At 34.4% G+C, this 72089-nt stretch overlaps 1 protein-coding gene and 1 long non-coding RNA gene across 2 annotated transcripts in view; one reads left to right on the top strand and one right to left on the bottom strand.

Moving 5' to 3' along the window:
• The first annotated feature begins 22324 nt into the window (after positions 1 to 22324).
• Positions 22325 to 52267, top strand: LOC143238938 (uncharacterized). The gene is made up of 4 exons (XM_076479594.1): positions 22325 to 22686; positions 32543 to 32677; positions 43908 to 44179; positions 48934 to 52267. The coding sequence occupies exons 1-4, from the start codon at positions 22596 to 22598 to the stop codon at positions 51862 to 51864; spliced, it is 3429 nt and encodes a 1142-aa protein (XP_076335709.1). The 5' UTR covers positions 22325 to 22595; the 3' UTR covers positions 51865 to 52267.
• A 17459-nt stretch (positions 52268 to 69726) lies between these two features.
• LOC143238643 (uncharacterized) overlaps positions 69727 to 72089 on the bottom strand; it is a 5142-nt gene continuing 2779 nt past the window's right edge. The window contains exon 2 of the long non-coding RNA XR_013020703.1: positions 69727 to 72089. This exon is cut by the window's right edge and continues 1267 nt beyond it. This is a non-coding gene — a long non-coding RNA (uncharacterized LOC143238643).

A 72089-nucleotide genomic window follows, 5' to 3' on the forward strand; every position in this document is an offset into this window, starting at 1 on the left:
TCTAACGGAATTGGTGTGCAACGTTTCAATATTCCCATAGTACATGGTTGCACATATAAGACGTGGAGTAAATTGTTTACAGAATAATAGGGCATTTCTCGAAATATAGGTAATCCCTTTGTCAATCGCTATAACCGAGTAGTATTGGCTAAATTTCACGGATTCTTAAAACAAAAGAGATGGAAAATTTTACCTTTGTATGAAAATGTTGTTTGTATAAAGATGTTCTGGATAAATGTTCTATTCTATCTCTGCAGTTTGAAAAAGAAAACATTTCATGCTCTCAAGTATTGCTTGTGGTTGAAAAAGTACAGGATGTTTTACAAGAACTAAGAGAAGAAACTTCAGGTAAATACTGAAAAAACCTTTTGAAAAAGTTCGAACTTGAAATGAAATCAGGTCTCTGGTATTCTAAGAGCATTTTGCTTAAATTTAGTATGGTATCAGACAAAAAGAAAATAGGGAATACACTACTGTCAACATCAACTACAGACTAATGAATAATGTAGCTTGTGCTAAGAAAACTGAATCAAAACTGAGAATTACATTAATTCCATGTGTACAGGTTGGCTTTGAATCAACATTCTCCTCATTTATAGAGTATAGTATATCAAGTATGTTTTCAATAGATCGAGCCAATTGCGGTAACTTTACTGGGGAAATTGGGTATTTAAATTTGTTTGCAGAGCATTTTTATAGGACTATAGAAATGAATAAGCTCATAACGAAATGAATTCAAGTAAATGATCGAGTACCACATGAATGGAATCGAAACTCGAAATGTATGTGAACATGTGTTTCTATAGAGAGGGGAAAACCTAACGTCTGTATGATGGTGGAAATAGTACTTTTCATAGTGTCATTGAGACAGGGTTAGGTCACCTTACCTGCATACGTACTGACCAAAGGCGTAGTTTAGAATATGCAAAATAGAGAACTATCTACTCTTTAAAACAAATAATTTCGTACGGACACATGAGAAAAAGGCACAAATATTAGAAGCAGTCGTCGTGAAGTATACAGAATAAAGGAGAAGAAGGAAAGTCTATATATAAATCTTTCTCAAGGATCGAAAGAATGTGACTCTGATACCAACAAATGATTGTCAGACGTTTATAATGAAATTGATTCTGTTGGTGATGAAAATGTATGTGATTACAAATATTATGATGTGGATGATTATGATTTCAGCATGTCTTAGATCAAGTAAAGAGACTGAAACAAATAATATTCTTTTCCAAGAATTGATTGCAAAGGAATCATTTTATGTTGACACTGCTGATGGAAATGATTTTCTTGTACACAATGTCTGTGGGAGTAATGATGGAAAATGTTCCTCCAGCTAACAATAAGTATAAACAGGAATAAGGATCTTCATACACACAAATTTCTATGTAAAGTAGACGTACGTCACATTAACTCGACGTTTTACGTGATGTGTGTTTTTGCAAGACTATGACTTTTAGTTTTTGAACTAATAGTGAAATTTATGCTTTATATTTGTTCGAAAAATAATTATCGTTTTGCTGTTGTTTGCAAGTTAGAAAAGATTAATTATCTATTCAACATGTTATGTGCCAGATTTTAAGGAGAGTACAGCATTATACCTTTACCAGTCTTACTGCATATGTAAATTTTATTGTTCGTTACTTGTATCAGATCTTGTATCTGTCTTTTACATTTATTATGCCCATGAAATATGGTCTCAGGGTCACCTAATTGAAGAACAGTGCAATTCAGTCAGTACAGAGTAACTTTCATTGTCCCGGTTTTGTAAATGAAGGATAGAAATAAGGAATCAGCCCGCTTACTACACTCTGTGCTGTTTGACTGGGGTTATTTCGAACAGCAGGGCTGTTTTGGACCGAACATAACAAGTAAATTCTACTTTTAATGAAACTGTGAGGTAGAAATGTTATTGCTTTATAATTTGATTATGTTGATATATTTAAATGTATGTCATACGAAATAAAATATTGAAATATAAATTTTGGTTAGCCCTTAAGTGGCATAGCTGTATGTCTGCGGAAATGCAACACTAGCAATTGGGTTTCGATACTCTTGATGGGCAGAGCACATACAATATTGGCCAAAATCTTAAGGCCAATGAACATAAAGAAAAAATATGCATTTTGCATTGTTAGACTTAACCACTTATTTAGAGCTTTGAAAAATGAAAATAAGAAAAGGGAAAATAAAAATAAAAAACTTGTTAGCATTCAATAGGGAAAATGTGAACACTATAAAATTAGCCTAAATACTAGCTGGTTAAAACTTTAAGACCATACTGAAACGAAGCGTTAATCGGTAAACACGAAATGAAATTTCGTCATTTGTGTTCAAGCATTAGCGTTGTCAACATCTCCCACTGGCATCTCCTGTGTTACATCGGTTAAAAACAAGGCAAAGGCTAAAAAGTTGACAGAGTTTGAACGTGGCAGAATTGTCGAGCTGCAAAAGCAAGGTCTCTCTCAATGTGCCATCGCTGGTGAGACTGGGCGTAGTAAAACTGCTGTTGCAAATTTCTTTAAAAGACTTTGAGGAATACAGAAAAAGAATTTCAAGTGGTCGGCCCAAGAAAATTTTGCCGGCGTTGAGCAAGAGGATTTGACGAGTTGTTTGGCAAGACACCAGCCTATCGTCAAACCAGATTAAGACCCTTACGGACGCAGAATGCAGCTCAAGAACAATAAGACGGCATTTAAGAGAAAGGCTTTAAAAACTGTAAACGTCTTCAAAGGCCACGCCTCCTTTCACACCACGAAACAGCTCGTTTAAACTTTGCTGAGAAGCACCAAACATGGGACGTAGGAAAGTGGAAGAAGGTTTGTGCTCTGATGAGAAAAAATTTAACCTGGATGGTCCAGATGACTTCCAACGTTACTGGCACGATAAGGATATTCCACTGGAGACATTTTCTACACGACACAGTGGAGGAGGTTCCATCATAATCTGGGGTGCTTTCTCCTTCCATGGATAAATGGAGCTTCAGGTTATACAGGAGCGTCAAACATCAGCTGGCTACACTGGCATGTTGGAGAGAGCATCCTTATTGACTGAAGACCCTTTCTTGTGTGGAAATGACTGGATCTTTTAGCTGGACAACGCTGCAATCCACAATGCCTGCAGGACAAAGGACTTTTTCATGGCGAATAACGTGATTCTTTTGGATCATCCAGCGTGTTCGCCCAAACTGAACTCCATTGAAAAGTTTTGGGAGTGGATGGCAAGGGAAGTCTATAGAAATGGACGTCAATTCCAAACAGTGCATGATCTTCGTGAAACTATCTTCACCACTTAGATTAACATTCCAATCAGTCTTCTGTAAACACTTATATCGACCATGCCAAAGCGAACGTTTGAAGTTATTCGCAATGACGGCCGTGCAACTCACTACTGGGACCTCTTGTTGTGCATTTCCTACTCTGTTTCAGACTTTGTTTTGGTATGGTCTTTAACTTTTGACCAGCTAGTATTTAGGCTAATTTCATAGTGTTCACATTTTCCCTCCTAAATGCTGACAAAGTTTTTAATTTTTATTTTCATCTTTCTAAGCTCTACTTAAATAAGTAGTTGAGTCTAACAATGCAAAATGCATATTTTTCTTTATGTTCATTGGCTTTAAGATTTTGGCCAGCAGTGTATAACCCAATGTGCAGCTTTATGCTTGACTTCTAATAAATAAACAAAATTTTGGGTAAGGTATATGGGGGGATCAACTTCCTTTAAGCTAAATCTGGGTCTTTATATGCCATGCTACATTCTCACTTAAAGTTAGATGGACTGTAATTCGATAACCTTTGTTTCTTATTTTACAGATTGAACTACTGAGAGCGAACTTTCTCTCTGTTTCTCACTAAACATTAATCGTTTGTTTGTTTTAAATTTAACTTTCAGTTATGTATGATAATAAAAATGTTTTATATATATAATTTTGTTCTTTGCCTCTTTCTTTGAGTCAGACAAATTAAAATTTAGGGAAGTCAGAAATTTTTGATATAATGTCTAACGTATCTTCTATTTTTGTGATTATTGTCCGTTTACTCTGGTTTATTTGTTTGAATTTTGCGCAAAGCTACACGAGGACTATCTGCACTAGTCGTCCCCAAATTAGCAGTGTAAGGCTAGAGGAAGACAGCTAGTTATCACCATTCATCACTAACGAATAGTGTGATTGACTGTAACATTAAAACACCTTCACAGCTGAAAGGGTGAGCATGTTTGATTGGAAGTGAAAGTCCAGATTGCGACTCAAGCGCCTTAACCACATGACCCGTTTTATTTGAGGAACGAATGAAATGAACTTTGTAGTAATTTAGGTTTTAAATCTCACGAGCTCTAAAGGGGCTTGAGAAACATCCTGGGGCGCTAGGAAACTATTGTTTCTCTTCATCCCCACCCACAAAATTAAGGTTTGGTCGTACAGGGAATGAATTGTATTAATATTACATGGTTAATATGATATGTACCGAATTGCTTGAGAAACCTTCAGTACTTATTTATTACTATTTAATAAAGTAGATACTACTGACAGACTTTCTACAAAATAAATATATTCAGAATCTGGAGAAAGCTGTGAGTGTGTTTGTGTATTTTTCTTATATCAAAGCCACATCGGGCCATCTGCTTAGCTTGCCGATGGGAATCGAACCCCTGATTTTAGGGTTGTAAATCCGTAGACTTACCGCTCTACTAGCGGGGGGCGAAAGCTGTGAGATATGAAAACGGGAAGAGAAAAGCAGAAGTTTGAGAGATGTCAGTTATTATAAGTTATTTGTACTTAACTTATTATGTAGCAACCAATATGTTAAAAATATTAAACGTGTCATTTACTTATCTGCAGTAGTACAATGGTTTAAATGAGTGTGGTCGGTTTTCCAACCATTGCTTTTCATAATCATAATAATATATAAAAAATAGTTACCTTTTCTCTGGTCTGTAGCAATTAGTGGCCGTTAGCATTTAACAATAGTAGCTTTGACATAAATAGGAAATATAAATACAATAATTTTAAGAATCGTTAGCTCTTTGGTCAGCAAGCCTCGGTTTCTAGGCCATATATGGTTCTTTGACTAAATACGTTTAGACTCTACCTTGGATGCAGTTGAATAGTTCTTTGTATATTTCTTTAAATTTTGAGCAAGGTGGATTGATTGCACAAAATGCTTAGACTGATTTTCCTTGCTTGTTAGACTTGGTAAGTCCCATTAAGAAGGCCATGAACGTATATGTGATATATACAGTTTTGTGTTTAGCCTCTTTATTTGAGTCAAACTAATTCAAATCTGTAACTGTGTGCTAACCTATTCACCAAATCTCTTTCTCGAAGAAAAGTAGCTGACCCTTCTACTGACAGGTCACCAAATTACTTTGAACTTTAAGATTTCAAGTTTTCTAAAAGGCTATAAAATGATCCTGTTCTCAGTGCTACTAAACGTTTATCAAAATGGTCGTCCCCTCAGTGGCACAGTGGTATGCCTGCAGACTCACACAGTTAGAAATCAAGTTTCGATACCCGTAGTGGACATAGCACAATAGTCCACTGTGTAGCTTTGTGCTAACATCCAAATAATCGATCAATCAATTATTCAATCAAAATGATCTGGAAGTTTAAGATTTGTTACTACGTCAAGAAATGACATCGTAGTTTAACATTTACGACCAAGTACTGAAATAACCCAGTGTTTTAGATTCACTAGCAAATTACAATGTTATCTTGACCTCAGATTTTACTAATTCTACATATGATTATTAAATCTTGCTACGCGGTTATCATGTTTTCTTCTTTATACAAACAATATTTTGACTGTATTTTTGCCCTTTGTAAATCAAAATTTTTATTATATGCTCCACACCAAGTCTATCGTTATCAACAACATATAGTCATCAAGCACTTGGATAACATATATTTACCTATGTTTCATAATCAATAAAAGCAATAATGTTGTCTCAGAACAATTTTATACGTCAATCATTTGATTAAGCTTACGTGAGCGATAATAAATCTTATAAGTCATATACTTCCAATTTTCAAATGCAGTTGCTGTGGGATATGAATTCAGTACCTTTCAAGAATGTCGGTTAAACAGCCTTTTAGGTTCTACAATGAGAAATATTTCCAAAGTGCCAGGTGGATAAGGCACTCGACTCGTAATCTGAGGGTCGTGGGTTCGAATCCCCGTCACACCAAACATGCTCACCCTTTCAGTCTTGGGGCATTATAATGTTACGGTCAATCCCACTATTCGTTGGTAAAGAATAGCCCAAAAGTTGGCGGTGGGTGGTGGTGACCATCTGCCATCCATCTACTCTTACACTGCTAAATTAGGGACGGCTAGCGCAAATAGTCCTCGAGTAGCTTTGCGCGAAACTCAAACCAAATCAAACCATTAATAAGAGTGATAGTTTACTTATTTCTCATTTTTTATGCTCTGATTGTGATAATATCAAATATTTTAAGTTGTTGTACTCTGCTGGACAGTTACTTCACGTACCAAATTTCAAGGCAAGTTATTAATAATTACCTGAGATATAACATTTCCAATTTGATTGAAATGTTTTTTTTTCTTGTATTTTTGCCACACCAAAAGTACGCAAACATTATTTTGCACAAGAACATATTTAACTTTTATGGTGTTTTATTTTTTTTTCAAATTTCAAACACTGATAGATGTTTATAAGCTCCATTTATATGGAAATATAAGCTACACGTGCAAGTTATTCAACAGAAAACGCTTAAATATAAATAAAATTTTGCGCACGATTACGCAAAAGGTCAGATGATCTATTAGTCTAACAATTTTATTGTAGCTTCCCCTAAGATCTTTTTAGTTTTTGTCATTTAAATTGAAGACGGCTGATTTATAGCAGCAAAACTATAATATGAAAGGACGTGTAGTTTCTGTTCATTATTGATTATTCATTTTCAACTTTTCAGCACGAATTTACTAAATGTTATTAAATTACCCTGAAAGAAGAGCTCTCAGCACCAAATGATATAAACTTAATTAGAAAAAATAATGATGCTCGATACAACTGTAAATATTGCATGGAGTAGATGATAAGAATCTGTTAGTCTAAATTCTATGGCGTTAGTATAACAAATTGTTTGTTCGTTTGAAGTTAAACACAAAGTTACAAAACAAGCTATCTGTACTCAGCCCACCATGCTATCGAAAGCCGGTTTCTATCATTGTGAATCCGCTATACTACTTGGAAAGCTATTAATACTTTTTAAAAATGAAAATTACCACACATATTTTGAGAAATCTTGATGGTTCCGTAAAGTAAACGTTCGCTTCGAATAATAGGGTTGTGATCCTAAAGCTAATGTTCGCTACTATCGAGTGTCATTCTTGCTTCGTTTGGTTTATTGGTGTACACTGACAATCATGATATCTAATAAAAACACTTTAGATATGTAAAAAAAGGTCCGGTAAAAAAGTCAAGTGTGCGATTAAAAGAATGAAATTAAAGTTGGTGACCAAACTGGTAGCAACACTTATAGCATTAATAATAACTCTACCAAACTGGTAGCTACACTTATAACATTAATAATAACTCTACCAAACTGGTAGCTACACTTATAGCATTAATAATAACTTTACCAAACTGGTAGCTACACTTATAGCATTAATAATAACTTTACCAAACTGGTAGCTACACTTATAGCATTAATAACAACTTTACCAAACTGGTAGCTACACTTATAGCATTAATAATAACTTTACCAAACTGGTAGCTTCACTTATAGCCTTAATAATAACTTTACCAAACTGGTAGCTTCACTTATAGCATTAATAATAACTTTACCAGACTGGTAGCTACACTTATAGCATTAATAATAACTCTACCAGACTGGTAGCTACACTTATAGCATTAATAATAACTTTACCAAACTGGTAGCTACACTTATAGCATTAATAATAACTTTACCAAACTGGTAGCTACACTTATAGCATTAATAATAACTTTACCAAACTGGTAGCTACACTTATAGCATTAATAATAACTTTACCAGACTGGTAGCTACACTTATAGCATTAATAATAACTTTACCAGACTGGTAGCTACACTTATAGCATTAATAATAACTTTACCAGACTGGTAGCTACACTTATAGCATTAATAATAACTTTACCAGACTGGTAGCTACACTTATAGCATTAATAATAACTTTACCAGACTGGTAGCTACACTTATAGCATTAATAATAACTTTACCAAACTGGTAGCTACACTTATAGCATTAATAATAACTTTACCAGACTGGTAGCTACACTTATAGCATTAATAATAACTTTACCAGACTGGTAGCTACACTTATAGCATTAATAATAACTTTACCAGACTGGTAGCTACACTTATAGCATTAATAATAACTTTACCAGACTGGTAGCTACACTTATAGCATTAATAATAACTTTACCAAACTGGTAGCTACACTTATAGCATTAATAATAACTTTACCAAACTGGTAGCTACACTTATAGCATTAATAATAACTTTACCAAACTGGTAGCTACACTTATAGCATTAATAATAACTTTACCAAACTGGTAGCTACACTTATAGCATTAATAATAACTTTACCAAACTGGTAGCTACACTTATAGCATTAATAATAACTTTACCAAACTGGTAGCTACACTTATAGCATTAATAATAACTTTACCAAACTGGTAGCTACACTATAGCATTAATAATAACTTTACCAAACTGGTAGCTACACTTATAGCCTTAATAATAACTTTACCAAACTGGTAGCTACATAGCTTAATAATAACTTTACCAGCATTAATAATTAATAATAACTTTACCAAACTGGTAGCTACACTTATAGCATTAATAATAACTTTACCAAACTGGTAGCTACACTTATATTAATAATAACTTTACCAGACTGGTAGCTACACTTATAACATTAATAATAACTTTACCAAACTGGTAGCTACACTTATAGCATTAATAATAACTTTACCAAACTGGTAGCTACACTTATAGCATTAATAATAACTTTACCAGACTGGTAGCTACACTTATAGCATTAATAATAACTTTACCAAACTGGTAGCTACACTTATAGCATTAATAATAACTTTACCAAACTGGTAGCTACACTTATAGCATTAATAATAACTTTACAAGACTGGTACACTTATAGCTACAATAACTTATGGTAGCTACACTTATAACATTAATAATAACTTTACAAGACTGGTACTTATTGCATACATAATATAGCAGAGTTAATAATAACTTTACCAGACTGGTAGCTATAGCAATAATAACTTACAAGATAGCTACACTTATAACATTAATAATAACTTTACCAAACTGGTAGCTACACTTATAGCATTAATAATAACTTTACCAAACTGGTAGCTACACTTATAGCCTTAATAATAACTTTACAAGATTGGTAGCTACACTTATAGCATTAACAGTAACTTTACCAAACTGGTAGCTACACTTATAGCATTACTAATAACTTTTTAGCAATCATTTATTCATTATGTATTCTTAAGACTGCTGGTATTGGTATTAAAACTTTAATTAAAATAAAGTACAAAATAACTTTTTAACTTTCTTGGGTTATCTTCGGGTTAACAAAGTTATTTGCGTTTCATACTCACACCAGCCATCTTCAGAACACATTTCTACTTGAAGTGGATTTCTCCTCATCATAAATTATTAATTCTTAATTCACTAGGCCTCATTTTTTTATCTATCCCATATCCAAAATTGAACAAAAAATGTAACTTGTCTAACTAATGAATGAAGATTTGGTGTAACAGTTTTATCATTGCTATAAGTGTAGTGAATGATTTGACCACTAGTCCTGATTTTAGTTTTAAATTTAAGTAGTGCTCTGGATCCTCTTTTAGTCACACCTTTTTCTCCACAACTAGATTGATTTTGATTAGATAAGTTTTTACTAGACTGACTGATTGATAGCACAATATACTATTGAACGAAATTCTACGTTTCGAGAAACTTCTGTATCAAATCCATTTTTGCATCTTATGTTGAAACTGTGTTCGAAGTTCATGTTGTTCTAACTAAATCTATAATATTTTTGTTTCTTTTACATTGCCCTGTCATGAGATTTAATGTAAAATACTGTTTTTTTCTCACATTGTGACGTTATAAAGTTATATGGTGGTTTAAGTTTGATACGAAACACTCAGTTTTTTCTAAACTAAAGTGTTTTTAAATTTTGTAATCTAAATCGTGTTTGTTTGATTCAACAATATAGACCACTAAAATATGATGTTATATGTTGCGGAAAAGACAGAGAGCATCTAACATATTTCCTATTGGGCTTTTTAATTATGTCAGTTGTAATTTTAATACTGATGAGCTTCCGGGTCCATCCAAAACCTGTGATGAAATTGTACTGACTTAGAATCATTTGTTGTACTTTAAAAAAGGAAAGATTGCGCATAAACATGATTGAATGTGTAATATTAAGATGATTTTTAATAAGAAAAATAATGACAGTTAAAGTTGCAATGGAACTGCATGCAGCATGTATAAGAACTACACTTTGACATTATTCGGCATTACACAGGCAGTGTAGCTTCCTTGTAAAATGACCTCACTTGCTCACTTGGGTAAGGTATGCACCTTTTCCCGTTTAAAGGATTCGTACATTTAGACCACGGGTCACCACACTACGGCACTCGAGATCATTTTGTCCGGCCCGCCAGCAGCTGGCCGCTTGGAAATAAAAAGTGACATTTCATCAAATGTCCGACTGTCATAACAAAATAAATCACACCAATGGTCGCTTTAAGCTGGCAAACACAAGACATTATGATAAAAAGAAACAAGGCTGTCACGCGCATTTTTAACCAATAGGAAATGTCTTCTTTCGTTCTTCCTACCCGTTTATTCATATCGAGGCACGTATCTATGAAAGCATTAGGATTTCGAAAACAAGTACAGACTTAACCCTCGTCCTGTCGACTCGTCTTGTAAATTCAGCGGCCTAGGGTTACCGCTTCAGCAAGCTCATTTCTCTTAGTAGTCGGGTTATGCGCTTTTCGAAACTCGTTCTTAGGTAAGTGTCGTGCCAACGTACGTTTCAATATATTTAGTTTGTGCGTTCTTGGACCAGTACAATACTTTTCTCACAGCGTTCTGTGTTTTTCATTTTCAGATCCTGTTTTTTTTTTCACCCATCGTTATGGCTGGTTTTAAAAGAAGATTGTTGTTGTTATTTTGAATTAAGCACAAAGCTGCACAATGGGTTATCTGTGCTCTGCCCACTACGGGTATCGAAACCCGGTTTTTAGCGTTGTAAGTTCGCAGACATACCGCTGAGCCACTGGGGGGCGTATAAAAAAAGAAAAGTGGACTCTGAGTGTCGTGCTTTCAATGAAGAATGGGGAGAAAAGTACTTCTTTGTGGAAACAAAAAACCAGAAAGTTACTTGTGTGATATGCGCCGAAAGCGTTGCCGTTTTAAAAGAGTACAATCTTCGGCGTCACTATGAAACAAAACATCTATCAACATATTTGAAATTTTCAGGAAAGTTCCGTTTTGAGAAATTTGAAACCATGAAACGTGTTTTTGAATCTCAAAAGAATCTCTTCACGAGAATGTTTGCTGAAAATGAACCTATCACTCGTACAAGTTACAAAATAGTGCATAGGATGGCAGCGCGAGGAAAACCTTTTACTGACGGCAACTTCATCAAAGAGTGTCTGATGGAAGCAGCAAATGAGCTGTGTCCTGAAAAAGCCAATTTCTTTGAAACTATCAGCCTTTCAGAAACTTCAATTGTACGGAGAGCAGAAAAACTTGGAGAGAACATCGCATTACAGATACGCCAAAAAGCTAGAAACTTCTTATGGTATTCTCTGGTACTGGATGAGTCTACTGATCTCTCGAGTACGTCACAACTTCTCGTGTTCATTCGTGAAATTAATTTGGACTTTCAGATTACGGAAGAGTTGACATCAGTTTGTAGCATGCACGGAAGAACAACTGGAGAAGACATTTTCATGGAAGTGCATAAAACTTTGCAAGACTATAACCTTCAGTGGAATCAGCTTAGAGTGTAACAGTTGATGGAGGAAAAAACATGGCTGGAGTAAAGAATGGTCTGGTGGGGCTGATCAGGAAACAGTTGGAAGATCTTCAACTCCCAAGCGCTCTGTTCATACACTGCATCATACATCAGCAAGCACTTTGTGGAAAAGACTTAGATATGTCTTGCGTACTGAAACCAGTAATTTCTGCAGTGAACTTCATTCGGGGTCATGCACTTAGTCATCGCCAGTTTAAGGCGTTTTTTGAAGAAATTAATTCGGATTTCTGTTACTTGCCTGGCGGTGAGGTGGCTCAGCTGCGGTAAAATCTTGTCTCGTTTTTATAAGCTAAGAAGAGAAATAGATATATTTCTTATCGAGAAATATAGAGCCGATCCACTTCTGTCGGATCCAACCTGGTTATCTAAGTTGTCATTTTTTGGTTGGCATCACATTTCAAATGTATGAATTGAACTTGAAACTTCAGGGGAAGAATAACCTTGTCTGTGATCTCTATAGAATCATTAAAGGATTTCGAAGAAAGCTGTCATTGTTTGAAGAACATTTGGAAGAAGGAAACCTCTCTCATTTTCAGTGTTTTAATGAGTTTCATGCTGGAATCACAGAAGATGTCAACCTGGAGTTTCAGAAAAAGATTATTGGTGATTTAAATAAGCATTTTTAGAGAGATTTTCGGATCTCGACAGAATCGAAAGTGACATTCTCCTTTTGATTGTGTCATTGATGACGTGCCAGTGGAACTTCAACTGGAGGTCATCGATTTGCAAGGAAATGATTTGTTGAAAGCAAAACACAGAGAGGGGCAACTTATTAAATTTTACAGCTGCATACCTGAAGATGATTTTCCAAAGCTGAAGCAGTTCGCATCTGGTATGGTGTCAGTGTTCGGAACAACTTATGTCTGAAAACAAGCATTTTCAAAAATGAAGTATGTGAAGTCGGTACATCTATCAAGGTTGACTAATGAACATTTGAAAGCAATTCTAATGATTGGATGCAGCAATTCAAAACCAAACATTGAAGATATTTTGAAAGCCAAACGCCAATTTCATACATTTTACTAACTTTTATGTGGCTTAGTGAAATTCAGATATGTACTCACTATGTGCGATGTGACAATTGTTTTTGCTAGTGTCACCTTCTTCGATAACCTTTTGGTAAATAAAAATGTTGGTTGTATTTCTGTTTGTTTTTTATTATATGTGTGTATTGCATGCTACTCCCACATGGCTAATGTGGCATCCTAAACTTAGTGTGAAGTCTTTTACAGAGAGCTTTCGTTCTAGCTTATGAGTATTGAACATAATGATCATGCGGCTCGCGCTTCTCATTCCCCAAGTAATCTGCCCCCTGTGAAAAAAGTTTGGTGATCCCTGACTTAGACCATAAAAATGTGTTTGGATTGAGGTCTTACAACTGACAAAACGTGGTTATCTCTTGTACTTAATTAATAGCATTGGTAAAAAAGAAATACACTTCAACTTTGAGTGACAGGACCATCCAGAAACAGATGTGACTAAAGTCGTACCTCAGTCCTGGTAAATAAAGTAAGGTGTCTTGTAATTGTGATTATCATTGGAATTAAAAACAGATGTGTGAGTAGTACTAGGGCCACGTGTCTCCAAAATTTCCATCTGGTAGTGAAATGCCTCTTTGAACGCGGAATAAAGACTTGTGTGTAATTATCAGAGAAAGTCGATCCTTAAACTTTGAATTCAATAACTATGGTTAACATAACATATAAGTTTTTCCAAATTGTTGGTTTCAGACTCCCAAATTTAGATTTGTTTCACCTCTAAAGGTCAAAATTATATCTTCCCTTCAATCGTTTCTTGTCTTAAACAGCTGAATAATACAATGGCTATTCATATTATTCTGTAGCATACTAGTTAAGTGATCAAACATAGCACCTTCAGGTTTCTGCGCATTTGGACTGTTGAAACGTGCACTGGAAAACCGTCGGCCTTGTACATTAGATTGATTATGGAAAGCAAGCAGGGAGAGTAGTGTGCTTTAGACATGATAGTCTATGCTCTAAGACAACTGATAAGATGATTGATCGTCAGATATAGCATGACTAGACATGGTGACGTGGGTTATTATTTCATATGGAGGTATCACGTGCTATGAAAACAACCCTATGTGGTACAGAAACTACTTATGAAACTTGAGAGCTTGCCTTAGCGAAAGTAATTAATAAATAGACGCTTCCTTCTGGATTTCTTCTTCAGCTGATATGTGTTTAAAAGCAAATTAACAAGAGTGACTAACCACAGGCAGTAGCAAATTTTATATGTTAATTTAGTAAATTCATGTAAATCTTGGGCCGAGCATGACTTGATGGTTAGCACGATTTACTGTGATACCGAGGATCGCAACCTCTGAAGCTGAACTGTGTTATAAATGTGGTGACCAGCTCTCATTATTTGGATAACGTAGCTCAATGGTTGGCAGTGAGTACTGTTGGCTGGCCTAGTTACCTTCCCTTCAGTCAATAAGTTCAACCTTGTACGACTTTGTTCAAAAATCGAAATAACCAAACAGGTACATCTCAATGGTACGAGTGTGTTGATGACATTGTATTATTTTGCATGACGTATTGTGATGTCAGCCAGATCGTGGTGCTTAGTTAACTGCGTTGTTACCAAAGTATATAAATAGCTAAATTATTGATAATGTGGTTGCAATCAAGCATACCCAGCAAGAACCTGGTTCTGATAAATGTATATGGATATTTCTATCTATTACAAACCTAATCTTTACAATTTTAATCGACTTACTTATTTCATAGTCCTATCTGATACAATTTCATTAGCAGTAATCCATCATGTGTAACCTGGAAGAAAGAGAAGTTTACGAATGGTAGAATTGAGCTAATTAAGGGCTGTGACATACAGATTGGAAATTAATTATAGAAGTAGTCTGTGCGCATTATTATGCATGATAATACATAATACCTGCATAATAAGCTATCCGCTCAGTGCCATTCCATACTCACAGCTTAATAAGCCTTTATACTTAGTTATGAGACTCCGGCAGACTCAATAGGACTAATAATTATTTAAAGCTTAAATAATAATGTGAAATTTTAACATATACTCTTTTTACAGGGAATCGTAAAGAATGTTGTGTTATTAAGTGTTTATTAACTGTCCTATTGTGATAAACTATCACACACGCATTACTACTAAATGCCATCTAAGTCTTTGTACGTCCATACACTTATTATCTGATAAAACTAATAACATTATTGACGTTTCAACTCAGTATTTGAATATTGTATCTAGTCCTGTATGATGAGCAATGGTATTGAACAAAATAACTCGTCCTCAGCGGTATAGAGCTTTGAACAAGTTCACGATTGTTTGAAGTTAAACACAAAACTTCACAATGGGCTATTCGTGCTCTCCCCACCATGAGTATCGAAACCCGGTTTCTTGAGGTATAAATCCGCATACATACGGCTGTGCCACTAGGGGAGGGAGGGTCAGCATCTGAATATTAAAAAAAAAGAAAAACTCTAACACTGTTACGATTATCGCATCATATACCGAGTACACCCTGTTTAACCCTTGTTTTGGTAAAGTTCTTATCTGTTGTTAGATACTTTTCGTTAAACTGTGAACGAAGTACTCATTCACTGCCGACAGAGTAACACTATAATATAAATAGTAGAAGTTACTTAGTGACGCATAAATCTTATATAGTAAAACTATTATTTTATATTTTCCATGTAACAGTGTTTCTTACTTATAGGTTTCAGATGGTTGCGATATAATTTTAGCATTGTTAGGAAAATATCTTGGTAATGAAGTGTTAAAGACAGGTTAAATAAAATTTGTGATTAAAATCCGTTATTATGAAAGAAAAGTTTGGTTTTTAAATATAGATTTAAAGATTTATAACTGATTAATTTGTGATAAACTTTTAGTGTAGTTTCAAAAAACTCTCGTTATTATAAAGTGTACACATAAAGTGAAAACAATTTCTATTTAAAAAAAACACAAACCACAATGTGTTGATTATTTTAGAAACAAGAATGATCACCTAAAGAATTGTACAAGTTGAAAATCTGGTAAATATGTTGGTTCTCCTAAACTAAGCTTTTCTGAATTTGTAAAAATTTGCTCTAGTCTTAAAAGCATAACATCGCCTATTTAAAACATGTTTAAAACACAACAAATAGTGCTACCCACTGGCCATACCCATTAAAAACAAGTTAGTTTGTAATCTCTACATAGCCGACCTACAATTAGAGTAAGCTGCTGTCTACTTTCACGTATATTGTGCAACTCAGTGTAAAATAGAAACCTTTAGTACGACACATGAAAAATAAAATAATGATTTTTTTTCACAACATATCATACTAAAAACAAATCAAATATCTTTTTATGTTATAATAATATGAATAAAATATTTAAACAACGAAACATAACAAATTCGCAATGGAATAAAATAATCCTTTGATACAGCAGTGATGATAAAACAAAGATCACAAAACATTAGTACAGAAAATAAGAAAATGTAACGTTTATACAAAGAATACAAAGATCATTATTATTACAGACTAAAATATATTATATATAATTGTTGAATAACAAACAAAGGAAATATATGAAAGGAAAGAAAGATCTGGAGATACAAACACTCAACGTGCACACTTAAGTAAATGACAAAGAAATTAATGTACAAAATGTATATTAACCTACGCTATGACAAGCAGGAGATATAATTCTTCTGACCACAACCCTATCAACAGTCTGCACAAAATATCAGTGATTTCTTCCTTTTGGCTTATATCGAAGCTATGATGGTTTCTTAGGCTTGGACTAGGATCTGTGTGTCTCTGCCCATAGTTGACAAATATTATGTCTTGCCATGATTATGGTTTTGATGATCTCCATGACAAAATGGTCTTCCTCTTGATTGATTAGGACCTATGGAGTGGAAATGTTTCGACGTTGCTGATTCAGAATTTGTTACATTGTTGAATGGTCAGAAATTATCTTTGATGGAGTCGTTAAGAGTTCCATCTATGCTACTGCTGGGGTGATAATTAGGCATTTTGGATAGCATTGGCTTGATTATCTTCAAGATAGATTGTCATTTAGATTCCACTAAAGGAATGATGATGAGTCTGCACTGATGGTAAATGTTTTCCATGGTAGTGACCTATTTTTTGTCTTGTTTATTTGTACTGCTGCTGTGGTTCTTGTTTTAATTGTATCTATTGTGGTAATGTTCAATATGACAGCAGGCATTATCTGAAAACTCATTTCTTTGCTACTCTTTTAGAGCTTTGGTAACTTTGAGAATATATAAACTCTGGAAACTTTTATTTTGTTCGTAGTATATCTGGTGTTGAAAATGTATTATTATCAGTCAACCTCCAATAGAATAATTAAAGGACAGGTTTTTATGTTTTCTGTATACTTTCCTGGCTCCTGTCTCACAAGATGGTTGAATGGTCTGCTATTAAACCACCTAAATGTTTGGCTTCTCAAGTGCTGTGTAGTTTAATTTAGCAGTATCTTCATCACCAGTATATCCAGTAGGTGCTTGATCTCCACTGAAACTTCTACAGTCACTAGGGATTGCCTAATTTCAAAAAGACCACATGTCTAACTGAATAATAGACAATGAAATCATCTACATCAGATATTTTGGTTTACAAAACATCCTCATTGAGGGCTCAGCTATGGTGAATGTTAGATCATTTTCAGGAGCTCTAGAATAGGTCTTACAAACCAACTCTTTGTTGATAAGAAGGTTTTTGGCGTATTGGTTCATTTGAAAATGTTGCTCTATTATGCGGCAGAGAAGAAAGTAAAGGTATTAGACAAAAACAAAGAGAAAAATCCATTGGCTAGTTAGAGATGGAGAAAACTATGATGATCAGGAAAATAACCTTTAAGAGCATAAGTACTGACCGACAGTGTGAGGTCAAATGAATTATGATTTAGTCAGAAGTTCAGTCAGATGTATAGATTACTACTATCTATCTACATGTGAGTTTTCTTTGTTATTTCTGCCAGAAACAGTCAAAACAGTTGCATTCCTATCACTACCACTGTGTTACCACGTGTATAGAGCTTAGATCAAGTAGGAAAATAATTGGGTTGAGACTTCTAAGAATTGACTCTTATATACAATAGGTTACTCGTCAGGTACTAGCTAGGTGTTTCACCGCACACGTGTTACTTTACACTTTTGGTAGTACAGTAACAATTGCATTTTCATGCATTTTAACTACACCTTGTGCTGTTACAATAATTGTCACGAGCTATTCAAAAAATTGTGTGTTACTAAGATTTTAATCTGAGTGAATTAAAACATTATTATAATAAACAAACACTACGATCATATTTGTTTCATTAACTACTGATAGCATCACCAGTTCATAATTATTTCAATTTTATCCAGTCAGTAATCATAGTTTTACCTAACTTAATAAATAAAACTATGGTTACTTCCAGTCCTAACGTAAGTTTTTTTGCCACTTTTATCATTTCATGACATTTACTAGCTGCTGAATATTTTTGTGTTAACATTATAACATTCTCTCACATGTATTAATGAAAGAAATAGGTGCACTGTATCTCCAGATAGTACCTTCTAGATTAGTAATCACAGACAACCTCACAACAAAATGTCTTTAATGGCTGAACCATCAAGATACTATATTCCCGACAGTGACTCGATTCACTAGTTTCATTAGCCATTACAAAAAAATAAATACAGGCTAATCTTGTTAAACAAAAACGATTCTAATTAAACTCCTAACACTCTGGTTTAAGTCCTGACATTGTTGTTTTATGAGCTGAATCCCAGGATTTTACATCACTCTACATCCCTACACTCAATTACAAAATCCCCTTCAAACATGTGGTCAGCTATCGGTCAGTTACCTCTTTCTTTCTTTAAGAACCTGACGATGACGGAAGAAGGTCAAAACATTGTTCGCTCCTCTATATAGTGCTTTCTATACCCATACCAGCCGTTTATACATATATATTTATCTCTACAAGTGTGTTTTCTCGTTATCACGGATTAAAATAATACATTTTTATATTTCCTTGTTTATGATTAATTCTCATTGTAGGTTGGCAAGAAAAGTGTAAAATTTATTTTAGTTTATTTCATGGCTGTTAATAAATGTGTATACTAAATTCAAAAATATATATATATATATATACTATCATATATATACAATGTAGTTATGTGTTTTTAATATTAGGCAGGACATTTGACACAACTCCAGAGCTTGATATTTCTTGAGTTGAACAATATGCTGTGTTTTAGACTAAAATGTTGCGTGATATTTTAACCATTTACTTTTATTATATTTCCAGTACAAACAAGCCAAGATACTGAAGACGTGAAGTGTCAAAATATAAAAAAAAAACATTTATATTACTCTACATACAATATCGTTATTAAATCCTGAACGTTGGTAACATTTTTAACTTGATCGGCACGTCATTGAAAAGTGATGTTTAGAAACTGATCAGATATAAATGAGTTGAATTCCTGAATTTTAACCCTAAAATTGGATATCTGGAATGAAAGCATTTTTTTTTTCGGATTTTGGCGCCAATTTGCACTAAAGCCGTCCCAAAATTTGAACTGATAGACAAAAGTGGAGACGCTAGTAAATAGCATCCACCTACAACTCTTGACTTATAAATGAATATTTTTTTTTTTTTTTAATTTCGTGCAAAGCTACACGAGAACTATTTGCTCTAGCTGTCCTTAATTTAGTAGTGTAAGACTAGAGTGAAGGCAGCTAGTCACCAATACCCACCGCTAACTCTTGGGTTACTTTTTATCAACAAATAGTGGGACTTACCGTCACATTATAACGTTCCCATGGCTGAAAGGGAAGCGTGTTTGATATGACGGGGATTCGAATCCGCGACCCTGAGATTAAGAGTCGGGTACCTTAACCACCTGGCCATATAAATGAATAAGTGTTACTTCACTGTCACTTTTATAATGTATTCACTGCTCTCCATAGTGTATTGTACAATCTTGTAAGGGCGTGAATCATTGATACTCGATGTCATGGTTTGACACAAAAATCACCACATCACTCCCGGCATTACTACACAGCTAAAGTTTGAAATGTTTTTTTTTTTTTTTTATAGATATTAATGTTTGTAGGTGTTAAATAAAACTAAAATTAAGTTTTAAAAAGATTGGTTTGTTTGAGAAACTAACGCATTTGTATTTTCACTACAAATGTTGCAAGATGTCAAAATAATTTTACCATCTTTCCATTGTTGCTTTTCTTCAATCTTTATGTGAGTTATATATAATAGATGTAATATATAATATATAAGTTACGCTAATTAACTGCATAAACTACAACATTGAACTATATACTACAGTCTTAGTCAAAATGTTTGCGTATTTCGTAGCAAATAATATCATTATTTTGAAAGTGGAATACAAACATACTTAGCGCCGTCAACCTGAGAAACGTATGTTATATTAAACATCTAAATATGTAATTTCTTCAATCAAGTTCTATAAACATCAACACTATTTATTAGAATAACAACCCCTTCAAACATGTGGTCAGCTATCGGTCAGTTCCCTCTTTCTCTCTTTGGTGAGCCTAACGAAGACCGAAGAAGGTAGAAACGTTGTTCGCTCCTCTACCTAAAAATTTTCTCGACCCACACCAGCCGTTTTACATATATAATTTTCTCTCCAAGTGGGTTTTCTCGGGATCACGTACATTATGTAATTGTATAACTATAAATAGACAGACTGTTTTGTTCAAGTAACATGGTAATCACAGTGAATTCTGTTTAATATCGGTTTAAAGATAAACATTTTACAAATAATCTTGTTTGGTCAGTTTTCTACTCACTGTTCCTTTGAATATCATAGAATGAACGTGTTCCTACCATTCCTGTGTTGCATGACTTCTTTTGACCTTTATGAATTAACTTGATCAAATCGAGGACAGTAGTTTTTTGACGTCCACCAGTATATTTTTCTGGAACATTGTTTCCTGTAGCTTGTTCTGGGAATATACATTTGTGTACTTTGGTATAATAATTTCCGGAACAGTTCAATCTTTTGATCAGATAATTTCTTTGTACTTGGTGTACAGTATTGCCTCGTCACGTACCAGGAATTACGAGGTATCAAGTAGTTCGATTGTCCAAAAATGGTAGAAAGCAAATATACAAATATACGCAACTGTTTTGACAAAGAAATGCTCAGAATAACTTATACAGATCAGAATAACAACTCGTATATATTTATCCAATCAAACATTACCTATTCTGCTACTTCATGAACATTTTCACAATACCACTCCACTTATGCAGAAAATGACCCTCAATATAGAACAGTATCTAAATATTTTAACTAAAATTCTATTACTATCACGATCAAAGTATCACTAGTGTAAAATGTTTTATTATGGTTTGGAGTTAATAAACTTGAACTTATGACCTTTTGAATAATTAAAAAAAAGGTAAAATCTTATTTCGTTTATCTTTCTTGTCTATTGTGTTTGGTTGGTATTTTTTATTTCAGGCAAAGCTACACGAGGGCTATCTGCGCTCGCCGTGTCTAATTTAGCAGTGTAAGACTAGAGGGAAGGCAGCTAGCTATCACCACCAACCTCCAACTTTTGTGCTACTCTTTTACCAACGAATAGTGGGATTGATCTAGCGTTATAACGTCCCCTCGGCTGAAAGAGCGAGCATTTTTGGTGTGACGGGGATTCGAGCCCACGACCCTCAGATTACGAGTCGTGTGCCTCAACCACCTGGTCATGCCATGCTCAGTTTATTACGGGGGGGGGAGCTGAATTAGTAACTCGTGTTAACAACTAGTTTTCCCTTTCATTACTACTACACGCATTCGATAAACTTGTTTCTTGACATTTGAAAGCAAACACTGATAAAGCTAAAGTTTAATAATATCTAAGTTGATGAGGCCAGACGTAAGTGTATGGCTAATAGTGATTTGTAATTATAACTGAAACAGTAAAGCGATTGAAAATAAAAAAAAGTCCTAAGTTCACAGCGATTTATAAAAAAGCGATTATTTTCAACAGCGGTAAATATGAAGACTTAATAACGCTAAAAACCAGATTCTCATACCCGTTGTAGACACAGTTAGCCAAGTATGTAGCTTTATGTTTAATGGCAAAACAAATAAAGAGACACTGATAGCTGAAATACCGACGTGATAAGGAGTTTGTCGGATTGTAAAAAAATTAACAAAGTAAATTAGAGACATTCGAACGAAGTAACTGAAAACGTTGGTTGCTCTTAGCTAGGCTAGTTAATAGCTTCTAATGTGAATGTTGTGTAAAGCTAATACATTGTAAACCGAAAAACAAAACGCCGAAATTATCATAGCAAATTATTTACCGTTATATCAAACTTGCCTTATGTAACTTATGTTTACCTCGCGCCAATAATTTAGAAAGTTATAAAAAAAGTTAGTTTTTGTTAATTCATTTGTTGTAGCTTTCACGTTTACAGCAATTTTTTATTAATGATCAATTATGTGTTCTCAGCAGGAAGGAAATATGAAAATGGAAGCTTGGAGAGGGTTTCTTTTAATAACATTGATGTTATTTTGTAGATCTGTTCGAGGTAAGGTACATATTTTATCTATGTACTTTAAGCATTCGTTTAACTTTCTCTCTCATCCATAACATGGTTACCTTAAAATTAACTTACATTTAAATTTATCATCTCTGTAGGGTTTCAGAAGATTCTTCTGAATGGCCCCACATGGCCAAGCGTGTTAAGGCGTTCGACTCGTAATCCGATGGTCGCGGGTTCAACTCCCGGTCGCACCAAACATGCTGGACCTTTCAGCCGTAGGGACGTTATAATTGACTGTCAATCGCATTATTCGTTGGTAAAAGAGTAGCCCAAGAGTTGGCGGTGGGTGGTGATGACTAGCTGCCTTCTCTCTAGTCTTACACTGCTAAATTAGAAACGGGTAGCGCAGATAGCACTCGAGTAGCTTTGCGCGAAATTATAAACAAATAAACAAAACCTTTAACAGAACACTAAAATAATGGCTCTCTTGCTAAAATAAACCAGATTTAATAACATAGGTCGATAAGGTCTAATTTGTTGTTTATAAAGTTATATTGTTATTGTTAGATTATCTAATTAGATATCTTGCAGAACCTATACCCTTGATTCAATATCACTTTTGGGTTTGTTTATAACATTGTAGTTACTATAGGTATACACTCAAACTCATAAGATTTTTTTCAAAATTATAGTAATTATTGTAGTTATGTGACGGATATGTCGTTTTATTATTTTAGTTTAATATTTTCCTTGTGTGTTGCATGAATTATTAATACCTATTTATTTTATCATTTTATTACGATTCTATATTTTACACATGGCTTCAAGTGAATGGTCTTCAATTATTTTAAAGAATGAATTGCTTGGAATTTCTTATTTATAAAACCACGTGTTTTTTTTAATATTTTAATTTTTATGGACAAAATGTGAAAGTTTAAAATACACTTTTGGTAAGTATAGTCTTATGTCTTTGCAGCAGACATTCAGATACTCATCTCCTGTGCAAAATAAAGTGAATAGTACCTAAATGAGTTCGAATCCCCGTCGCCCCAAACATGCTCGCCCTTTCAGCTGTGGGAACGTTATAACATTACAGTCAATTTCACTATTCATTGGTAAAAGAAAAGTTTACGAGCTGGTGATGGGTAGTTATGACTAACTGCCTTCCCTCTAGTCTTACACTGCTAAATTAGGGACGGCTAGCGCCGATAGCCCTCGTGTAACTTTGCGCGAAGTTAAAAAACAAACAAATGTAGATGAATGAAATTATTCATCTTTTCCCAAAAGTTTGCCAGTCCAGAGGCTCTACAAAAAAACAAAATTATACCATTACACTGTTATTTCATGTGCAATTTTTATATTATTTATTTCTATTTTTTTAATTAAGCGCAAAGCTACACAATGGGTTATCTGCATTCCGCTCATCAAAGGTATTGAAACCTAGTTTTTAACGTCGAAAGTGCGTAGACCTCCCGCTGTGCCACTTTAGGGAGCATAATATCTTCAAAAGTCTGCTAAAAATTGAATATCAAAACACTAGAGTTTGGTAGCTTCAAGCAATTGCTTTTCAAACTCGCATGAATGAAATACGCAAAGATTATTTTTTTATAAAAAACATTACTTTTTATATTTTGATAAATATGAGTTACCAGAGAGCGATATCGTTCACTGTTTAATGAAGATCGTTTTTGAATAGACTTAAATGAAGCATTCAGTTTAATATATTTAAAGTCATTGTTTCTATATTTTGAAATGCTATGAGGTGATATAGAAAGGATGTCATGACATTCATTAGAACACAAATGCACCGGAAGACAACACCATTTTAGGTTAAAGTTATCATAACTATGACCACAAAATGCTTATAACCTTTCTTATCTGTGATTTATTAGACTGTCAGCACAGAAGAAAAGGTAAATGTTTATGTTTTTAAATATCTTAACAGCATTCTTATATGTATGTTTTGTTTTGTAATTAAGATTACTGTCTAACTTATTTGAAGCCCCTCGTTTTTACATGCGTAAAGCAGCAATACCATGAAGAGGTTTTTTAATAGTCCATTCATTGGATTTTTTTACTGTAGACAATTTACATACACCAAATGTAGCAGTACCTTACACAATGTTTTAGTGTTTAAATATCAATCATCCCACATTCCACATTACAGTATACCGAATGAAAGCTTGCCAGTTTCCGAATCTCTTTCTGTTCTTAACTTTGAACTGATAGACCAGAGGAAGAGCAGGTAGTCAACAGCACACACTCCCAATTATTGGAGTATTTACTAAATTAATTGTGGGATTTAACCATCATTTTTATATCCCACCTATGGCCACAAAGTGTGGAGTACGTTCTTCGGAAAAGGATATTAACTTTGAACTTTGAACTAGGGGCAAGCTATCCACTAGGCCTACGTTTTAAGTGGATGTTTTTTCTGATGTTGCTACTTTTCTAAAGAGTAGAAGACAATACGTTTAGCTAGTTTAGTTCTTTACCGAAAATACATGACCGCAGTAAGATTTCATTGTCACTTTGGGTCTCTTAGGTAACAAAAGTATTCATTAGCTTAAGATTGTGCAATTTATCATGATCATTATTTCAATTTATTACAGAATATGATCTTCTCGAAAACCTTAGAGGTGATTATGAAATCACAGATTCTAAGAAACAATTAACTAATCTTTGATTGCACTACTAATTATCAAACAATTCCAGATTTTTTTCTATTTATATATTACTAATTAGTGATGATCTAGCATTGTTTAACATTGCTGCTGGAAATCCGTGCTAATATTAAACAAGAAGAAAGTGTTTAACTTATATGCAAAGTTGTAAATAAATATTAATATTTCGATTTCATTTTAGTTTTCACTTATTCTTAAACACTTGAATTTAGTTATTTTTGCGCTTTTTTGACAAATTTTCTTTTTATTATCTGTCTCGTTAAGGTTTGTTTGATCCAAAAGTGCGTGTGACGTGACCTATGTGTCGACGATTTCCAGATATGAGTAAAACATCTAAGTATGTGAAATCTGTATTTATACGTCTGACATTGAACTCGTATGAAAACCTTAGTAAATGTAAAATGAGTTTCGTGTGTAATTAGACTGGTAATTGTTTTCTTTGTTTGTTTTTTTTAATTTCGCGCAAAGGTACTCAAGGGCTATCTGCGGTAGCCGTCCCTAATTTAGCAGTGTAAAACTAGAGGGAAGGCAGCTAGTCATCACCACCCACCGCCAACTCTTAGGCTGCTCTTTTACCAACGAATAGTGGGAATGACCGTAACATTATAATGTCCACACGGCTAAAAGGACAAGCATGTTTGGTGCGACCGGGATTCGAACCCGTGACCCTCAAAGACTGATGAAAATATGTTTTACAATAAGTATAATTTTCCATGTTTGGTATCTAACAAATATATTACACTAAATAAGACCAGTTTATTCATAAGGTTTTAGTGGAAACCTAATACACGAAATGTTAGTCTCTCAATAACTATAGAGCAAACCCAAGACAGTGTACAGTAAGGCTTTAGGTACAGCTACATCTAAAATGGCAATATCAGGCCTTGTAGTACAAAAACATGCTTTCACAAAGTTATCTCCCCTCGGTGGACTCAGCAGATAACCCAATGTGGCTTTGCTGTAAGAAAAAAACACAGATACACACATTTTATCTATATCTTTATCTTTCGTACATGATAATAACTAAAACAAATAAACCTAATAAATAATTGGTATTTTTTATATTTAATGTATACAAACATCTATTATTTTTTCTGTGTTGTTTGCGTATTCCTTTGTTTATCACGTCATTGATAATGAAAGAGACAAGAAAAGAAAGGATCACATAAGGCATTGATTGTTTTATCAAAATCAGAATGGTTAGGGTTACGTGTATAATTTTCAAAGCATAACATAGTCTATGAATTAGAAAAGGCAGTAATTTCCCATTTTGTTTAAAAGTATAAAAGAAAAATGTCAAGTTGAACTGGTTATTATTACTAGAAGAATTGTGAGGATACCACTGGAAGACGGATACCCAAGATTGAATTCCTCTGGCCTGTAAATTAAGAGCAGTGCTTCCTTGTCTACATCAGGTTTTTATAGAAAATAAATCGTGAGACCAATGAAGTAATTTCTTGCATTACGTGTGTGACAGGAGACTCATTTTTCATTTTTCACCAAGTATTATCGTACGTACCTCGTGGAGTTTACATGGTATATCTTAAAACATCTGTGATTAAGACATAGCTAGTGTAGACAGCCCATATAGCTTCCCATACATCTCTTTATACCTGTGTGACTTCAACTTGTAATCATGTCAAAATGGGCTTTATTTTGATCTAAAACGCAAAATATTTATACACTATAATCTCTCTTTTATTACCATGTCACTGATAATAACATAGAAAAGTAAAGAAAATGTCATACAGGTCTTTCAGTGTTTTATAAAAATCAAAATGGAAATTGTTACGTGCTCAGATTTGTTACATCACTGTTTGTTTAAATACTGTTTATGACAAGAAATAAAAAAACATTAACAGCTTAACCCACTTCTTATCATTGTGTATGATGATTTTATGTTCCATATTTTACAAGTACTGAAATCGACGATCCAGGTCAGGTTTATAAAAAATGTGTTATATTACATCATGACGTAGGTGATTGGGTATATTTGAGATCAACGCTCTAACACGAGTAAATAAATCTATTGTTTAATTAAAGAAAGATCCGGTTGATTTTATTCGGATCTACAGATGATATGTTCTGTTATACTGTTATAGAAAGATAATTTTATTCAAGGTTTGTCAAATGTAACGTATAAATATTTTACATTTAAAGAATTTAAAATTAAACAAAATCGATAAATAATTTTTTTTTTTCATTTATAAAACTTTTTGACAACTAATTTCATGTTGTTGTTATTTTATTTCTTACAATGAAGATAGACTCTTGATCTAACAAAAGACATGTCTTTTAGTGTTATTTTTACAGGAAAACGTTTTGAAATAAAATTACGAAAAAAAACATGTCATTACTATTTTTATCACATCTAAACGTCATCAAAAGTTTTCATTTCGACACATATGGGGAATCGTAATGCAACTAATAACTTTTGTGCACACTCACGCAGACAGATAAGAACTTTCCAGCAAGTTTTTATTGTCTAAGTCAAAAGTCCTTTCCAATTAATTTTCTTATGTTGAAGGAATGTGGAAGTTGTCCACACGGATCACATTATTCTTCTGTTGCATGTTATCAAAGTAAATTTAGACTCGATGACTGCTTATTTAAGGACTTGGATCCCTGTTTAAGAATGCTAAAACTATTAAACAGAATTGGAATATTGTTAACTCTATTATTGATGTTAAAAAAAAAAAGAAATTTTGTAATTTTGGAACTACTGATTTATCTGATTTGAATTATTTTTTTGTTAATGTTGCTAAAACTACTTGCTCCGATCCTAAATTTTGTTTTCAGGGTATGCCTCCTGCTCCTTCTTCTTCTTGTTACCTATATCCTGTTACTGTATCTGAAACTATGAATAATATTTTCTCCTTATCAAATTCAGCTTCTAATGGTGTAGATGGTGTTTCAGTTAAGATTTTGAAAGCTAATGCTAATCTTTTGCACCAATTTTGACTTTTTTTAATTAATTTATCTTTTACTCAAGGTTTCCTAATGCTTTAAAGTTATCATTGGTCATTCCTATTTATAAATCTGGTAATATTTCTGATTTTACGAATTATAGACCTATTTCCTTATTAATACATTTCTCTAAACTATTTGAAAAATCTATGAAGATTAGAATTTTATCATTTCTTGATAGACATTCAGTTTTGTCTCCTTCTCAATTTGGCTTTCGGCCTGGGCTTGGAACGGAGGTTGCTGTTGCTAAACTTGTGGGAAGTATTACAGAAGCTTTGGATTCTGATCTTCATCAATTGCTGTTTTTCTTGACTTAGCCAAAGCTTTTGATTCTGTTAATCATAAAATATTGTTAAATAAATTATCTTATTATGGTTTTAGAAGCATTGTTTTTGATTGTTTTTTTTCTTACTTTCACAATAGAAAGCAATCGGTTTGTATCCATAATAATTATAGTGATTGGCTTACAATTAATGTTGGAGTACCACAAGGTTCTGTTCTGGGCCCTTTATTATTTCTCATTTAGATAAATGATATTCTTTACCAACAGTATTTTGGAGATATCCAAGCCTATGCCGATGATATTGCTGTTGTTTATAGTAAGCCAAATCTAATTAATGAAGCCATTATTTCTAGTGATCTTAATAAAATTAAAAATTGGCTTTTCTGTAATGGCTTATCCTTAAATATATCTAAATCTTTTCTTCTTCAGTTTAACCTTTATGGTGTCATTCCAGCTTTTCCTTCTATTTTTTATCATTCTAGTGATTGTTATACTTACCCTAATTGTAAGTGTCCCAAATTGACTCAAGTTTCCTCTGTTAAATATTTAGGAATTATTTTAGATCGAAAATTAAATTGGCAATTTCATATTAATTCTTTAGTTAATAAATTAAAATATAGTTCTATGCTAATTTTGAACTTAGTCATTGTGCTCTTATCATATTTTGTTAAGAGTATATTATGCTCTCTTTCAATCTTTCTTACAATATTGTATTTCAATTTGGGGTGGCACATATAAGACTTTTTTAATTCCTATTTACAAGTTGCAAAAAGTGTTTTCTCTTTATTTTTTACTCATAGGCTTGATACCGATTTCAGTAAATTTAACTCCCCTCTTTCATATGATAAACTTTATTTATATTTTTTAGCTTTATCTACAATGCATGTTTCTTTAATAGGCCTTTAAAGTCACTTCATATTTTACACGACTTCAATCTTTTTTTCCAATTAATGTACCCACACCACGTAAAACAGTTACACTTCATCAATATTTTTATTTGGCACCTCGTATTCATAATTTTATTCCTTATAGTATAAGATCTTCTATTAATCGTGTTAATCAAAAGAAATACTTAAAACAATGGATCTTAAATACTGATGATAATATTCTGGGAACTTTATATTGATTTTGTAAGTTTTGATTTTACTTTATTATGTGTTTAACCATCACAGGACGAGTTAACTCTTTGTTGATGGTTTTATATTGATATTTGATTTTTTGTGTCTAATTTATTGCTTAATAAATTTATTATTATTATTATTATTACCGAAATCGATGAGGATGATCAAAAACACCAATTAAGATTGATTTTGTTTTCAATGAACCAGGTTTTGCATTAGTCAAATTTTGTAACTTAATTTCAAACAGTTATTAAATTAAAAAGTACGTTACCTAAGTTCAAACGAAATAACATTGTAAAATTCAGAGATTTGAATGCGTTATATTAAAATAACTTTTAATATGAAAACCAGCAGTTCATGTGACATCCACAACCGATATAAAGTCGTGGTGGAACAGACTGTATAAGAACTACATATTAATGTGTTTGGCTCCAAGTAGGTCGTGTGATTCCAATAAACGTTGCTCGTTGCTATGAATGGCATGAAACAGACATTTAAAGCTTAAAATAATCGTACACTCAGATGCAATGTATGTGTTCACCTCGAGGACTTACAACTTAGAAGACGAAGATATTTATTTAATTTAACGACGTTGAAAAAAAATGAAATACGATCGACATGAGCTATCAGCAATGTTATTGTAATAAGTCGAGCTCTAGCCATGTAAGAATCTTTGTTTGTTTGGAGTTAAGCACAAAGCTATACAAGGGGTTGTCTGTGCTCTGCCCACCATAGATATCAAAACCCAGTTTCTAGTGTTGTAAGTCAGCAGACACACCGTTGTGCTACTGGTGACGCTATTATAAAAATCTGCAGCGTCTTGTAACAATAAATAATCCACGTATACAGACATTTGTGGCAAAACTCATTCATATGCCTTAGGCATCAGAAAGTACCATAATCAAGAAGCACCTGGACAATAATAACTTGTATTCAACTTGTTTCCACGACAACCGCCCAACCATCTCGTACCTCACACAGCAGCTATGAAACGTGTATTCATGCTATAATAAATACGATGATACACTGGACAAATGTCAGGATGTAGCACCTGTGAGTTTCTGTGTGATCAGAGTGTTTAAACAGATATGGGTTGTAATAAAGTGGTCAGGATTTAAAGTCGTTTGAACATAACATGTTAAACCTCTGTGTAAGGTATAAAATAAAGTATCTTACGCTGTACTCTTTAAGTGTTGTTGTCTGGACATGAATTTACCACAAGAGATCAATGAAACAAGTGTGAAAATATCTGATCCATCTCTCATGTCCGTTACACTTACAGTCTGCTCATCTTATACAGTTCGTATTTAAGTTTGGTTTGTTTTAAATTTCGAGCAAAGTTACATGAGGGCTATCGGCGTTAACCGTCCCAAATTTTTCAGTGTAAGACAAGAGGGAAGGCAACTAGTCATCACCACCCACTAGTCCACTCTTGGTCTACTCTTTTACCAACGAATAGTGGGATTGAGCGTAATATTATAACGTCCCCTCGAGTGAAAGAGCGAACATGTTTGGTATGACGGGAATTCGAACCCGCGACTTTCAGATGAGGAGTCGAGTGCCTTAACCACCTGACCATCGTATTGAAGTTTATGTATTCATAAACCATATATACTATTTACAGATGCATAATTATTTTCTTTGTGTATTAATAACCATTATATTTCACCACATTTATCGTTTATGAGCTAACTACTCACTCTATTTGAATATTTTCTGATTCTATGTTGACAGATTTTCATGGCATTTTAATTTAATTTTAAAATCATACTTTAACCTCGGCAACACTGAAGTGTTAACAAATAAACTGATAATTTTATCGTTAAGACTTTGGAGATATACTTGTGTTGTTTTTTGTTAGAAATGTTTGACTTATAAAGATACACTCATTTAAAATTTGATTGTTCCTGCACCATAACTGATATGCTTTCGAAGAAATATCACTATATAGAAAAGTGTACATTTATTGTTTTTTTTATCGTAAAACCAATGAGAATATTTAACGTTTTGCACCTTTACTAATAAGATTTATATACATCACAGACTTCCTACAATCACGATAGGTTCTAATAAAGTATCGTTATTGAATTCAAGGGCATAATTATTTTTATTAATTAATGTTATATGAATGGTTTGGTTTGTTTTCAATTTCGCGCAAAGCTATACGAGGGCTATCTGCGCTATCCTCCTTAATTTAGCAGTGTAAGACTAGAGGGAAGGCAGCTAGTCATCATCGCCCACCGCCAACTCTTGGACTACTCTTTCACCAACGAATAGTGGTATTGACCGTCACATTATAACGCCCCACGGCTGAAAGGAAGAGCATGTTTGGTGTGACGGGGATATGAAGAAAATCTGTGACATCATGGTTCTTATTACCTAATCTGAGATGTTTTGACAAATCTTTCAAACACCGGTTTCCTGCTTATGTTACTCCATTTAAAGTTAACTGAGTAAAATTATGTTTTTAATAATATTTTGTTAACAATATCAGTTTTGGCATTTAAGAAAAACGTTGTTGGTAATAAAACAGAAAAAAACTGCATTTTCTATTAATCGACATTTTGCTAGATATTAGTGTATTGTTAACTATACATTGTAATTCAAAGTTAGGTATATTAGTGCTTCTGTATTGTTAACTATACATTGTAATTCAAAGTTAGGTATATTAGTGCTTCTGTATTGTTAACTATACATTGTAATTCAAAGTTAGGTCAAATGTAATACTGATATAAAATGTGAAAACGAAACAATGTTTTATTTATTAATCAAATTAATCTTTTATTTCTGTTTTCTTGATCGGTTTGTTTTACACGTATTTTCTGTTTTTAAATGTTATGGCGTAGGCCAGTTACAAGCAGACCCATCTCAGATCTCCTGCGATTTCCAAGACGATCTATGCAGCTGGGTAAACCGTGGAACTGACGGTGCTTGGAATATTGTGGAAAGTTCTGTATTTACCGCTACACCACCACCGTATGGTAAGTCAAGTACTTGAGCTTTCCGACACGAGCACGCTCACACACCTATCTTAGACACGAATTAAAAAAAAAAATTAAGTCATAAAATATAGTTAACATTTAAAAATTATAGCCGGATGTTAAATATGTATGTAAGAAGGGCTGGTTTGGGTTGAGAAAATTTTTTATGTAGAGGAGCGAACAAAATATATGTTTTTCTCTACAAGTGAGTTTTCTCGTCATCACTGATTATAGCCGGATGTCTTTCTTCTAAACTACAGGGAACCACTAGTCTTTCATAACGATTCTGTCTCGTGCATACCTATGTCTCTATAAAATTATTGTGATGACGAATATATGGCTAGAATTATTCTCAGATTTTCAACATCGTCCAAGTGTTAGGTCCTCTAATGTGTCAGTGGTTTGTTCGATTGCAACACTAAAACTCATGGTTCTTTTCCATGTGGTTGATGCAGTGCAGATAGCCTATTGTACGGCTTTTCACTAATGAGTTAAAAACAGCATGCATTATAGATTTAATGTGTAACAGAAATGTTATAAACAATCAACAAATATCTTACACACAAGAAACAGAGAGATATTGCTGGAAAACTGTAAAAATCTAATAAGCTTAAACTATCATAAACAACACTAGCATTTCAGCTCTTAATAAGAGAGTTACAGAATAATTTCTAACAATGTAATAAAAAGCCGAAAGTAACTTAGGCGTTTCTGGAAATGCATTACTAATGCTGTAGGTCTTTGACCTGTAAACTTTGATCAGTTTCAAATACTTGTTTATTATCTCATTATGAACAGCAGGATATTTTATCGTACTTTTCTTAAATGTTTCCTTTCACTGGGGTTCATTTTTACTAAATGGCATTGTTAATCTGACATACATAGGTGTCAGGTCTGTAACTATAAGTTGCCAAGCAATATTAATTGCAAAATCTTATACTAACCGTGAGAGTTGAAAGAGTTGTTCATGTGATGAATATGAGAGTGACACTCTGAAATCTATAGAACTGTGAATATAGTAGAAGATGGGTGCATGACTGATAAAATATCTGATATCGAGGAAGAAAATAACGTTTTAAATATCAAACTTTAGTCAAAATCTCAGGTTTGTACAAAGAGAAATATTTCACCATCACCACCATTTTACTGATGTATTTTGCACATCTGGAACGTTCTTATAGATAACACCTTGATGATGAAAACATGCTGCACAAATGAGATGCAATGTAAATATATGGTATTACGAGTCCAATAGTTTTTCATCTGCTGAATGTGCATATCGAAAAAAATATATAAATATTTTCGTGACAGGAACTCATACTGAAGAGCAAACTTACCAACTGACATGTTTAGCTTCGACTAGTATTGAGTTAAAATCTAGTATTAGGTTTCTTTCTGTGTTTTAACTTTCCTTGGATAGGCTATTCTAATTTTGAACAAAACAATTAAGGTCTCAAACTTGTACAGCTAATTGTTCTGATAAGGAGATGAAAAAATGGTATAACTATTGGAGATTTGTCTGCGAAATACTTGAATTAGATATTTTAAAAATGGGTCTATATCTTCTCAATGACCATGAGATATCACTTCATAACTAAATTACCTTCGTTCACTAACAATGAAGCAAAAGGACCATTCAATACCTAATAAATCATAACGAAGTGTATTTCACATTTAACACATAATACTACATATAATTTGTATACTGCTTACGCGAGAATGAATATTCCTGGAAGAGAATGGTGAGAATATTTAACACTACCGTATAACATGCAGGCCTAACAATCTGTTGTCATTATAACATGCAGGCCTAACAATCTGTTGTAATTATAACATGCATGCCTAACAATCTGTTGTAATTATAACATGCATGCCTAACAATCTGTTGTAATTATAACTTGCAGGTCTAACAATCTGTTGTAATTATAACATGCATGCCTAACAATCTGTTGTAATTATAACATGCAGGCCTAACAATCTGTTGTAATTATAACTTGCAGGTCTAACAATCTGTTGTAATTATAACATGCATGCCTAACAATCTGTTGTAATTATAACTTGCAGGTCTAACAATCTGTTGTAATTATAACATGCATGCCTAACAATCTGTTGTAATTATAACTTGCAGGTCTAACAATCTGTCAATCTGTTGTAATTATAACTTGCAGGTCTAACAATCTGTTGTAATTATAACATGCATGCCTAACAATCTGTTGTAATTATAACTTGCAGGTCTAACAATCTGTTGTAATTATAACATGCATGCCTAACAATCTGTTATAATTATAACTTGCAGGTCTAACAATCTGTTGTAATTATAACTTGCAGGTCTAACAATCTGTTGTAATTATAACATGCATGCCTAACAATCTGTTGTAATTATAACTTGCAGGTCTAACAATCTGTTGTAATTATAACATGCATGCCTAACAATCTGTTGTAATTATAACATGCAGGCCTAACAATCAGTTGTAATTTAACTGTAAAAAAGAAAATAGTGGGATTTAGAGTAACAGCATGGGGGCCGGGAATAAGAAGCTAATATTAGGAATCTGCAAAAGGAAAAAAAAAAACTACTTTAGAAATTTATTTGACCAATGGATTTTGGATTTAGACCTACTCGAAGAAGATTTATTTATTTCATAAAGATAATTTAACAATACAGTAGTTGGGTTTTGAGACGACGTCTTATAGTGGAGAATCTGTTTTATAAATAAGGAACTATAAGTTTAAATGGTTCTACAGCAAGCTTTGATCACCTTATATCGAGTGGGACTGAGCTGCGTGAAAAAAAGGAAACTTTGCTACTTTCACGTATAGAAGATTTAGATACGATTGGAGAACGCGGACAAGGCTACAAGTGTGAAAGAACTTATGGCAAGTTTCATAAAGAGATCACGTGATAATCATTACAATTTCTGTTGGGATTTGTATCTCCGTCATCGAAGAAGAACGGAGGTTATGTTTTTATCCCCGCGTATGTTTATCAGCAATATTTCTCTAAAACTGCAGTGGCTCGGCATGACCAGGTAGTTAGAGCGCTCAACTCGTAAGCTGATGGTAGCGGGATCGAATGTCCGTCACACCAAACATGCTCGCTTTGTCAGCTGTGAGGACGTTATTACGTGAGGGTCAATCCTACCATTCGTTGATGAAAGATTATCTTAAGTGTTTTGGTAGTGCGTGGTAATGACTACCTGGCTTCCATCTAGTCTTACACTGCTAAATTAGGGACGGTTACCGCAGATAGCTCTCGTGTAGCTTTGCCCAACATTGAAAAAAACAAACAAACAAACGAAGAAAGCAAAATGGATTTGATAGAAAGCTAGTGTATTTTTTTACTAGAAACAAACATAAAAGTGATTTGTTTATGGAAAAAACAAATAAAAAGTCAAGGTCACGAAAATTCAAAACTCCCTATCAGTTAACACGGAAACCGATTTATCAAACTATATCTGCTCTGCAACTCAGTTTATTATTACCATCGTTTGATGAAACTTGGTGGACGTATGTCGAATAATATTTTTTATTGTTTTGTTAAAACTGGTCCCAGCCTACTAATAACGACAGACTTACGTTCCCGTATTTGATCAACGCTGTTTGGCGGATGTATGCACTTTACTGTGTTCTCTCTAGTTCTTCCTGCATTTGTGTACCCTGTCTTCTTGGCCCGACATGGCCAGGTGTAGAAGGCACTCGACTCATAAACCGAGGGTCGCGGGTTCGAATCCCCTTCACACCAAACATGCTTATCCTTTCAGCCGTGGGGGAGTTATAATATTTCGCTCAATCCCACTATTCGTTGGTAAAAGAATAGCCCAAGAGTTGGCGGTGGGGGGTGATAACTAGTTGCCTTCCCTCTAGTTTTACGCCGCTAAATTAGAAACGGCTAGCGCAGATAGCCTTCTTGTAGCTTTGAGCGAAATTCAAAACAAACAAGCCCCGTCTTGTTAATTGCACCATATATTTTTTACATGAACAACTTGTACGCATAGTCTCACAGATAAAACAATGTAACATCAGCTAAGTGGAAGTTTTAGCTGCTTTTATCTGCAGTGTAAAAATCAAAGGTGAATTCTAAAATAAATTTGGGCACATCTTTGTTTTCAGGTACGATTATGTGAGAGAAAATGTTATGGTTGCTTCTTCTTACCTTTTTAATATGAACATACGTTTCAAAGCATTTGAGATGCAGTTTGTTTGAGTATAGATTTTTTACGACTATTCTTTAAAACAATGCAATACAAAATTATTTTTAATAGTTTAGTACATTTGGTTCTTTATAAGTATTTATGATTGTGTTTTATTTATATTATTCCAACATTATTTAGCCAATTTGATCTGGTCGCTCAGCGCTAACCTGAAAGGATTATCGTCATCATGGTTGGACCACCTAAGTTTAACTAATATTATATTAATAGATACTAATTACTGAATTGTTTTTATTTTCGTTCCGGTTATCAATATGATGTCGTTGCTAAGGAATTATTGAGAAGGACAATTTCTAGGGTGCTTGTGGTCGGGATGTAATAATGGTTATTTTTGGTAAAGAGAGCAGTGTAGTGTCAATACTTCGGAGGAAGGTTTGGGACAGAGATCACCTTGGAACATTAGTTATTTTAATGGTTTCAAGAGGGGTGTCCATGTTTTGATAATTGTATGCTGAGTAGACTGATTGTGTTTTCAGTTGTGAGAATCTATGAAAGTTCACTTATAATGTTTTTGTTTAATATCCTATTATACTAGTCGTATTCCAGCTGATGGTATGGTATCCTTCTCAGAAATGATAGACTATTATAGATACATCGATATTACAGACTCATGTGTATTTACTGTACTCCTAAGTATTACCATTTATTGGTCTAATTTGTATCAAATGTATTCTACACATTCACAAGGTGTGTTATAAATGGTGTATTTCCTCTTCGTTAAATGTTTAAGTGGTTTAATATGTACTAATCGACGTAATATGTTGTGGTTTATGAATGTTCTTCTAAGTTTATGTTGATCATATATCATGATCTTTACTTTGTATCTTTACTTCAGATTATTTTTGGGGAGTGCATGCCTTCTTAATTTTTTTCTTTATGAAATAGTCTGTTTGCGGAATTACAACGCTGACATGCGTGGTTCGATGCTATGCAGTAGACACAACAGATAGTCGAATGTAGCTTTGTTGTATCTGGTATCTATTGTCAATGAAAGATGTATTCGGATGTTTTTCTTCCCTCTTCTTGGTATTTTTGGAATTACATATTTTGTTCATTCTTGAAACTAGACAGTCTGCGACATCGGCCTTTACAGTGTTGGGATAGTTTGATTTATAGTTGAGATATCTACCCGTATTTGTGGGTTTCTTTTAAGCTCCTGTAACATACAAGTTTCATGTCTTGTAATTATAAAGTCCAAGGATGAGAGACGTTTGAATATTTATACTTCCATTAAGTATTGTATGCAGGATGTATTCTATTAAGGTGGTTTATGACATCTATAATTTAGTCTTCAGTCTTTGATCATTTTATGTATATGTCGTCAACATATCTTTAGCCAAATCCTGGGATTTAGAGATTGCTGTATGGAGGAGTTGTCTCTGATATGTTTCATATAGTGGTTACTGAAAGCTGGAAATAGATTGTTACCCACTTCTTGTTTGTAGGAGTGTTTCAGATGACTTATCATGGTGAAAAGCATTAAACGTTGAAAGAACGTATTGCAAGTTTATAATAACAGTTTATAACTGAATAGACTGATAATTAGGGCACTTCATTCGCAAGTTATGGATTATGAATTCGAATACCATCAACAAACATGTTCGCGCTTTTACATATAGGACATTGTAATGTGACAGTCACACTCTGTTTTCGTTGGTAGAGAGTGGCTGAAAAGTTGACGTTGTAAGTGTTTTAACTGCTTTACCTCTAGGTAATCAGTTTTATATTAGAAACGGTTAGAGCAAAAAAATTACATTACAAGATTAGTTAAGTCGCTATTTGCGCTGTGAGTGGCTGATGAGAAAATAACGTCATTGCCTGGCCATTTTACAAGCGTGAAGTCCGAAGTTAGAAAGACACGTAGTGTTCATGACGAGAACTGCTTAAATTTATGAATAATAAAACATTATGTTATGATTAAATAGAGTATTCATATTACGAAATATCGATACATAATATGTTATAATCTCAGTTTTAACAATCATTATGCAGGTCAGTGGACCCACGCTAGTCGCTCTCAAAACAATTTAACAGTGCTCTTGAACATAGAATTAAATTTTAGAAAATGTCATGTGGTGTTTTGTTTGTTTGTTTTTGGAATTTCGCACAAAGCTACTCGAGGGCTATCTGTGCTAGCCGTCCCTAATTTAGCAGTGTAAGACTAGAGAGAAGGCAGCTAGTCATCACCACCCACCGCCAACTCTTGGGCTACTCGTTTACCAACGAATAGTGGGATTGACCGTCACATTATACGCCCCCACGGCTAGGGAGGGCGAGCATGTTTAGCGCGACGCGGGCGCGAACCCGCGACCCTCGGATTACGAGTCGCACGCCTTACGCGCTTGGCCATGCCAGGCCTCATGTGGTGTTTTACTCATTATTTTGTTCTGATTTACATTATGATATCATACGAAACCAGAGGGCACTGAGTAGAGACCATACCTCCATCACACAGCATTGATTGTAATCTGCTCTCAAAAAGTACCAAGAATGTGGCAGTATGTCTTTCGTTGTTGACAGACGCGGATCAGCTTTAAACAATGAGCAATAGTATCCTATGCATGTCCAGCAAGTTTCATCAAAATCCGATATCGAATGATGTGTCATAAAACAAAACGATTGTGAAAAATCGGTACTCATATTAATAGGTAGGAATTTTCGTGATGACGAGAAACTCACTTGAAATAAAAATCTATTCTAAAGACGGCTGGTACGGGTATTAAAACATTAATTAAAATAAAGTACAGAACAACGTTTCGACCTTCTTAGGTTTTCTTCAGGTTAACTTTATCTATTTTCGTGACCTTTCTGTGACATTGACCTTTCATCCTCGCCCTCCGAAAGTTAGTCACTTCTAATTTTGGTCATAATATAGATATATTCCAACTTTCATGTATATCCATTTAACCGTTTGTTGTTTTTTTATGTATTTCAGACAAGTTTGTTTATTTTTTAATTTCGCACAAAGCTACATGAGGGCTATCTGCGATAGCCGTCCTAATTTAACAGTGAAAGACTAAAGGGAATGCAGCTAGTCCTCATCACCCACCGCCAACTCTTAAGCAACTCTTTTACCAAAGAATAGTGGGATTGACCGTAACATTATAACATCCACACGGCTGAAAGGTGTTTGTTTGGTGTGACGGGGATTTGAACCCGAGACCCTCACGTTACGAGTCGAGCGCCCTAACCACCTGCCAATGCCCGGCCATATATTGCGCATACACAGGGTTAAAATAACCTCCGTACACTTCAGTGACGGAAGTAAGAACTTAGTTTTTGAATAAGTAATCTAACTGAATATTGTTTAATTGACCGAAGTTTCTACCTTAGTTTATCACTTTCCGCATGGATTTGTCATGTTTTTATAGATATTTTCTGCACTTAAACAACTTTTCCTTTGTTTTTCATTTATCACCTGTCTTCTCAAGTGCGGCTTTAAGTTCCATCATTAAACTGTTCTGAATTGAATACGAAGAACTCGGATTTTGTGAACCTGAAGTCTATTATAAATAAACCACCTACACAAAAGCTGAGGCATTTAAAGAACATTTACAAAACGTTTTAAAACATCTAATGATCATGATATTGTCAGTTATCACATTATGTATACAAATAACCTTATTAAACAAAAAAAATTCAAATCTAATTTTTGTCTGCACACACACATAAACAAACAAACGTGAAAGATATTAGGTTGCTCAGAAATGAATGTTGTTTTTGAACTGCGAAGTTTGGAAAAGTATAAACCAGTGTTGTGAAACATGTTTTAATCAAAGTAAGCAACATTTGCTTCAACACACTTTTGCCAACGTGTAACGATGCTGTTTATGTTCCTGCTGTAGAAATCAGTTTCTATGGTCGATGAACTTCCTGAAAGCTTCTTCTGCAGCTACCTGGTTTATTGAACAATAAACTGTCAAATTATCTAAAAAATTAAAATCTGTAGGGAAAAGGTTTGGGAAATAAGGTGGATGAGGCAAAACCTCGATTCCCAATTCGTTTAATTTTCAAAGCATCATTTTTGACAGGTCTCATAATGCCGATTTTGTTGATTTTCAGTCTGCCCATATAAAACCTACTTATCCAACTTTTACGTCAATTTCAATCGCACTCAGATGGTTAGCAATGTTTGAATTGCTTGTGCCTAGCTTTTCTGCAAGCTCACGTACTGTTGTCTCAACTGCTTCCTTTAATGTGTTTTCATCTAAGGATGGATACCTTCCACGACCTTCGTGGTCTTCAAGACTTTCATCTCCTTTGGAACCAATGCCGAACTGTATGTTCAGAAACAGATCCATGGCCTAATACCTGGTGGTAACCTTTCGTCCAAGTTTGAAGTCGTAAAGGAAAATCAGACGAAAGTCCTTCTTGTCCATGCTGTCTTGGGAGTTACAAAACTTACTCTGAGTTGGAATAGCAGACAATTAAGACACCTTGTAAGCGACAAACGTTGGATTAAACCAACCAACCAACAATAAGCTACTCAATATTCAGCTTCTAAATGTCATCGTGAGAATCCCGACATTTATTTTTGGATAGCCTAATAATACACACACTGGTCACTTATGTTTCAATAGAAATAACAACAACACAGGTTTCAGAAGCAATAAAACAAACCAAAAACAAAGCACCTAATGAAGATGGCATACAATCCATCTTACTCAAAACAATACATCAGATATTGCTTAAACATCTCACGACAATATTTGATTTCTCCATAACATCAGGGTACATCTTCACCTCTTGGAAGCAAGCAATTATTTTCAGATTCTAAAAGAAAGAGAAACCAGCAAATAAACCACAGAAATACTGACTAATCAGCCTGATCAGATGTTTAGGCAAAATTATAGAAAGAGTTATAAGTACCAGATAAAATACATACGTGGAGAGAAATTCAAAAATACCCAAAGTATAGAACGGTTTCACAGAATTTTAGGAAAAAACTGATTATTTAGTTAGGCTAACTGAAACCGTAAAAAATAGTTTTATTAATGCACTGTCACATTTTTTTCTTGATCCGGAGGAAGCTTTCGATAGAATTTTGCACTCAAGTCTAAGATTCTGAATATTATAGGAGCCAGGAATTACTCGCTGGTTGTCCAACTTATCAGATAATAGAAAATGTAGAGTAAATGTAAAGTATTTTTTTCCTTAGACGGATGCTCTTCAGGGAGAGCTATTTAGCTCAATACTCTTCATAATGTATGTAAGCGATATGCCACTAGCTCACACAAATTTCTGTTGTGCTTTACAGTTCGCGAATGATGTAGCAGTTTGGAAAAGTTTCCAAACTTCCTTTATAACAGCCAGAAATTTGTAATCCATGACTGGTATTATAGCTGAATACTGCCAAATGAAAGGAACACTAATTAATGTACCAATAGCACACGTTTTTATGTTCTGAAATTCCAATAAAACTCGTAAAACCAAACCTAGATGGAACCCTTTCCAGTCTGCTATATCAGCAAAATTTCAAGTCCTTACTTAAGACTCGAGAAAAAAACCGGAAAGACACATGTAAATTAACAAAATCTAGAAGCTGGTTAAGAACATCAGGCCTTTAACTGGAAATAACATAGATACGTCACCAAAAAACACATTAAAAATCTACAAAATATACGTGAGGCTGGTAATCGAATAAGCCTGCCTGGCTTTTGTTAACTTACACTATACATGATAAAACAGAAATTACAAATTATATAAAATTCATTCCTCACTACAGCATACAAAGTTCCACTCATAACAAGTTCAGTTTTTCTTACACACTTATGTAAACATACAATAACTCTACGACAGACTTCTGAATAGATCGGTCGTCTATTTCCAGGGAACCCTAACCAGAAACGAACTAGTATGTTCACTAGATTGCTATATTATACATATGTGTTATAAGTATAGCAATCAGCCACCTACTGCTAGACTTATTTAACCATATTATTTGTATAGTGACATCCGTATTCCATATGAAGCATTTTGTTTTTGTTTGTTTGTTTTTTAATTTCGCGCAAACCTAAATGAGGGATGGCAACTAGTCGTCACCCCTACCGCCAACTCTTGAACTACTCTTTTACCAACGAACAGAGGGATTAACCGTCACGTTCTAACGTCCCAACGACTGAAAGACTAAGCATGTTTGGTGTGACGGAGATTCAAACCCGTGCCCCCACATTACGAGTCGAGCGCCTTAAACGCCTGGCCATGCCGGGCCATCCATATGAAGCAAAGTGTGTGTCAGTATGAATGCTCAATGGTAAACATAAATATACATGACCCTTATAGGAGTAATGTAATTATAATAGTGACTTACATAAGTACTGAACTCTCATTTATGTGATGTTTAGCATTTAACAGTGTTTTTAATTTAACGGTGCCGAATTACACGGGGTTCACAATAACATCACTGATGCGGAAAGAAGAGGTCTACATAACATTTAACCTTTCAAGATCCTGATTATGATCTAGTTCATTTTATATGTTAAAAGTTTTAAATAGTTGTTTGTTGTTGTTTTTGAGTTGTAAGCAGTGTAAGAATAGAGGGAAGGCTTCATCACCACCAACCGCCAACTCTTCGGCTACTCTTTTACTAACGAAAAGTGGGATTGACCGTCACATTATAACGCCCCCACGGCTGGGAGGGCGAGCATGTTTAGCGCGACACGGGCGCGAACCCGCGACCTTCGGATTACGAGTCGCGCGCCTTACGCGCTTGGCCATGCCGGGCCTAAATAGTTGTAAGTCTTTTAATTAAAACTCTATAATCAAACGTCGAACAATTATTCTACATTACGTTTGGTTTTAAAAAATTCTATTCCTAGTCATGGCGGTACTAAAGAAAAACATGGACATACAAGAAAATTTATTCATTTTCATAAATCACGAATCAATGAACACCAGTGGTTGCATTTTTCTCTGAGGAACGTGTATCGTTTAAAATAATTTTCTTTCATATCTAATGAAAATGCAACGATTGAATTTAAAACTATAGTTATTGTTTAATATTTATTTTCATTTTATAGGGTCACGAGTTGCTGCACTTATTACGAGAGATGATACATCAGCCTACCTAATAAAAGACAACATTGACAAAGAAAGTGTCACGGGTATGGTCCGGTTGTGGATCTGGTTATACAAAGCAGAGTTTGAAATAGCAGTACGAGACGTTAAAAAAATACCAGTGTGGATGACTGATTCTGATAATGTGAAAAGTATTGAGAAATCATGGCATGAAATCGAGATTTATTTAGCTGACAAAGTCAAGAAACTAGAATCGGGAGAAAAGTATTTCGAGGTAAGAATTTATGCAAAGCAGATAATGAATTAATTGTAAGATACCTAGAGCGGTATGAAAAATCGGTTAGATACATATGTATTACTTTATATAATTGATGACAACCAGTTGAAGGGTTGATTGTTTTCTTATAGCAAAGCCACATCGGGCTATCTGCTGAGCCCACCGAGGGGAATCGAACCTCTGATTTTAGCGTTGTAAACGCGTAGACATACCGCTGTACTAACGGGGGTATGACAACCAGACACAATAACAAATTTCAAATATTATTACAAGTAATTAATAGCAATTAGCGCATTATGTCTTATTCAGAAGTATGCCATTGAAGACCGTATTCTATTATGAACCATCTAGTGGTTAATAACAGGAATTGCCGCCTTAGAAAAAGCAATCTCGCCTGTAAAACAACATTCAAAATCTCCTATTGCAATACTAAAAAACCCACACAATTAAAATTAGATTTTAGGCTACTTTCAAAGGTCAATGGAAGGTAAATCACAGGTGAAACATCAACATTTTTATATTTCCAGCAACAGAAAATCGATGAAAGTGCTTGAGTTCAGCAAACAGTTAATATTTTGTGTGTTCCCCTTCTGTTTTAATAACTACAGACAACCTTTGAGAAATTGCTATAACATTTAATCAAAGATTCCAGAGGGCTTTTACTTTAAATGATTCTAATACACTCCCAAAAGGTTCTTTGGAAGACACTTTTAATTTATCAAGTTTTTGATCTATCAAATCCCAGATCCGCTCAACTGGATTAAAATCGGGGCTTTGTGGGGTCAAAATTTTGTCATTTTAATGAATACATCATTTTTTTCGTTAACTAGGTAATTTGTGCTTTGGCTGAGGACATTATCTGTTTGGCAGTAGAATCAAATATCAATAATATTCAAACCACTGAGTATACCATCAGGTACCAGTATCTGATGGTACTTGCGCTGGTTCATTATTTTATCTATTTTGCATATATCCCCTTTAACTTCACCAGAAAAACACCCCCAAACCATCACACTGCTTCCTTCATGCGTCATGGTACGTGATCTGTATTGAGATAAGTATCTTTCACCTTTCTTCCGCCGAAGGTACGTCCTAGGTTTTAAGCGAAATATTTCAAAATAATAAAGTATTTTAAACTTGGACTTACAATTTTCTAGTAATCAGCAGTCCAGTTTGTGGTTTTTAGCAAATTTCAGTCTCTAGATAATATTTGGAGATCAAAGTAAAGGTGTTTTTAACAGATACATGACAACATGTCCCATTCTCTTTGAGTTTTCTTGATACTGTAGATCTGAACACTTTTTTATCATTTGGTACATTGTTGTTTATCTCATGCTTGAGATCAGTGGTAGTCTTCCTTCTGTTTAGAGAACCCGCGGCATGGCCAGGTGGGTTAAGAAGTTCGACTCGTAATCTGAGGATCGCGGGTTCGAAACCTCGTTGCACCAAACATGCTCGCCATTTCAACCGTGGTAGCGTTATAATGTGACGGTCAATCCCACTATTCGTTGGTAAAAGAGTAGCCTAAGAGTTGGCGGTGGATGATGATGACTAGCTGCCTTTCCTCTAGTCTTACACTACTAAACTAGGGACGGCCGGCGCAGATAGTTCTCGTGTAGCTTTGCGCGAAATTTAAAAAACAAAACACACAAACCTTCTGTCTCGAAAGCTGCATAAACAAAGATACTTAACATTAGTGTCACTGAGTTTAAGTGTTCAGCCTTTTCTTTCCCTATTTTCAAATTCCCGTGTCTCTGTTTCACGATTTATGGTGTACTTAACAGTGTTTGGGAAGCATTTGAAGACTGTAGTAACTTGTCAGAGAGTCCAACCAACAACACATAAAACTTTTATTCAATCTCTCTACTCTACGCTTTTTAGGCTGTAGAATGAGAACTAAACTTAATATATAATTTTAGATAATGTTTTTATCAAGGTTTATTCGTGGAGTGTTATTAAATTGATTTCTTCCAGCATATATCTCCTTGATAGCTTTTTTATATATTTAATAGAGTGCATTGGGTACCATGACACTTATTTCAGACCCTAAATTTGGTCAGTATGTTCAATCAAGCAGAACCTTTATATGCCCTTGGTTACAAGTATGTTGAAATTCTAAAAAAATAAGTATTTTCATCCTGGTTTATTAAGTTGTCAACGTGGATCAGTAAAGCTTTGTCATAGTGTTGAACTTTATTTTCTGTAATGTCACAGAATAATTATTCCCAAAAAATGGAAAGAATTACAGAATATTATCTTGTATTAACAAATTTAAAATCCAGTTTGAAATATTTTATTCGAAACGTAGGTTTTATCTCCGGCGAAAGAAAAGTGAAAGATACGTCAATGCATAGCACCTACCATGAAGTATGGGGGATGCTATGTGAAGGTTTGGGGGGTGTTTTTCTGCTGAAGCTACAGGAGATATTTGCAAAGTATACGGAATAATTGGACAGTGAAAGTACCATCAGATACTGATCCATCATGGTATACCTAGTGGTTTATGTATAATAATTCTACTACCTGAACGATAAAGACCCAAAATACTCGTCAAACCTATGCAGAAATTATTTAGCTCAGAGTTGTTTGAGTCAAATGATGCAATGGCCCCCACTGATCACAACTCAGATGAATAGATCTGGAGAGTGATAGATTAAAAACTTGACAAATCAGAAGTTACTTCCAAATAAGCTTTATGGGAGTTTAACAGAGATATTTGAAGTAAAATCCCAAAGGAAAATTTCATTAAATATGTTTCAACAATGTCTTAAAGACTGTATCCAATTATTAAAACAAAAAAGAGACACAAAGTATTAACTGTTTGCTGAACTCAAACACTTTCATTGAGTTTCTCTTATACTAAATATGAATATTAACAACATTTCAATATTTCACCTGTAATGTACCTTTCAGTGTTCTTTGAAAGTAGTTTGAAATAAGTTTTAACTTTATTCTAACACAGTTGCTCAGTACTCTATAAACAAAAATTGTTTAATTCATATACCTACATATAAATATATATAATTACAAAACTAGAATATGTAAAAAATATCATTAAAAAAGATAATAGAGATAATATATCATAGCCATCAAAAGTAAAAAAACAAGGTATTAAATGACAAATCTTTATAAAGTTGGAAAACCTTGTATCAGATAATGTGTAATGGAACATGTAAATATTACTGCAAAAAGAAATCTCTGTGAAGTTGCAAATAGCTATTTTGGCTGCTAGCTAATTATTATTGCTATATTGAAACATTAGAAACAAGAAGTTATAACTTTACAGGGATTTCTATTAACAACAATTTTTGTTTGTTTTTTTACTTATTACAGCTTTTCACACTATTTGTTATTGAACTTCTTGTTTTTTCACATTTTATGACCATGACTTCCGACCAATATTCTACTCTTTCAAAAAATAATTTTTGATATGTTCTAATATATAACAGTAACTTGCATTAAAATAAATTATTCTTTGCAAAAATTAATATCTTTTCCTAATAATACATATGTGTAATGTAAATAGAACTCTTTTAAGATGGATAAAAAATAAAAGAAGTCTTAAAAGTAACAAATGTTGCACTGATATTACTATATAGATATGTTTTATATGAATAGGAGATTATGGAAATGTATGTGATTTTTAACATTAATGTCCAGAACAAGTACAGTGCAATAGGTGAATTGTGACAACAATAAAAGTGTCTTCTATGTCTTTGTAATACTAGAATCTGTACTATGTTATATTTAAGTTATTTCTTTCTCAAAGATTACTCGATCCGGTTCACCTGTCCGATTGAAGCTCATGAGATTTTTGTAAAAATATTTTAAAATGATTAATCATTTCAACCAGGAAAATACGTATTAAAAGTAGCTAAGAAACTGAAGTGTGTACCATGTAACTTGAACTTTCATTATCGTGAAAAACCGAGTACTTTAATTATGAAAATTTGCTACCAGTCAATCACACAAGTCTATTATATATATCATTTCACAGTTTAAAGTTTTAATGTCTAATGAAGTCTAGTTCGGAAGGGCGTCGATTAATGGTGAAAATGGCGGGTAAAGCTTCTGAAAAACAAGAAAAATGTATTTCACTCTTTGTAGCCGTAGTTGTGAGAACATTTATCATACAAACTGGTTGATTATAACATAGCTTTAATAGTTAAGTTTTGAGTTTACTTACTGATTAGTTATATTACTTTAAAAATCAGAGCTTCTATTTATAGCTAGTAAGACTTGTTTTAAAACAGGTAAGACGTTTCGATCCCAGTGTGATTATAGTGTACTCGATAATGATCGTACCAGTAATCAAAACGTCTTATCTGTTTTAAAAATAAATCTTACCAACTGTAAAGCCAAAATTTATAATATAACATATTTTTAACCCCTGAAAACATGTAACTCGTTTCTTATTATAAAACACCTATAATACATTAATAATATTATTATTCAGGTTAAAGAATGGCTTACAGTCATGGAAAAAAACAACGATTTGAAGAATCATTACCTTGGAATCTGGTATAAATAATTATCAAAGTTAGTTTTAACATTGATTAGAATACACGAATTGTACTAAAATAAATAAGTATTTTACCATTCTCACTTAAGACTAAGACCAAATTAATAGTGTTTGATATGATGATTTCTTTTCCTTTTCAAGATATGGCTTCACGGCAATGCACCATTTTCACTTAATACTACGACCAAGAGAAATGTATTTTTAAATGTTATTTTCTTTTCTTCTAAAGATATGGCTTCACGGCACTGTCTCAAGAGATCCTGAATCAGTTGTCGCAGTATCAAAGATAGAATACTTGAAGCCTTCAACAACAACAGTAAACACAAGTAACAAAGATGAATTCACGAGCTCAGCTACAGTTAACAAAACTACATCAGATAATAACCTGTATGAATCAACTTCCCAGCAAACTTCATCTAGTGATTTGTATGTTAAAACCACAACAATAAAACTGACAGACATGAACTTACACACTACAAACGAAAAGCACAAAACTACCAATAGTATTAAGTACACTACAAGTACGCCAAAAATTTCAACAACCACATTTACAAATTATAACAGTGATGAAGAAGTCACGACATATAAAGCAACTGAGGATAATGGTATTGGAAAGACGTCTATAGCCCCATCTACAATCGATAGCAATTTTGGAAAATCTACAACACATAGACATACAGATGTTAACAGGAATGAAATAACTTTGTCAGTCAAACCGACTGATGATAGTGGGAATACAAAACCTACGCCAGGAAAATCTACGGACAGCAGTGAATACGGAAAAATCACACTAGGCAAAACTACAGACAATCATAAGGGTTGGAAAACTACAACAAACAAATATACAGGCGATAAAGAAAACAGAAACACTACACCAAACCACGGTACTGACAATAATCAAGATGGAAAAACGTCTTTAAGGAAAACTACTGAAAACGTTAAATATGGAAAAACCACGACAGATAAACCTACTAATGATATTGGAAAATCTACATCAAATACTGGCACTGTTGTTTCTACTTATAGTGAAACCGCACCAGACAAACCTACTGATGATAATAGAAATGCCAGAAGCACATCAAACAAACCTACTGATGCTAATGGAGATGATGAAACTTCTTTAAACAAGTCTACTAACGATGTTGCATATGAAAAAACTACGTCCGATAAACATACTGGTGATAATGGAAATGGAAAATCTACGCCAAATACTCCTACTGATGATGAACGATATGGTAAAACAACTCCAGGCGAACCTACTGACGATAGTAAATATGGTAAAACGACAACACACAGTTATACTCATGATAATGGAAATGGAAAAACTACACGAAATAAACCTACTGATGATAATGAAAGTCCCATGCCAGACAAACCTACTGATGAAAGTGGATATGATGAAACCACGCTAGGTAAAACTATAGATGACAATCGTGGTTTGAAACCAACATCAAACAATAATACACATGATAACAGAAGTATAACAACTACGCCACATAAACCTACTGACGATGAAGAAGATGGAGAAATTTCTTCAAATAAATCTACAAACGATACAACATATGGAAAAACTACGTCTTACGAACCTACTGACGATAACCAAGATCGAAGCATTTCTTCGGATGAACCTACTGATGACGCAAGAAATGAAGAAACTTCGCCTGACAAATCTACTGATGATATTGGAAATTCTACTCCAAAAACTGCTATCGATGATGACCAACAAACAACGCCATACAAACCTACTGACGACAGTAGCTATGGTGAAACAATAACACACAGTTATACTGAGGAAAATGGAAATATTACACCAACCAAACTTACTGATGATACTGAAAACCCCAACCCAACCAAACTTCCTGATGATACTGAAAGCCCCAACCCAAACACACCTACTGATGATAGTGAAAGCCCCAACCCAAACAAACCTACTGATGTTACTGAAAGCCCCAACCCAAACAAACCTACTGATGAAAGTGAATATGATGAAACCACTCTAGGTGAAATCACAGATGATAATCGTGGTTTAAAAACAACATCAAACAATAATACAGATGATAATAGAAATAGAACGACTACGCCACATAAACCTACTGATGGTAATGAAAACGGAAAAGTGTCTTCAGACAAATCTACTGACCATACAACATATGGAAAAACTACGCCATACAAACCTACTGGCGATAATCGACAATATACACCAAATACACCTACTGATGTTTCTACCTGTGATGAAACCACGCCAGAGAAACCTACTGATGGTGTTGGAAAATTTACTCCTGAAACTCCTATCGATGATGACCGAGATAGTAAAACAACGCCATACAAACCTACTGTCGATAATAAATATGGTAAAACGACAACACACAGTTATACTGATGATGATGGAAATGGAAAAACTACGCAAAACAAACCTACTAATGATAATGAAAGCCCCGTACCAGACAAACCTACTGATGAAAGTGAATATGATGAAACCACCCTAAGTGAAACCACGGATGATAATGGTGGTTTGGAAACAACATCAAACATTAATACAGATAATAACAGAAATACAACAACTACGCCACATAAACCTACTGATGGTGATAAAGATGGAAAAGTGTTTTCACACAAATCTACTAGCAATACAAGATACGGAAAAACTACACCATACATACTTACTGACGATACTGGAAATGCCAAAAGCACATCAATGAAACCTACTTTCGATAATCTAGGAGATGAAAAAACTTCTTCAAACAAGCTTACTGACGATGCTGGATATGATAAGACCACCACAGATAAACCTACTGATTATATTAGAAAATATACGACAAATAATCCTTCCGATTATGATAGATTTGGTAAAACGACGCAAGAAAAAACTACTGACAACATTAAATATGGTAAAACGACAACGACAACAGCTACTACAAGTGAAAATGTAATAGCTTCTACCTCAAATGAGCCTGCTATAAGCTCTCAGGATAAACCCAGGAGCTATATCAATTGGTGGCAAATTATCTTATTCAGTCTGTGTATGTTTTTGTTGCTAACTTTGTGTGTGTGTTGTATTCTTGCTACTCCATCATGTCGAAAGAAAAGAGATTATCCTCGTGTTAAATATTTAGGTAAAGATGAAACTCCTTTGATAGCTTTTCTCCCTTATGAAATATAATTATTATCTTTCAATCTGCTCTAAAGCAGATTAAATTACTTGCAAACTATTGAATATAATTTTTTTCTCGAAAGGACGCATTTAATGATGACAGCTGAGTAAAAATACACAAATTATAGGTGGACCAACTTAAAATTTAAAGGATTTGTTGTTTTGAATTAAGTACAAAGCTACACAATAGGCTATCTGTGCTCTGCCCACCACAGGTATCGAAACCCAGTTTTTAGCGTTGTAAGTTCTAAAGGATTTGTAGATCGTAAACTGTTATAATTGTATGTATTGGTTACTATCTGCATTGTCTATGTATAGTGAATAATTTGATAGTATTACATCAAGAGTATTGTATGTTGATGGCCAGTTCTTTTCTTAAATATTTTCTTTGGTTTTATTTTCTAATTTCTTTGTGAGGATGAAAAATAAAAAAAAAAAATGTTTTGAAAGTTTCCAGTTGTGTTTATATATATGCGGGTGTTGATGTATATACTTATGTATAAGAAAATATACAGCATTTACTAACCTAACTATAATCATATTTATGGCTTTAAAAATATTATACAAATGATATCTTACAAGTATTGTTGTACCAGTTCAAAAATTTAAAAATTAATAATTCGTTAACTTTTCAATGTTGGAACCAAACGTGGCTACTGATCCAACAACATCGGAATTGTTTGTTTGTTTGTTTGTTTTGAGTTTCGCGCAAAGCTACTCGAGAGCTATCTGCGCTAGCTGTCCATAATTTTTCAGTGTAAGACTAGAAGGAAGGCAGCTAGTCATCACCACCAAGCGCCAACTCTTGGGCTATTTTTTTACCAACGACTAGTGGGATTGACCAAAACATTGTAACGCCCCGACGGCTGAAAAGGTGAGCATATTTGGTGCGACAGGAATTCGAACCCGCGACCATCAGATACGAGTCGAATGCTTTAACCCACCTGGCCATGCCGGGCCACATCGGGATTTAGGTCCTTTTTTGGACCTGGGAAGGTCAGGTGCAATCTTGACGCCTTCCTCCCACATTATGGGTGTAAGAAGAGATTAAAAAGTGTCTTGATGTGTTAAAGTAAGAACTGAGTTCCGTTTTAGAGTAGTGTAGTTTACATCTTGTCCGCATCAGAGCCTTGTTTTAGGTGTGTTTAATAGCTATAGAGAGTTGTGTCGTTGTTATTTTACTTGTCATGTATTCATCCATAGTAGTAGTTGTTGTTTCATCGGTCGTTTGTGTTGGGAGTGATGCCGAAAAGATTGACGTAAAAATATTTGAAATTGTGTTTAATTTTGTTTCTTACTCATGTGAGAGTCGTTTTGAGTTTCAAAACTGTTTTACAGACATTCTCTAAATAACTGGGCTTTTCGCACGTTAGTTTATGTGGTTTTGTTACCCTGTAATAGTGTTGGGTAATATTTGGATGTTTTTTTTTTTGTTTTGTGTATATCTTTTTGGGTGGTTCCAGAAATTTTTATGGATTTTGTTCTTCGTTTAAGTATCCCAGTTGTCTCGTTTTAGTCGTTCAATTTCGTTTCTTATTTTACTATGAAGTACATTTATCTGTGGTTTCAGTGTTATATCTCTTGTGTTTATGAATAGTCGACGTATTCTGTGTCTTTCTTTAATCAAATATATTATGTTTTTTGTGGGTTCCATATTTGTATTGTTTTTCTGGTTTTGTTGCTTTAGTATAGCTGTTTTTTCAGCGTTGGTAATTCACTCATCTATTACGTGACAATAATCACCTCTGTCTCGAGAGCACGAGACATTTCTTATGGTTGATTTCGTAATAGTTCATCCAGTTTTGTATTACATTGCCGTCAACCTGTTTTATTATAACTAAATTTTTGCTGGGGTTATTGGTTAGCTATGAGAATGTCAAGCTGTGGTGAAAAAAAAGTGTTGGGTCGGTGACGTAATACTGTTGTTTAGTCGACATGCGCATAAGGCGTCATTGAATGTGAAATATTCCAGTTATAAATATAGTTAATTATTTAAACAGATATTATTCCTTTCAATGACAGAAAGTTTTCATGTCAAAGGTCAAATAAATAAAATGTTGTTACCTACTCTTTCCCGTCTGAAAATAATACATTCATCTTAACTGTCATAGTAAATGATCCGTTTAGTTTCAGCTAAACTTGAGTAACGTAATTATTAACGTTTATTTCCTGATCGTTTTTCGATATAAGTATTTGTCAGGTATATATATGTATGACAAGCGAGTTCTTTGAAAAACTGATAATTTTACATCTCAATGCAGTTTTAAAGAAGTTTTTATGAAATTAGTGAGTGAGTGTTTGGAATTAAGCACAAAGCTACACAATGAGCTATCTGTGCTCTGCCCACCACAGGTATCGAAACCAAGTTTCTAGCTGTGTAAATCCTCACGCATCATGAAGCTGTTATTTTGAATTAAGCACAAAGCTACACAATCATCTATCTGTGCCACCACGGGTATCAAAACCCGGTTTTAGCTGTGTAAATCCTCACGCATACCGCATGGGGCATGAAGTTGTTGTTTTGAATTAAGCACAAAGCTACACAATCAGCTATCTGTGCTCTGCCCATATCGAAACCACGTTTCTAGCTGTGTAAATTCACGCATACCGCTGTGCCACTAGGGGCATGAAGCTGTTATTTTGAATTAAGCACAAAGCTACACAATCATCTATCTGTGCTCTGCCCACCACGGGTATCAAAACCCGGTTTTTAGCTGTGTAAATCCTCACGCATACCGCTGTGCCACTAGGGGGCATGAAGTTGTTGTTTTGAATTAAGCACAAAGCTACACAATCAGCTATCTGTGCTCTGCCCACCACGGGTATCGAAACCAAGTTTCTAGCTGTGTAAATCCTCACGCATACCGCTGTGCCACTAGGGGGCATGAAGTTGTTATTTTGAATTAAGCACAAAGCTACACAATGGGCTACCTGTGCTCTGCCCACCACGGGTATCAAAACCCGGTTTTTAACGTTGTAAGTCCGCAGACATACCGCTGAGCCACTGGGGGGCAGGGGGCATGAAAATAGAGTCTAACTGATGGTATTAATTTGCTGTACATATACACGTTCATCATGAAACGCGTAGGATATTTACTGTGATAACAGTTACAGATAATGGCATCAATCATTCATAATTCTTATTCTAATCAGATTTATTGTTGATGTATCTTACATCGTATTTCATGTAACCTTTTATTTATAAAACAAATGTTTGTTTGATTGTTTGTTTTGAATTTCGCGCAAAGCTACTCGAGGGCTATCCGCGCTAGCCGTCCCTAATTTAATAGTGCAAGACTAGAGGGAAGGCAGCTAGTCATCACCACCCACCGCCAACACTTGGGCTACTCTTTTTACCAACGAATAGTGGGATTGACCGTCACATTATAACGCTACCACGGTTGAAATGGCGAGCATGTTTGGTGCGACCGGGATTCGAACCCGCGACCCTCGGATTACGAGTCGAACGCCTTAACACGCTTGGCCATGCCAGACCTAACACAATTGTGAAATGTCATAAAAACTTAGTAAAATAAGTATAGTGATACACCAGTAGCAAAGTTTAATTAATTATTTGTGTAGCTTTATAATTTTACCTGTATTTAATATAAAAATGAACAGTTTATCAAGCTTACTAGAATATATTGTGAAATAAGATATAAAAAGTAACTGACTGGATATTTTTGCATGAATAATTTACTGATAGGACTAGATATTTAACTGCATAATAATAACTGTTTTCATATTTTGATTAACTTTATCTCGCTGTATGGTAAGAAGGAGCCCATATTTGATCTGTGTCCTTCATTTATTTTCACGAAGATTTTGAAGAGTTAATCATTCTATTAATCCACAAATAGAATATTCTACCATATGGCTTGACGTTACAGTTGGAGAAGCATAATAGTTTCAAATCCCTCACGATTGAAATTATAATCTTTAATTCACGGTAAAATACATTAACTCTCCTTGAATTGCAGCTAGAATCAATAACAGGTGGCATCACAGAAATGAAAACACAAGTAAATGCAATGAAACAAACATTATTATATCATATATATGCATATACATTATTATATTTAGATTTATAACAACCAGATCAAATTTATGTATTTAAAATAATAAAAATATATACAATTTATTTTTGCGTTATATAATGTGTAACAGCTTATAAACTGATGTTTCTTTGTTTTGTTAATAAACACAAAGCTACACAACCGGCTATCAGTGCTCTGCTCATCACGGGTTTCGAAACCCGGTTTCTAGCAGGATAAATCCGCAGACATACCAGTGTGCCAATGACAAGCCTTTTATAAACTGAACTAACGTAATTGCGTTACGGTCTTTGTTAATGAATAAGTGAATTCTGTCATATACAGTGTGTGTACTCATCGTTGGCTCTTGTGAGATGTTAAAATTACTTTAATGGAAGACCACTAATTTCACATTCGGTTTTCGCCAGTTCACTTGATCTATTTTGCATTTATTACATTTGCATGTTATTTCATTTGGGATCACCGTTTCTTTTTGTTGTTGTTATCCTTGGACTGGTGTAGCTTTAGTCGAATCAGTGATATTTGATGTTTTCAGTTGTTTTCCCTCCTTATACAAGAATCTTAACGTTTTGTATTCCTATAGGATATTTAAAAAATACATACATATAATACCGTTTTCTTATTTTATTAAACCAAATACTTCATTAGAATAACAAGTAAAAGACGTAAAAGAATCTGTTGTTTACTTTCAATGTTCAGAAATTGTTTCTATGGTAATTAAACCATTTCTTACAGCATAATCTCACCTCAAGTTCTCAAGAAAGAAAATTTGAGAAACCAGTTAGAACGGTAATATGAACAAAATAAAACACAATTCATTCTTATCCTGTCCATGAACTATGAACTACAAAAAGCTTCAATAAATGAGGACTCAAACTAATATACCTATCTATTTATATTATTCCAATATCTTAACAAGAGCCACTGATGGAAACCACCTCCATAAAACAAGGCTTATTCATTTATGAACAGAGACCAGAACTCAGTGACATTAGTTTGCAATATAACTTGCTAATGATCCTGTAATTCTCTGCTGAGAAAAAAAACACATTTATCTTACTTCATATAGAGAAGTGATACACAGTTGAATGTATTGGAAAGAGTTTATAGATTACGGTTTTAAAAATCTCCGTTATTTGACAAATTAGAGGGAAAGACTCTTGCAAATCTTTGGAAGATAATTTTACCATAAAAATTCTTATAATTACAGAAAATAATGGTCATAACTTTCTTTCAGTTAAGTAACTCACTTTGTAGTGATTATCCTCAGTCATGCAAATTACTGTTGTTCTAAGTTATATCAACTAAAACCTGCTGTCAAAACTGTGTAATAATCGATCAAGCACCTTAGAGTGAAACTCGGTTCAGTAACTAAGAAGTCAACGTCCTATCAGTTCCAGTAACATAGTGATAAACAAATCGTCTTAACTTTGTGATAACCAAATTGTAAACATAAAATTTTATGGTAAATATTTCTTTATATATTGAAAAGCAAAGAGCCTCACTTCCTTTCAGTCAATAATCTTACAGTCAATCCTTGAAACTTGACTCTGCTTTTCTTAATCCAAATATTTAACCACAAAGTTCCGGCATCAGTATTCTACTTTCTATCCCCGACCCTACTCACTCCAGAAGGCACTCTCACTACTTCCTATCCCCGACCCCACTCACTCCAGACGGCATTCTCACTACTTCCTAGCCCCGACCCTACTCACTCCAGAAGGCAATCTCACTACTTCCTATCCCCGACCCTACTCACTCCAGAAGGCACTCTCACTACTTCCTATCCCCAACTCCACTCACTCCAGAAGGCACTCTCACTACTTCCTATCCCCGACCCTACTCACTTCAGAAAGCAGTCTCACTACTTCCGATCCCAGACCCTACTCACTCCAGAAGGCAGTCTCACTGTAATGTCTAACCCTGACCATTCTTAGGCATACTTGTAAATGTCAGTAACATGTGAAGACAGCAAAAACTTTTCTTCTATAAATTGTCGTCAAACTTCAGGCTGAGACGTCCTTAACACTGGAAGTGTGATGAAATGGAAGACCTCTATATTTAGATGAGCACTAGATCTCTGTTTTCCAGTAACAGTCTTCTACATAGCTCATAGCCACCTAAGTAGTATATCTTGTAATTCACACATTCAATGTTATCTACATATCGCCACATTCACTAATTCTGGCTTTTATAATTGCTAGCAAAACTGGTTTAGATTCATATATGCGTTGTCCACCAGTGGCACCTGCAATATCTTGTTACATATGGAAATAATCAGAACTGAGTTTGATATACTTTGTTCTGCAGTTCTGTAAAGACTTACCTCACTACTCACCTCTGCAAATCTTCTTTGTCATATATGTGTTCTGTGCACTGAGAACAAACCTCAGAAGAACCTGATCAGCTGTATCAAAAAATGGAGTTACTGACCTTCACTTTACCAGCAAAAGTCCAAAGTCCAGGAGATAATTTCTCTTTTACCCAAGAGTTTTTGTCTGATAATCTTCAGGTAAGAAGCTAACCGGTTAATATTTAACTGTTAGAATAGATAAAATGTGTAAAAAGACATTTTACTTAAGTTATGTAATATCCAAATTAACGAGGCAAAAATAAGTTTATAACTGTGTATAAGTTGCAATAATGCCTTATGAAACACAGCAATTTGTTTAAAAGCGTTTCCTGAACAGTATATGTAGACACGATAAAGAGCTTACCTGTTTGTAAAGATTAATGACCTTAATTCGGAGAAATTCGAACGAATTAACTGACAACGTCGGCTGATCAAAGTTAAGTTAGCTGATAGCCTCTAAAGTGAATGTCATGTAAGGTTAGATTGTAAACTAAAAAATAAGAAGCCGAAATAATTACATTAAAACTACCTACATCCGTATCAAACATGTCTTACTTAACATATATTTCCCTCACTCCAGTACTTTACAAAGTTATAAGAAAAAATATGCTATCTTTTTTTTTAAGCTGATTTGATGTAATGTTCACTTCTACAGCAATTTCGATATCGTTGTCAATTATACATTCTTTGTTGGAAATAAAAATGAAAATGGAATCCAACGTTTCTTTTAATGACACTAATTTTATTATGTGAATTTGCAGAAAATAAGGTAAATATTATATATCTCGATTCTACATACTTATTCTTAAAATAATTTTCTTATCCATAACATAGCTGTCCAGAGTCAGATTACATTTCATTTTTTCAGTTCTTGCGTGGACTCTCTGAAGGTTATATTACTCGATAGATCACCATGGTAGAAAATAATCTTAAACAGAACACTAGAACAAACTAAAATAATGGTCTATCATTGAAGCAACCCAGATATAGTAATACAAGTCGATAAATGTTTAATTTACTTTCTGTTTATTGCTTATAGAGTTTTACCTTCATTAGTGTGACCATTTAAATATTTTATAAAAACTAGATTCAAATGGTTATTTAATGGTGATTTGTCCTATTCCTCTTTTCTTTAGTACTTTCCTCGTCCGTCAGGTTGTTTTATTAAAATGTTTGTTTTTGAATTTCGCGTGAAACTACACGAGGGCTATCTGCGCTCGCCGTCCCTAATTTTGCAATGTAAGACTAGAAGGAAGGCAGCTAGTAATCACCACCCACCGCCAACGCTTTGCTACTCTTTTACCAACGAATAGTGGGATTGACCGTCATATTATAACGTCCCCACGGCTGAAAGGAAAAGCATGTTTGGTGCGACGGGGATTCGAACCCGCAACCCTCAGATTACGAGTCAAACGCCTTGACCTACCTGTCCATGCCCGGCCTACAAACTACGTTAGAAATACAGAATTTTTACGTCAATCGAATATTGGATTATGGGTGGATAGATTTATTTTCATTTTTCATATTACGTCAATAGAACTTTAATTACCTCAGAACGTGTTTCCATGAATAGAAATTATAGAATATTCCTTATTTTTAGATATATTTTAATAAAGGCCCAGCATGGCCAGTTGGTTAAGGCACTTGGCTCGTAATCTGAGGGTCGCAGGTTCGAATCCCCGTCATACCAAACATGCTCGCTCTTTCAGCTGTGAGAGTATTATAAATCTCACTATTTGTCGGTAAAGGAATAGCTCAAGAGTTGGCGGTGGGTAGTAATGACTAGCTACCTTCCCTCTGGTCTTACACTGCTAAATTAGGGACAGCTAGCGCAGATACCCCTCAAGTAGCTTAGCGCGAAATTCAAAAAACAAACAGTTATCCACATAAAACAATAATAATTGATCATGAACTTCCCAAAAGATACGGAAACAAAAAAATGAATAATTAAATTTGAAAAAGTGTCATTTATTTTGAGAAATTCGGAACATACGAAGAGAGCATCTGACATTTTATTATTTAGTCTGAATGATTCAAACAAATGTCTTGAACACAGGTTTTGAGCCTGTGTTATTTAGGATTCTCCATTGAAATTTAATTATGCAGAATGATGTTTTAATAAGATTCTGTTAACAATAGTATTTTAATATTTATTGTGAACGTTGTTAAAAAGGAAATGGACAAATTCAAGTTAAGTACTATTAGTCGATGTTTGTCTGTATATTCGTACTTGTGTATTGAATAGCAAACATTGTATTCCATATTTAAGTCAAATTAAAGAGTATTGTAAATTATAAACAAAAATCACACAATATTCTGCCTCTTAATCAAAATAATCTTAATTTTGTGTTCTTGTTTATTTGTTTTATGTGCATTCCGTTTTTAAGCTTTATTGTGTGAGCCTCTTACAAACAGACACATCTCAGATCTCCTGTGATTTCGAACAATATTTCTGTAACTGGGAAAACCATGGAAGCAGTGTGTGTGTGTGTGTGTGTGTGTGTGTGTGTATTTCGTATAGTAAAGCCACAAAAAGCTATCTGCTCAGCCCACCGAGGGGAAACGAACCCCTGATTTTAGCGTTGTAAATCCGGAGACATACCGCTGTACTAGCTGGGGGCCCATGGAAGCAGCAATGCTTGGAATATACCATGGAAAGGTCTGTATTTACCCCTACACCACCACCAATTGGTAAGACAATTATGTTTTCACTCTAACCACCTACATTTATTCTTAAGATCAATTAGGAAAAAAAAAGTATCTTATTTAAGTTATAAAATATTCATAACATATAAAGCCTGACCTCTTTTCCTAAACTGGATCTAGCCAATTCACGCTCGCCGTCCCTAATTTAACAGTGCAAGACTAGAGGGAAGGCAGCTAGTCATCACTACCTACCGCCACCTCTTGGGCTACTATTTACCAACAAATAATGGGATTGACCGCCGAATTATAACGCCCTCACGGCTGAAAGGGCGAGCATGTTTGGTACGACGGGGATTCGAACCCGTGATCCTCGGATTACGAGTCGAGTGTTTTAACCACCTAGCCAGGCAGGTGGTATTGCTATGGTACTATAGACAGGTAATCTTACTAGGGATAGTGTTTCTATAGGCGTATGGTGTTTCTAGATGGATTAATTATTCATGTTTATGGATTTAAAGATGATAGAGGGCTTTACAAAAGAGAGAAGACATTGGAAAGATAAGCTGTTATATATTTTTCAATATTATTTAATGTTAGTATTGTCACCCACAGTGATTTGGGTTGATTAACAGAAGCATAACTAGATTTAGCAAGACCTTGAAATAAAAGAAGTAGGGCTAAAATGTTAATTCAGAGCTGAGTAGGCTTGAGGGTTGTAACGGGAATTTAGGCTTAGCCGTAATCCATCTTATTGGTAAAACATAGAAGAAGAAAAAGGTTAAATACCTTGTTTTATGAAACAAATACTACTGATACCTTATATATAAAATAAAATCCTCTGATCACAAGTTCAAGAAACCAAAAAGCAGATAAAATGTTGTAACTATGCAGAGATATTTTACAATTTTTCTGTGGTTTACTCTCTTCTTTATATTGTGTAATTTAAACATATATTCGTTTCAAAGTCTACCTTGAATATTGTTAAAGAGTATCTTATTTTCCGAAATCCATAAAAACTGAATCTAAAAATTGCAGTCCAAGGAACTTTTGTTGACATGCATATAAAAGGGCGTATTCCAATTTATTTGGTGTTGCCTTACAAGTATGGTCCAAACAAAGTTCCCTCCAAGTTACAGTAATTCATGAAGAATTCATATCAATCCCAAAAAGTGCAATTAATATGCAAATCCCTAATGGTGATATGTTCTGTTCAAGTTAATATACAAAAACTCAAACTTTTCGATTGTTTATCAAATGATTCATATACCTCAAAAATGTGTTCAACATCTTTTCAATGACCACAAGAAATCATTTGACATCTAACCAGTCATCCAGATACACCAATGAAGCAAAAGAAACATTCAATGTCCTAATGTAATATAAGACCCCTTTCCATTATTTCCAAATACGAGGCAATGAAAATCTTAAATATACACACTGCTGTCCAAAATCTTAAGGCCAATGAACATAAAGAAAAAAATAGCATTTTGCGAGACTCAACCACTTATTTGAGTAGAGCTTCGAAAGATGAAAATAAGAAAATGGAAAATAAAAATAAAAAACTTGTTACCATTTAGTACGGAAAATGTGAACAGTATGAAATTAGCCTAAATACTAGCTGGTTAAAAGACCATACTGAAACGAAGCGTTAGTCGGTAAATACGTAACGAAATTTAGTCATTGTGTTCAAGCATTAGCGTTGTCAACATCTCCAACTGACATCTCCTGTGTTACATTGGGTAAAAACATGGCAAAGGCTAAATAGTTGACAGAGTTTGAACGTGGCAGAATTGTTGAGCTCTAAAAGCAAGGTCTCTCTTAACGTGCCATAACTGGTGAGACTGGGCGTAGTAAAACTGCTGTTGCAAATTTCTTAAAAAATCCAGAGGAATACGGAAAAAGAATTTCAAGTGGTCGGCCCAAGAAAATTTCGCCAGCGTTGAGCAGGAAGATTCGACGGGTTGTCCGGCAAGATACCAGCCGATTCGCTGAAACAGATTGAGACCCTTACGGACGCAGAATGCAGCTCAAAAACAATAAGACGGCATCTACAAGAGAAAGGCTTTAAAAACCGTAAACATCTTTAAAGGCCACGCCTCCTTCCACACCACGAAACAGCTCGGCTAAACTTTGATGAGAAGCACCAAACATGGGACGTAGAAAAGTGGAAGAAGGTTTTGTTCTCTGATGAGAAAACAATTTAACCTGGATGGTCCAGATGGCTTCCAACGTTACTGCCACGATAAGGATATCCCACCGGAGACATTTTCTACACGACACAGTGAAAGAAGTTCCATAATGATCTAGGGTGCTTTCTCTTTCCATGGAACAATGGAGCTACAGGTTATACAGGGGCGTCAAACAGCAGCTGGCTACATTGGCATGTTGGAGGGAGTATCCCTATTGACTGAAAACCATCATTTGTGTGGAAATGACTGGATCTTTCAGCAGGACAACGCTGCAGTCCACAATGCCACAAGGACAAAGGACTTTTTCATGACGAATAACGTGATTCTTTTGGACCATTCAGCGTGTTCGCTCGAACTGAACCCCATTGAAAATGTTTGGGGGTGGATGGTAAGGGAAGTCTATATAAATGGACGTCAATTCCAAACAGTGCATGATCTTCGTGAATATATCGACCATGCCAAAGCAAATGTTTGCAGTTATTCGCAATGACGGCCGTGCATTTCACTACTGAGACCTCTTGTTGGGCATTACCTACCCTGTTTAGGACTTCTTTTTGGTATGGTATTAAACTTTTGACCAACTATTATTCAGGCTAATTTCATAGTGTTCATATTTTCCCTATTAAATGCTAAAAATGTTTTTATTTTTAATTTCCCTTTTCTTATTTTCGTCTTTCAAAGCTCTACTCAAATAAGTGGTTGAGTCTAACAACGAAAATGCATATATTTTCTTTATGTTCATTGGCCTTAAGAATTTGGCTAGCAGTGGATAACACAAACATCTTCGTGCCTGTTTGTTTATTATCCAACTACTTCTCGGTCGCTGAGCCAATATTAACCAAAATGTGTGGGTTGATATTTCGAAAAAGGTGCATGTTAATGGATTTTCACAAATCTGTCCACCTTATATATGGCACCAAATCCTTACATAAAAGAAGGAATTTCTAAACGACAATACATACACAGTGTCGGGTGAAGGGCGCACAAATGTTCCATATATTTCAGAGTGTGCGATAGGCCACCATTATTGGAATATCACATAAACTCCTCCGAAGTTTCACTCTAAAAGCCATTTCTTGAGTTACACTCAGTTCCTACTTTAACCTATGACCTTTCAACTTCGGATAATAAGTCAATTCTGCGACCAATAACTGTCAATTATTTAATCATGTGAAACACTACGGAAGTAACAGTGGTCGCTACCTCTTCCTACAAAGTCACCCTGACCATCGCACAGTATATATCGTCTTTAAGTATGTGCATATTAAGTTATTAAAGTTTATACAAAACCTTTGACGAGGTATCAATGAATACTGTCATGATATTTTAAATTATAAATAAATTCTTATTTATCATAGTATTCAACCCAACAGTTTTTTTAGGTTCATAACTCGGACAAAACATTGGTACTTCAGCTTGTGTTTTAATAAAATACACTTTTTTTCAATTGATAATATTACCAGTAATTTAGATCATCTTATATGAGAATGAGCATTTCTAGAATAAAATCGTAAGAGAGTATTAATGTTTTGTAAGATCGAAAACTATGTTGATAAGATAGATATACTGTTTACATATTGATAAGACAGAAGTACTGTCAGACTACTATTGTACAACAGTGAAGTCATGACAAACCCTTTGGGTGGAAAAGCAATAGTAATGATTCAGATCTTTGAAACTATTGTTTGTTCTAACATGTCGCGAGGCGTTTTACCTCACTCAGCAAGGTAGCTGTTTTTCTTGATGACAAGAGGCCCACTTGAAATAACAATGTATCTCAGAAGGGCTGGTATGTGTATTAACACTTTTATTGATAAGGAGATAAAAACGTTTCGACCTTCCATTGAAAAACACACCTACTCAGCAAAGGACTCAGCTTCGCAGTAACACCTAGAAATATTTCATCCATCGAAATGAAAGCCTGCCTGGAAGACCTAGCTAGAAGACTTGTGATCCACTCTATACCAACTGAAAGCACCAACAAAACAATGAAAAACAACCACCATAAAGAAGACAACAAATCCACCGACAACCAACAACCTATCTTTTCAGGTAGAACTCAAAACATCTATTTCCCCGAAACACCTCAAGACATTATCTTTAACAACTTTTTCAAAATATTTTCACACAAAACTATCAATATAATTTCACAGAAAAGAAATCTAAAAACAACCTCACACAAGAATATATTAATTCTATAAACAACGTAAAACAAAACAACAACATCAAAATTCTGATAGCAGATAAAGGCAATGCTATAGTTATAATAAACACAAATGAATACATTTGAAAAATGAACAACATCTTGTCAGATACACACAAATTTAAACTACTAAATATAAATCCAACAAAAACACATGAAAACCAGTTAAACAAAATACTACTATAAATGAAAAAACAACAGAATCTCAGAAAACATTTATTCTTACCTACAAAAGACCGACTCACTCACATAACAACTGTACGGCACCCCAAACCACACAAACTTGATTTCCACTATGACCCATTGACCTATGAATCATTTAACTACAACCTCGGTAAATATATAGTGTGGGAATTTTCTAAATATGTAACATCTACTGGCTCCTTTTTCAAAGACTCTTGTAACTTTAAATCTATTCTAATCAACTAAACCATAAAGACTTAATGGCCAATTTTGATGTAATCTCCCTCTTCACAAAAGTCCCAACAACTGAAGCCTACAAGATAGCTTTAGAACTTTATATCCAAGACCCCAACCCATTGATACACATCCCTAGCAACCAATTAGCAACCCCTATAGAATTCACTACCAGCAAAAGTAATTTTATGTTCAATAGCCAAAACTCACTACAAATAAATGGCCTAAGTATGGGAAATCCCGTGTCACCAGTTCTAACCAACATTTTTATGACACAGATTGAATCACAAGCGATCAACTCAGCCTCCCACCCACCACTATACTGGTACAGGTATGTTGATGATATAATGTTGCTGGATTCACATCTATAGAACAAACACTTAGTGTTTTAATCACGTTAACTCAATACATCCCAACATTAAGTTCACCTGGGAAAAACCTGACCAAATAGCATTTCTTAACTTCAAAATCACTAGAGCTGATACACAGTTCAAAACAGAAATCCACAGAAAAATCACCCTTACTGGATTATCCATTCCCTGGGACTCATCACATTAAACAAAACAAAAACTCACCACACTAAGAAACCAAATAAACACAGACACAAAACTATGTTTACCTGATAAAATTAACGATGAAATCAACAAAATAAAACAACACTTCATCAACATCAACAAAGTTCTTCAAAAAACAGTGGAAAACGTTATACACACATACCTAGACCAACAATAATAAATCTCAAGATACAACAAACTACAAAACCTTACATTGCTGCATACCATATGTTCCGGACACTAGCGAAAACATAACCAACATTTGGAAAAAACTTATAATAAAACATAAATTCAACAACTTTATTCACGGTACTAAAGTCCATATTATGTAAAATTTACACTGACAAACACAACACCAATATAATTTACAGGAGAAACAAGCAGAAAAAATGGAAACTAGATTCAAAGAACACAAGAAACGCCTTCACGCGTTGTTTTTTTTTAACACTGGAAGTCAAATAAACACAACATAACCATAGAAAACGTCTAAGTATTAACTAGGGTAACAAATATAAACAAACGCAAAATCATAGAAGCCCAACTTATAGAGCAACTAAAACCAATATAAAGGAACACCTTTATACCTGTACCAATTAATAACCTAACATCAACCTGCAACGCCCCCTACAATTCGGTACCTGTTTATACTCTTGTCCCTAAGACATGTGTCCGTCAACCATCACATTCAAACAGTCTCCTTCTTAACCTGAAGATGACCTAGGAAGGTCGAAATGTTGTTCTCTCCTTATCAATAAAAGTGTTAATACCCACACCAGCCGTTCTGAGATACAAGGTAGCAGTTACTATCCTTAGTCGTCCTAACGACGTGAAGTATGTCAAAGCAAATTTTCAAATTAGTTCACGTTATGACAGCTCGTGTGGATTATTTCTTTCTGTATTGGTTGAGGCCTGAGATTAAAGTTATTGGAGTAGCTAGTAAACCGTTTTCGTCGTTATATAAATATAGGATAGCTTTAAATATGAACAACCTGTGTGCCCAATCAGCTGACAGGGAAAGTAACGTGACCATGGCTGAAGCTGCGGACATACTGTACTTATAGCTCATCTATGGTTTCAATTGAAATTATGTAACTAAACTGTTTCCTAGCAATGCTCCACCTGAGATGCAGTTTGTTATTATCTGTTTAAAAATTTTATCACTACTGTTTGTAGCAATGCTTTACATAGAACATATTCACTACTTTCATAGCACCTGAGATGCAGTTTGTTAGAGGAGAGAATTTTATCACCTGAGATGTTTGTAGAGGAGAGATTTTTATCAATGTTTGTACATAGCACCTGAGATGCAGTTTGTTAGAGGAGAGATTTTTATCACTACTGTTTGTAGCAATGCTTTACATAGCACCTGAGATGCAGTTTGTTAGAGGAGAGATTTTTATCACTACTGTTTGTGGCCTAGCATGGCCAAGCGCGTAAGGCGTGCGACTCGTAATTCGCGGGTTCGCGCCCGCGTCGCGCTGAACATGCTAAATTACTGCTAAATTAGGGACGGCTAGCACAGATAGCCCTCGAGTAGCTTTGTGCGAAATTCCAAAGCAAACAAACATTACTGTTAACAATGCTTTTTATCACTACTGTTTGTAACAATGCTTATTTTATTTTAAAAGATTCATAACTTTCTCATTTACGAGGTTTCGTGATTCTGTTTCAGTTACATTCTTTCAACACTCACCTTAACCAGTGACCTCTGGTATTTCAGCGGTGTGCTTAAGAACTTTAAGTCATCATGATTAGTAGAATAAAATCATATATTTCTGGGTGCTAATTATTCGATAATTACTTTATTACTAGATACTAATTTGTTTGTATTATACGTTTAGGCTCCCATTACGATGTTAGTGCCAATTAGTTACTGAGAATGTTTACGTTTATGGTATGCAACGTTTGATTAGGGTTTATTAGTTGGAATAATCTGGAAGGATTATTTTATCTTTACTTTTCGTGTGTTTAGTCTCCATGTAAATTAGTATTTATTTCATTTTATGGTGTGGTATTTTTCTCATATTTGACGGGACATTAAATATGTATTTTATGTGCACTTGACCTGTAGATCGAGCATGGCATTACAATCAAGCAATACATACAATTATTCACGGTCAGGCATGGGCAGGTGGTTGAGGCGCTCGACTTGTGATCTGAGGATCGTAATTTTGAATCAATGTCACACGAAACATGCTTGCTCTTTCAGCTGTGGGAACGTTATAAGATGACGGTAAATCTCACTATTCGTTGATAAAAGAGTAGACCAAAAGCGGCGGTAGGTGGTGATGACTAACTGCCTTCCTTCTCGTCTTACACTACTAAATTAGGAACGGCTAGTGCAGATAGCGCATGTGTAGGTTTGCGCGAAATTCAAAAACAAACAAACAAAAACAAACATAATATTTTTGTTGGCATATTTCTTTCTCCAATATATTTTTCAGGCTCACAAGAGATGGCGCTCTAGCTCTTCTAAGTTCTTTACGTGCTCATTGCGACGTATTGTGCTGTGTATTCTGAATACTGTTCTGTGTTTGTGTTGTTTACATATCGTTATTTTTTTTTACAGTATCACTTGACACAGGGAACTATACCCATACGTCTCTGTCTTTGTTTTCTGATTTCTTATTAACGTTAACTTTTTTATCAAATGTGTTGCGTACATGTGGTCAAGGAAGGCTGCAAAGATGTATTTCTCCCTTCTTTTTGCACTTTCGGTATTGCATGTCTTGTTTATTCTAGAGACTAGGAAGTATATTCCATCTGTTTTTATTATTTATATCTAGGCTGTTTAACAGTTTCTTTTGATTTATTGAAGATATGGTGAATTTGTTTTAGTAATCACTATGTCTGGGAATGCGAATTTTTTGCATTATTATATTTCTATTATTTATTTTATCTATTAAGATGTTTAGTGACATCTTGAATCTTGTGTTTAGTGTTTAATAAAATGTGTTGTCAACATATCTCAGTCAAATCCTAGGACATATAGTTCCTTAATCGTGGTTTTAATTTATAAGTGTTCCATGTACAGGTTACCGAGTACTGGTTATGGATTGTGATCCGTTGCATGGTTGTACTAGTTCTTTGAATGAGTTGGCCTGGTAAAGAGCACTAAACGACACAAAGAGTTCTGTAGGTAGACTATAGACAATAAACAGAAAAACTCTAACATCTTGTTGCATTATTGTATACGTACAGATCATTTTGAAATTGTAGTTTTATATATGTAGTGTATTGTTTTATGAACGTTCAATAAATAATTTTAATATCTTTGAATGTCCCATCTCGTTTCCATATTTGTGTTCTGTACGCACGTTTTTCCCGATAAAACTGTAATCCAGGAACAAAGATTAATTAGTGGAAATCAGTTGATTAAAAAGCAATGAATTCGAAGTTTGTAATGTGTTTATTTCCAGTTTAAAACGGACGGCAAAAGAAATAGAGCTTAATAGAATAAAGATATCCTTTTATTTACACACGATGTCTATATCATTATTACATGTGAAAGATTTCATGAATTACAGTGATCAAGACCCAAACGTTTCTTTGTAGCACTGTAATTAATCGTATTCTTTTAAATATTACTGTCTGATGTAGAAAGTTTATTTCACATTATGTTAAATTTGATACATATTTTTTTTATCTTCCCAGTCATAGTGGTACTAAAAAAAACATTTATATATTATAAATCAATCACCACCTGGGATGAACATTTGTTTGAAAAACTTGTAGCATTTAAAAATTTTCTTTTTGTATGTAGTGAAGATAAAATAATTGAACTCAAATGAATAACTATTATGTCCAGGTGGGTTAAGGCGTTCGACTCGTAATCTGAGGGTCGCGGGTTCGAATCATCCTCGCACCAAACATGCTCGCCCTTTCAGCCGTGGAGGCATTATAAAGTGACGGTCAATCCCACTATTCGTTGGTAAAAGAGTAGTCCAAGAGTTGGCGGTGGGTGGTGATGACTAGTTGCCTTCCTTCTGCTCTTACACTACTAAGCGCAGATAGCCCTTGAGTAGCTTTGCGCGAAATTCAAAACAAATAAACCTTTGAATGTTTTTATGTATTTATGAGTGTGTGTCTCTTTTGAGATATGTATACCTTTAAAGAATAATTAGTTGTCCCACACAAATGTTGTAATAATATTACTAGAAGTGTTTTATGTAAATGAGAAATTATGAAAAAGAGTGTGATTTTACAATGATGTCTGTAACAGGTAAAGTGAAACAGATGAACTGTAACAAGAAGAAGAGAAGCATCTTCCTGGTTTTGTAATACTGATGTTTCTACAACGTATCTTTAAATTATTTCCTTCTGTAAGAGTACTTGACCTTATTCATCTGCCCATGTGTTTCAAGCTCATGAATTGTTGTTTTTTGCGAAAATATTTTAAAATATTTGATCATTTCAACCAGGAAAACGCATATTGAAACTAGCTAAGAAACTGAATTGTGTAGCATGTAACTTTAACCTTCATCACTAAAAGCAGCTTGAAAGATCTAATATCTAATGCTTTATTTATAAAAACTCTTTTCTGCCAGAAACTAATCTATAATATATCTTATTCTACAGTTTTGACCTTTGTTTCTAATACAGCCGAACAGGGCATTAATTAATGGTTAGCATGCTGAATTGTGTGTCCGAAGGTTCATGGTTTGATTCCAGTTAATGGGAATAGGGAGGGTTAATGTAAGAAGTTCTAGAAATAAGTTTCATGTGGTCGTATTATCTGATGTTTCAGTGATAAGGCGGCGTATAGACTGGAATATTTTGACATTTTTTCCAAATAAGGAATATTATACGTGAGAACATTTTATCGAACAAACTGGCTGATCATAACATAGTTTTGTTCCATAAAAAACAGGAAGCGGCCTTCAAAAGACCTATGGTACATTAATAATATTATTATCTACATTAAAGAATGGTTTACAGTCATGGAAAAAAAACAATGATATGAAGACTTATTACGATTGGAATCTGGTATAAACAATTATAAAAGTTAGTTTCAACATTGATCAGAATATACGAATTGTACTAAAATAAATAAATATTTTACAATTCGCACTTAATACTAAGACCAAATCAACAGTTTTTGTCAAATTTCTGCCCTGCTAGAGCTGCCTGGCCAACTGTAAGTGTTGTTATTGTAAAGTGTAAACGTCTAGGAGCAACAACATCTCAACCACGAAGCAGTAGGCCACACAAGCTCACAAAACGGGATCACCGAGTGCTGAAGCACGCAGCGCGTAAAACTCGTCTGTCCACAGTTGCAACACCTACTACCGAGTTCCAAACTACCCCTGGAAGCTACGTCAGCACAAAAATTGTTCGTCGGAAGCCGCACACAAGCCTAAAATCACCATGCGAAATGCCAAGCGTTTTCTGTAGTGGTATAAAGCACACCGCCATTGAACTCTGTAACAGTGGAACTGCGTTCCTTGGAGTAACGAATCACGCTTCACTATCTGGCAGCCTGATGGACGAATCTGGGTTTGATGGATGCCAGGAGAACGCTACCTGCCTCAATGCACAGTGCCAACTGTAAAGTTTGTGAAAAAGGAATAATGGTTTTGGGCTGTTTTTCATGGTTTGGGCTAGGCTCTTTAGTTCAGGTAAATGAAAATCTTAACGCTACAGCATACAATGACATTCTAGAAAATTGCATGCTTCTAATTTTGTGGCAAAAGTTTGGAAAAGGCTCTTTTTGTTTCAGCATGGCAATGCCCTCTTGCTTAAAGCGAGGTCCACAAAGACATGGTATGCCGCGGTTGGTGTGGAAGAACTTGATTGGCCTGCACAGACCCTGAACTC

The sequence above is a fragment of the Tachypleus tridentatus genome, chromosome 13 (genome assembly GCF_004210375.1).
Source record: "Tachypleus tridentatus isolate NWPU-2018 chromosome 13, ASM421037v1, whole genome shotgun sequence".
Classification (NCBI taxonomy): domain Eukaryota; kingdom Metazoa; phylum Arthropoda; class Merostomata; order Xiphosura; family Limulidae; genus Tachypleus; species Tachypleus tridentatus.

Excerpts from the sequence above, each read along its gene's own strand:
- LOC143238938 (XM_076479594.1), top strand. The coding sequence starts at position 22,596 with ATGTGTTCTCAGCAGGAAGGAAATATGAAAATGGAAGCTTGGAGAGGG. Across the intron at positions 32,678-43,907 it reads CGCTACACCACCACCGTATG|GGTCACGAGTTGCTGCACTT; the intron begins GTAAGTCAAGTA and ends TTCATTTTATAG. Across the intron at positions 44,180-48,933 it reads CGGGAGAAAAGTATTTCGAG|ATATGGCTTCACGGCACTGT; the intron begins GTAAGAATTTAT and ends TTTCTTCTAAAG.